This window comes from Centroberyx affinis, unplaced genomic scaffold, assembly GCF_046629955.1.
Source record: "Centroberyx affinis isolate AG114_WGS23_722 - 3 ecotype Tasmania unplaced genomic scaffold, CSIRO-AGI_Caff_v1 ptg002214l_1, whole genome shotgun sequence".
Lineage (NCBI taxonomy): Eukaryota > Metazoa > Chordata > Actinopteri > Beryciformes > Berycidae > Centroberyx > Centroberyx affinis.
In genome coordinates, this window is record NW_027280516.1 from 13,956 (window position 1) to 74,903 (window position 60,948).

Consider the following 60,948-nt stretch of genomic DNA (forward strand, 5'->3'; position numbering starts at 1 on the left):
TAATTTTACATTACCGTCTTATTTTAGAATTCATATTATAGAATACAAAACATGTTTCTTAAAGCACAATGTTCTTTTACGGGTATTACAAGCAGGGTCAGTATCCTTTTTTTTTACCAGAACAATTTTTTGGCTTCATGTGGATTACCACTTTTCTTTTCCCAATCCAAATGCCGGTTTTGCTTCAGCTTCTTAAGCTGAAAGTGATCCAACTTTACAGGGAACTGGTAATATCCCCTTAACATTTGCCTGACCCTCAGAGGTCTATGGGCCCACTTAGTCAGGTCGATACAGGCCTCAGCTGATCCAGTGCCACTTGCCAGGTGGATCAATACAGTAATAGCTCCTCATCATGTCAATTAGACCTGAGTGATGGCACTGCCTTGATCTCCAGAGCACTGCAATAAAACACGGATCCATCAAGGAATTAATGGCAGTACGTTTATGGTTGACCCTTGTGCCAGCTTCAAGGTAATAGTTCCACCACAAAAGTTTCTACTTAACCACTATTTTTCATTGTTTTTCCTTTGTAAAGGAAAGTTGATTAGAATCCAATAGAGGGCCTGGGCATGATACTTGTGTTTTTTTTTAATCCATTTTCCAAAAAGCTGCTACTACAGGCTTCATAACGCCTAATCACTGTTCATTCATAGCTCTTTCCAAATGGAAAATGATCCATATGAGTCAATCACATACATTGATCTGTATTGAAATATCTCTCATAGATCATCCTGTACAGGTTTCTTACCATAGGCGATACTAGACATTGTGTTAATGATGACCTTACTGCCCCATAAATACATCAGTGTAACAGTCCAATGAAACTAACTACCGAGAGAGCGTTCCTCCAGATCTCTGTATTCCAGTTTCAGTGGTGGGTAAAGGGAGTTTAAGTCTACCTACCTAGAGCCAAAATGCCCTATCTAAGATTCATGTATGGTTGAGTTTTATTCAACCTTTAGAAACATACAGTTGTCAACATTTTTACAGAAGTCATTCCACGATGATGTATTGTAACCCTGTTGATGTAGAAGCACTATTTTGCTGTATGTGTTATTTTACAAAGCTGGAAATGAAGCAGGTTTGACTGAGGAGTCAATTAGAAGGAGCAGTCATGTTATTTCTTTGAAGTAAGAAATAAATATGTTTTACCAAAATCGTAAAATGCTGTCTTTGTCATCGTGTGGTTTACCATAATAAAATACTCTGCATTTGGAGCTGCAGTGCAGACGTCGTTAGATTTAATTGGACGCACTATCATATTTTCTGCTGCTTTAATTGTGCTTCTTCTTTTTTTCTCCTTCTCCTCCTACCTTACCTGTATGGATTCCTGGACCCCTGTAGGCACGGTCTGCTGCTGTGTCTAATTCACCATCTTGCACATTATTGAGCTAACGGGCTAATTAGCACAGCGCTGTTCACTGTGTTAGCAGTCTTACGTCTTACGCTGCTGCTCCCACCAATGGGAAGGTTTTGTTGCCATGACCCCAGCAAACACACAACAGTGTCAGGTTTCTCATCCCTGGAGAAGTGACAGATTATGAACAACACTGGCATTCCTTTAAGCCCCTGGGTGACACTTGACACTCCACACCCTGCCGTGTGAAGTGAGGTCGGGTTTCCAGCCAGCGTTTACCACTGGATGTGTTCATGTGGATGTAAACATGGGAGATTTTTTTTCCTGTTTGTGTGTTTGATCCGCGACCTGAAGCACAACAGGTCAGGCTCTCTTTGTGAAGCTGATTGTCACACAAACAGGTGCTCAGTGCTGCTAATGATCCGCTGTCCAGGAGCAGTCCTATGTAGTGCATGATATTTAGTTTTATTCCATAAGAATTTAGTGAATATTTACAGTACAACGTCATATTTTAAGGAGGCAGCGTAACCTGTCGACACTCAAAATGCACTTGACTCTTGACAGCCTGTCCCATCCATCATGCAGCGCTGCTCCAACACCGGAGCAAAGGTTATGGTTCAAGTGAGAAATGAATCACCCCACTCTATTAACGAACAACCTTTATTTAACTCTCCAGCAAAACACCCTCATTTACCTGGGCTGCCTAGGGTGATAAAGCCAGTCTCCCTGGTGGCAGGCTAGCAGTCTGATCACTGAGGAAGCAGCTCCCTCTGCAATTACAGGGATAGAGGAGGGGTGCTGTAATTGCCAGGCTCCCAACTGGGGAATTGTTGTTAGCACACATCCCTCCAGGCTGTTGTAAGGCAGGTTGCTTTTGTTTGAAGGTTGGGAAAACATGGAGAATAGACACCTGGCAGCCCTGAGCACTGAACGACTTCACACATCTACTTGGCAGCTTCTTCCGGGGAATAGAATCAGAGCTGCTGAATAAAAGTGAAAGAAAATAAAACATCATACAACAGCAGATTGTTTGGTTTAGAGAACAAATGTACGGGAATTTGGAGTTTGGGTGCAGTCAGCAGGATAAACTGTAGCCTGATTAAGAATGCACGACTGTCTCTATATTCTACATTGTAAGCCCATTTTTACCAAGATGTCAATCATAGAAGAACTGAGCTAAACGGGTTTGTGCTGCTCCCTGCCTCCAGAAAACAATTGCAAGTTGCTCCATGTCTGACTTAATGTGCACTGCCATTCTATGTCACTGAAATCTGTCACTCCTGTTAGTTAGTGGCTTAGGGATTAGCCAGTTTCTTCAAAGACACTTTTTGTTTTTTCTGCCTTTATTTGACATTAGAGAAAGAAAGATTGGGAGAGAGAGACAGGGGGGATGCGATGCAACAAACTGGATTCGAACCCTGGACATTTTGTAAGCACCTTAGTCAACTGAGCCACCTGGATGCTTCCTGCAAAACCACTTCCGTTAGCAAAATCCATGAGTACAATGGTGCAAAGCTTATGGACCTAAAGTAAGCAGACAAACTGGTTCAGTAGTGGGACACTGTGCAGGAATGGGTAGAATATCCAGGTAAAAAATCTGAGGAGGTAAACACTCCAAACCAGGAAATGAGATGGAGATCTAGGGGCTTAATTCTAACATACCTTCTATTAGTAATTGCAAATAGGCCTCACTGCTTGTTGCAGACTAACATGGAGACTAGCTCGTCCTAATGCACAGATCAACTCTGATAACGTTAAGCTTAAATCCAAAGTGCCTTTATCTGTTTGTTATGTTTTTTCTTCATTTATTGTACACCTTTTCACTCTGGACTTGCATTGTCAAAACGTCGGCCTAATAAACTTGTTGTGGACCTGCTGTAGTCTAGTCAGCATCTCTCCAATACTGCTGTGCGTCCCTGCCCTTTCTCTTCTGTAGACCTTTTCACTCTCACATGAACTGAGCGAGCTCTTGATACGAGGTCTGGCAGCATTTGACAACCAAACATGAGGCTGAGTGGATTTTGAAGCAGTGGTTTAATTATATATTTATTTTTCTACATTTGTATTGTTTGTGGTCACTGGAGCAAAGTGGACCAGCATTTTGACTTCTGAGTGAGTTCTGAAAATTGTGGGGAAATAATTTTCCATTAGCAAATCCTGTTCTTCAGGAATTTAAAAAGGAATGAAGACGAATGATGCAAAAGAGGCTTAAGAGCAGCATTTGCCCTATTGCTGTTGATTCAGTGGAATCGTCCACAAAAAGAACAGTTCAGATGCAGCTGGAGCTTCTTTTAAATACTGGAGGTACATTATTCATTTTCAGCAACTGTCAAAGACCGGTCTAGGCAGAACTAATATCCTTGAAATTTACAATGTGCCGAAAAATGAAAAAAGAACAGAGAGATGCTCACTCTTAGGTAAACCTTGTTTCAGAGGTTAGCAAGACATTGTCTTCCTCTCTGGCCCTTAATCTTTTATTCTGCATTGTCCAAAGCCTAATCCTAATCCGATAGGAAGGGCAAGCATTAATCTGAGTTGGTAGACTTTGGGTTGACGTATATGTGCTGACATGGCTAATCCAAATCTAATCCCCCTTCCAAAAGGCCCACTTGGCATTGTCTAGGACCAACTTGCTTTGATGATGAGAACTTCAAATAAGACATGGAGAAGAGTTAACGTTTGAATATGAGGCAGATGTTACTGTAAATTACTCATGTGTGCATAACTCCATCCACACCCTAGGCTTGTCAGGTCAGATTTAATGCTGTCAGATTCTGATGTGCTACTACTGTGTGTGAGCGCCCCATTGGCAGGATGTAGCCATGTGAATACTGTACTGGATTTGAAAACAGCTTGTCATAACCCATAGTATAACTAAACATTTCCCAACATGTTGTCCTTCTTAAAATAACATCATGAATTTTAGAGGCATCTGTTTAAATTCGGCAGAGCTATCAAAGCTAGAAACAGGAGAAACAAGGCTCTCCTGATAATGCCATCAAAGTACAGTAGTGTAGCTGCTCCACTGACAGTGAATGGTAGACCCATTTTGTAGACACAGCTCCCATTCAACAATTTTACATTTAAAAGACATCTAAATGGTCTGGACATCTAGGCTAAAATTATGGTTTAAAAGTGAAAGTTTAGTAGACGTCTATGTATTAAACTGTCTTCTATGTGACAAAGATAAAGCATTATCTTGTACATAATGGAATACTCTGGTACATATTTTTTATATTTACAGATGTTTATGCATTGTTTAAATATGTAATAATGTATTTACCGCTTGGTGTAAAACTGGGCTATACATAGCCAAAAAGATCCTGGGCTATATTACAGCTACATAGATATAGATCGGTGCATAGATGCAACATTGAAATCAGCATTGAGTACTCAGGGTGATTTTGTTAGGATTTAGACACATTTTCTGGTTCATACCTGATAGAACTACGATAAGCAGAATTAATTTCAACATAAAAGCAAAAATAAAGTGAAACGAATTCAGATCATATTAAATTTGGTTATAGGGTGGATTTTCACTCTCACGCTTCATTCTGTATTTAGCAGTTGTGAAAACACATAATACAGCTGTTAATGCAATCAAGTCTCACGAACGTGTTTTCATGCTGCTCATGTTCACAATGTTCATGTTCTCTGACTTATTTTTAGCTCATCAAGGGCTGAAACAGATGGGTAAAGAGTTCTCAGACCTTTTTTTAATCACAATTTTGATTTAGCAAATTACTTTGACTTTAATTAGCCTTTCTTGCATTAGCATAGCGTGAGCTCATGTGCTTGTCAGTGTTTCAACCTGTTGTTACAATGCCACTTGATACTGTACTCATCTTGACAGAGGAATTTTATTTACCCTGGATTCTTCTGTTGTAGTTGCAGTCAAGTGTCCAGAAGGTAAAATCTTTTGTTCTTTGTCTTTAAACCATTAAGTCCACATGCTCATTGTGCAAACAGCTGATTTCCCCAATGCTCTCGCAGGGCTTCAGGCTTTGTCCAATGAGATTATTGGACTTCACATATGGCACTCAACATGCCCCTAAATCCCAGTTTTGGAGTTGTTCAGATATTCTTTCATTTCTTTCATCGTGTTGCCAACTCTGATCAAGTTAAATTCTTCACATAATACTTCATGTTTAACAGATTTTCTTATTTCAGTATAAACACAGGGTCGAGAACGGCTTATCAGTGCACATTGTCCAGAAGGCAAACAGCCGCGGTGATGTTGTGCAGACAGACAGTTGCATCACCACCAGTGAAATCTACATGTTGTAACCAGAGACTCTCCAGGGGACAGAGACTGAGGGAGAAGTGCCCTCTCACCAACACAGGCGGTTCTGTTGTTAATGTTCATTCTGTGGTCTCCCAACACTATTTGTTGCAGTCGCCCGCCTGCCTGGTACCACTGTGGGCTCGCCATTAGGCCAGACCGCTCCTCTCCAAATCCCTGTGGCATGCCTTTTTAATGACTTTATCACCATGCCTGCTGGCTGAGTCTCCAATCGCAAAACCATTATGGCTTTGTAATTGTGCCACAGTGCTCACGTCTGATCAACTGATTTCTATGTTTCTATGTGCAACATTGTCAAAACACCAAAAAAAAAATGCTGGACAAATGATAGAAAATTAGCATTAGCGGCTTGGCCACTGCCACCTGTAACCCCACACAGCTCAGACATCTAACAGCTTTTCCAGTCTTATCCTGCTTTCTCTGTGATGAGGTGTGCATAGTCCCCTACTCTCTATGAACCAATGTCACCTTCATAATCCAAGATTTGGACCTTGAGCAGTGAGGGGGATGGGAGACCCTCTGTGGGATTACTGACTGGACTACCTGCTGTCTGTCTGCAACCTCCAGCAAGGCCAACCAGGGGGATCCTCGCCCTTTAGCTGCTGCTAATCTGGAGTGTAGGACATCGCATGGGCTGAGCTGTGTAAAACTGGCCTCAGGACCAGACAGTTACATTTATCTGTACATATGTGTGCCAGAGATAAGAATATTTTTAAAACACTGTGTCTGAAAATAGGACAGCTCCTTCTGGCTGTGGCACAGACAAGCCCCATATGACATTATATTTAATAAAGTTGTGTGGCGGGATATATTTCATTGTGGGACTGTGGCCGAGGATAAGGAGGGCAGTTAGTGGGAGTTCATGATTCAAGGACTTGTTGGCTTCTAACAGAGATCTTACAGTAAAAATTAAGTAGGGCCGATAATATTCATGCGTGCCTTGAGCATCTGAAACACTTAACACTGAGATAATTTCAAGACTTTCAGGGATTTAATCTGATTTTGCAATTAATTGGTTCGTTAAACTCCTGCTCCTGGGATTAAACGGAAATTAAAGCAATGTCAGAATGGAGCGGGGAATTTCCCAAGACGACCCCTCCACCAGACTGTTTATCTCGTATCCATACAGCCGGATCGCTTATCTCCCCTTGAATATTTCGCATTTCTTCCGCTTGTTTTCAAAAGTCCTCAACGTCTGCCAACTAGAATGCAGTATTTCATTGTCATTTTTTTTTAAGGTTTCTGTTTACTGTTGGTGGCAAGTTGATGCCGGGGTGCCACAGTATGAGGCTCCACCTGAATCAACCCCGTCAGCATCCCAGAATGCTCTGCTCCTCCACCAACTACAATCCTGCCTGTAGCAACCGGTGTGAAATTGGGCGCTTAATCATCACCATCTGCCTGTTAGATAATACATAGCACCTATAGTTTCAAACCATGCCGAGTGTGACGCTGGTCCTATATCACACTCATCGTTATTATGCATACAATGGTACAAAAGGTTAAAGGAATTTTGCAACATTCGAAGTGATATAAATGTTGACAGCCTTCTGTAAAACTGCTACTACTCGTACATCCTGCGCACCCTTAATTGAGGATTCATAATAGGGAGAATCAAATGAATCCCCAATATAAATGGACGCCATTCCTGCTATCAAATTTAATTTCATATATAAAGCTTGAGAGCCATTCCTGGTCTGAATGAGCTCTGTCCTCGATCTCCCTCCCCCAGCCGTCTTCAATTGGAAGGCAGTGAACATCAAGGTCCTGATTCGTCACGGGGTCTATTGAGTAGAATTCCTCGTGTTGCCATGGTTTCAGGGGTGTGCTGTCACTCATTGTCACCGAGATGACAAACTCTCATGTCTTTTTCCACGACTCTTATTTGCTCTTTTGTGGTTTTAGTTGTAGCTCCAATGAGAAACAGGCAGGAATGCAAAACATGTAAGATGGGTTGAGAGAAAGCCTAATCCTGATGCCAACCACGGACTTACCTACATTATGTAAAACAAACCATGGTCATTAATTTTGCCAAACAGTGCAACTGCCAAAGAATGATTCTCCGCCTGTCTAGCCCAATTCAACTCTCCCCACACAGAGATCCACCAAAATACTGAGAATCTGCTCCAGTATCCTCCCTCTCCCCCTCTTCCTTCCCTCCATAACCAAGCTTGCTCTGCATCATACCACATCTAAAAGCCTCAGCAATTATCCTGTAATTATTTCAAAAACCTTACTCTCCACCAGTTTCCCTTTAATGACTTCCATTTAGTCACATTGTGAGACAACAGGCTGAAACCCCCGAAGCCCAGTTTTTCCACTCTGTGGGTGTACGCCAGCTGGTCGAAGTTATGTAGAGGAACTATTATAAAACCTCCTCTCTGATCTCCTCTCTTGCCTTTTTTTTGTGTGTGATGAAGTTGCTCTGGCATAACTTTACAACACATTGGCACACAACATATAGAACCTCTATATAATGTCGAGAATGAGTGAAGTCTTCATTATCATCTCTAGCATCTACAGAAGTGTATAGATGTGTTGCGTCATCCCCAGTGTATTCCCTCCCTGTGTTACCCTTGATGTTGACTCTCAGCCCGATAAGTAATGAGGTGCACAGTCAAGAGGTTCATATTCTTTTTTTCTGTGTTTCAACAAATGCCAGCGTTTGGGACAGGAGGGTTGTTGTTGCAGAGTGGAATTAGTTGTAGTCCTTACCACGGGAGACATCTTTATCTAGGTCACCCATCCTATCTATAGGGGAGAAACTGTCTTTGTTCTACTGTTGTTATTTCCCTTCATTTGCCACGTTCTGTTTAACCTGTCAGTGGGTGCGTGTTACATTAACATCAACGCCGGTGTTGAGGAGGCTGAGTGCCCCTGCGTTGGTTTGAGAGGTATGAGGCTCCAGACCCATCAAGGTTTGTTTCGATCAAATAGGCTACCACCGATATAAAACCGTGATCTCGTATAAATGGGTTTCGAAATCTTTTTTCTAACTTGTCACAGCTAGTGTCACAAAGTCAGGAGGGGCGGCTCCCAGTCTCACTTTAGAGTTGTCTGTCATTGTTTTGAGAAAAGACAAAGTTTCCTGAAGTACTGCTCTGGTTGACTTTAGCACTGTTCATTATGCACCGCTTCCTACATCTTAATGAGACTTTATTGCTGTTCTTCTTTTATGAAATGTTTTTGTGCCCTTTCCAGAGCTGGAGATATTGAAACGGCCTTATCTGTCATTAAATCTGGTGAGGAGTTTGAGAATTTAATCCACCAAAAAAACTAAAATAAATAAGAAAAATTTAAATAAATAAGATCATCAGGAATTGCTGCTGGTTGGTGAAAGGCAAAGAACATGCTGTTGAGTCATTTAGGTAGGTACCTTGAATTGCATTGTGTTTGCCTTGCTAAGTCTATTCCCTCCCAGTGACGGCTGAATGATTAAAAGGATTACAGCGCAGCAGCCCTTCCAACACTGAGCCGGAGAGTAATTAAGATCTGAGAAGCCAAAAATATCAGATCCAGCAGGGACCTCTTAAACACAGGGCCAGGGATATTTCCTAACCTCGTGTATAGAGAGATGTTTTATGGAGCGGGCTCGCAGACGACCACCCGCTCGATCCCGTGCGCCCCGCCTGGCTCCGGCTCTCAGGACTTGGCCTCTGCTGCCGCCATCCACGCTGCACATTGATCACACTGAGAGGAAGGGATGGGAGGGATGAGAATGTGGGTGGGTGGTTCGTTCGGCTCTGTAACTCATGTCCTCATTGCTTAAACGCACACGCAGGCACACACACACACACACACACACACACATTGAACTAGTTAATGTCATCCTACATCTACTGGGACATTATCACCACTACATCCACCTATTAACTTAAAGCAGTTTAACAGTTAGCGTCCCTCTCTGGTCAGTGGGCCTGGTCACTTGATACAGCAGCTCCACTGACCAGTGACCCGTGGCTCAGGGAACTGGGACTTGCTCTATATTAAGAGAGACGAGGCAGACTAATTCAATCATGTCTGCTATGATGCAGTTATTATTATCGTTGTAACGACTATATCGGCTTCACAAAATGGGCTGCACGTGTGGCCACTTTTCCGACTCATTACTCATCAGAAGCATTGCTAGTTTTTGGTGTGAGGCGGTCAGCTAACTCTTGAGATTTATTTTTCCTCTCCTTTACCAGTTCAAAACATTTTGTTTTTCTAAAATGCCCTCCCAGGACAACAATGCTTTTATGATTCAGACATTTCGGCTCCTGCTGCCCACAGCTTTCAGGTCTATCAGAGGTATGCTCTGTGAAAATTGGTTTCCACTTTCCTAACAGAGACAGAGGGGTTGCAGTTCAACTGTCATGCCATGGTGTATCTCTAATGTTGAATACATTTATAGGAGATTTTGACTGTCTTCCCTTTCTGTCTTGTAAGGAGATGTAAAAGCATTTTCATAGATCTCTAAAGGCAAATAAAATCATACATATCCCTGGTACTAAGACTACTAAAGTGTATATCGAGTGGGTAAATCCACTGACTGACATAGTGTATGTACAATACACTGTACAGTATATTCTCAATGAAACCCCTCTCCAGTAGCAGGTTAGTCAACAATCCCTTATTTTGCAAATTCCCTCCTTATGTTTTATTTCTTACATGTTTGCCTGGAGGGGGACATTCATCTTTCCTTTTTCTCTCAGCTAGTTGAACCAGAGGAAAGCGGACTGTTCCCCTACAGCGCTGGGATGCTGTTGTTTGGAATCTGCTCTTTGTTGCTGTCTGGCTTTCTCCTTCTGACTTGGTCTGTCAGTGCTGCATGGCTTTATTCAGGCACTGAATTAGAGCTAAGCATGAGTATGTGTGTGTGTGTGTGTGTGCGTGTGTGTGTGTGTGTGTGTGTGTGCACGTGTGTGTGAAGGGTAGGAGGTGTATCCACATGAAAGAAAGGACTAAACTGCACATTAATCAGAAACAAATCATGGAAACCGCAGGATCAAAGACCTGTCAGCTTTAGAGATGGCTTCATGCCCTACGAACTTTGAAAAATCGCCTTTAGCTCATCAAGAAGTCAACTTCCACCAAGAGACAGCATGACTAGCTCAGAAGGTTGAGAGCTTTACTCCTTTCAAAGGGCTCTCTCTCTCTCTCTCTCTCTCTCTCTCTCTCTCTCTCTCTCTCTCTCTCTCCTCCCTCTCTCCTCTCCTCCTACAACTAATGAACAGACTAAAATAAAGCTCACTATCTGACCTACATTATAAGAGCCTGGTTTGGAGCAATTAATCTTTCAAAAAGCTTCTTAAAAGACAGGAAGCAAGTGCACACCACCAATTTCTTAATTTAAACTGAAGGCAGTATAATAGCTGACATGGCCACCTCTCACTGATTACTCCAATGCACGACCTGAATCCAGCTCAAAGTTCAGCAACCGCCTGGTTTTCGCGTAATACATCATGTTCAGAAATTTAATGAGGTGTTAATTGTCAATTTGTGATACATGGATAAGAAGTTCAGGCTGGCAGGTTTGCTAAATGCATTTTGGCGCATTTAGCGACAAACTCGTAACTTCAACTTTGGTGATTTCAATGTTTTAAATAAAGGATTACATGCTCCTCAATAGGACAATTTTTTTTTACAACCCTTAGGCTGATGAAACCTTTTAAAAACCAATTGTTCAAACTCAAAAATGCAAAAAATGACATTTTGGAGACGTTTTCACCCAACAGCAGCAAAAATCCATGTTCCTGACTAAATTAATACACAATTCAACAATGAAAAACACGCACCACTAAAAGCTCAAAACAAGTTGGAAACCGCACGATTTCGATTTAACTGGAATGTGTGCTAATGGAGGCCCTATCCACAGGAATGCACCTAGCATGGGGACACATTTCACTCTGGTGCACCATGTCATTGAAGTGTCAACCCCGACCTCATGCAGCCCACGACAGGCATCCTGTGACATCCTGCCTTACAGTTGGAGCTAGGCTCTTGCACCGAGATCAAAGCGGGTGTGGGGAGCCGCAGCCGTCAGGGTTGGTTGGCTCCACTCACCACTCATCATTAGCAGCGGTTGCACGGGACCTGGGGAACCCTTATAGGCCCAACGTGAGCCCGCTGTGGTCCGGCTGCTCTGACTGGGTCGGTGTGGGCAAACCGAGCAGCCGCACACACACCGGACAGGGTGCGAGGCCGCAGCTCTCAGGCACGTACCGGCTTGGTGTGTTTTGTGTTTATGTGTGAGGTTGCAGTATGCGGGTCACATGGACAGTACGCTTGTTTTTATTTGGAAATGTTTACGACCAACATTTATGAGAGAGTTTTACGACGAGTTCAACTCATATTCATAGTCATGATAGGGATAGAGTTGTAAAGGCTAATCAGAGTTTTAAAACCTTTAAAAAGTGCTTTGTGTGTGTGTGTGTGTGTGTGTGTGTGTGTGAGTATGTGTGTTTGTGTGCGTGTACATGTGCACGTGCATGTATCTGTAAGCACGCACACCTGTGTATCTACAGTATGTGTGTGGCTGTGTTTACGTCTTAATGTTTGTGTCTCTGTTGAGGCAGAGTTTTATGGCCAGATCAGATTTACGGTGCTTGGTGTGCCCATGGGAAATAGAGGGCAGAGGTAGGAATGTGTGACATACAGTCTTGCCCTTGCATAGTCCTCCTATCACACTCTTGATGGCTTCTCTGATTAACGTGGCACATAACTGCCTTCATCAATATGTTGTGCTGTGCTGAGTTGTTCTGTATGTGTTTATGTGTGTGTCTGTGTGTGTGTTTGTGCATGTGTATTTGTTTGTATGCATATTTGTGCATGTGTATTTGGCAAATGAAAAGCGATATCAAAAGATGATTCTCATATTATTTCATATTTTCAAGTCAATCCTGTCTGATAATTCCTTCTTTTGCCATATCTTTTTAAAGGATAAGCTGGATGCCAACATTATCCATGTGTGATTTTGTGTGTGTGACATATGTAACGTGGCCCATGATGACTTATTGACTGCTTACCTGTTGTTACGCTTCATTGTGATGATGTACAGCTTTGAGACCAACCAGAGAGGTCAGCACTTGACCACTGTGCTTCACCCTGGACTTTACAACCAACAAATCCTCATCTCACCTCTCCCTAACCCAGAGCCTCTTCCCATGAATCCTGTTTTTTATGACTCAGAAGTTTAGTGTTGATAAGACTGTTTACTCCACCACCCGTCGTTATGTCAAAGGGGGCTGTGAACTCAGCACACCAAACACGGTGTGAACTTTGGACTTGTCGAAGGCTTCCTTGACAGCCACAGATAGAAACGTTATATTAGCACACTCTGGGTGCCAATAGAGCTGTAAAGGCAATCAATGCTATTGTCAAAGACAGAGGGATATCTTGTAGAGCCTGCAATTTGTGACTCAGTTTGTTTAACATCTTTGGTGTTCTCAAATTATTAGCCAGCAAATGGATATAGATGTTTGTGGGATTGTAAGTAAGTACAGATGGTGAATGAAAGACATAAAAGATAAGTAACTCATATATCTGTACTGTTATATACACAGAAAGGCAGACTTCTTTTTCTTGGACAGATCAATGGAACGTATTCAGGTTATACTTCCCTTACATCCAGCCAGCAAAAAAGGGTCAAGGCTCTGACATCCATCAATTTCAGCTGCAACCTGAGGAGAAAACAATCATAAATTTTTTTCTCTGGCCAAGTTTACAGACATTGGAGGAAACTGCTTAAAAAGAGCAGGAAATGTGAAGAAGTGGAGAGTAGCTAGGGAATGGGAAACATTTTCATCTAATTCTGAGGGATTTAAAAAAAGAAAAGAAAAGCAGAGGGGGGTGGAATTCTGTGGTTTACTGAGCCATGACTTCTTCAGGCGATACAAAACTACCCCATTTTGTTTCCTCTCTCACATCTTCATATTTCTCACTCCCCTTCCTTTCTTACACGAAGAAGTAAGTCATACATTGCACATTGAATGCGCATTATGTTTTCAGTGGGTATTAGACGTGTGTCTGTCAAAGCACGTCTATGCTTGTGCTAAATGCAGACCGTGTAACAAAAAAGGGAAACAAAACAGATGATTGTCCGCAGAGTTCTGGCATCCTGTTGTGATGGAGGTGACACTCGGCTTCACGCTCGGCTTCACGGGCCAATCAGTAGCCTCTGTGTCTGCGGGGTGAAAGGTTAACTGGCTCATTAGCCGATGCTCTTTATGATAGCGCCAATGATCACCATTGTTTGCCATTGCCACTTGAGGCTTCTTAGATATCCAAAGAATGTGTCTGCCCGCCTTTTTGAAGATGAATAAGCAATCAAGCTTTTCATGACTCTGTTTGTTTGTAGGGAAGTTTCATTTGATTTGATCCAAAGCTGCCGCTGTATTTTGATGCTTTCATAATAAATTAGGTTCTCAATGTATGAATGGAGAGAATACCACTTGCATCAAAGAGTATATTAAGGGTTTGTGCACTGAAGTTGCACATAATATGGCATTTGCCTACACAGGCCTAATAGATTAAGTCATTTTCCAGTAGCCATTGACATGGCAGGCAGTTCTGAGGTGCATGCCAGCTGTACAGGGTGCGTCTGTTTTTGGGAGAGGCATGTTTTGTTGAAGACACTGAAATGACTAACTATTTAAGTGTTTTTTTGCTTAACCACAATTCGCCCACCAGACCAAGAGTTTTCCAAAACACATTTATAGGGTTCACAGCCTTGTGTGGGCCCGGGGCAGTTTCTTTGCCTGCCACTATCAATGAGAAATTGAATCGGAGGCAGTTGGAGGCTTATGATATAACTGGGCTTGTCTCACTTAGCTGTTATTTCGACACAAGCCGCATGATAGAAAACTGATGTGTTGTTTTGGGTTGTTTTGTGAGGAGGCAACAAATCATTTTTCTGAAGAGCTGAGAGTGACTGGTGGAAATCTTACACTTCTTGTTTGATAACTTTAATAACCTGTTCTCATTGTTTTGTGAAAAAGTGAGATTAATTGGCTTTCACAATACCCTCTTGTGGATAATTATCTTGATTCTTATATTTCATGTTGAGCCGCTAACATGTCTAAAATTAACCTGTTATCCAATAATCCAGTGGTTGAACTGTGATTATGTTATTCATACAATTAAATAAACATTTCTCCCCAGCCCAAATTATAATCTTATATTAGCTGAAAGGATTGCAGAAGATATTGTTACACGCTTCTCATCAAACGTGTTTCTCAGATCGTTCTCAGGTAACGAATGCCAAACTCATTATGCATCCATCCTTCCACTCCTTTTCTCCATGCAATACTGATATGTATGCATGCAGGATATACACTCACTAAGAGAATTGATAAGAATGTTGTTGTTGATCGCAAGAATTTGATTTTATTCACCTGCATGGTTAAATAAAGGTAAAAGTTGGGGGTATGAATCTGGTCCATACCCCTGCCTACAACTCCCATGCCGTGCAGTCTGGGTAATCATTAGTGCTGTGGGTGGTGGTACATCCAGACTGGTCTGGATTTGCTCAGGGCAGAAGTGGAGCGATACTAGTGCAGCTGTTTGGGCTGTTTGGGCTATAGGCAGCTTGACCGGAGGGGAGACCAGACATGGACCCGGTCATTAGATGAGACGATGTCAATATTTGCACTATACAGACGTTTGGGGAAACCCATTAACCCTGTCTGAACCTGGGATCTCTGCTCTCATCCTCTCTCTGTTCGTCTCTCTGTCTCTGTGGCTCTGTCTGTCTCCTTCTCTTTCTCTGTCTTAATGTTTAGGGGTCTGAACCTCCTCATTGACAGGGTTAACTCTGGGATAACAACGTTTAGACGGGCTGCTTACAACAGGGATTCTCGGATGTTTACAGGTTTATGCCAACAGCTTTGAAAGGTTTTCTGGCCTTCGTGCTGCTTACATTGTCCAGTCTCTCTCGCATCAACACTCTTTAAAGCCCCAATCTGTAATTCTTGAGAATATCAATAAGGGGTATATACACATAAATTCTTGTCAGGCTGGACTGGATGGAAAATGATCTCTTTGCTACTTTAGATCTCTCTTCACTTACATGTCAAAACATATTTAACATGCCTCTTTAGCTGTTACATTCTGTCAGTCATTGTATCATCATCTAAGTAAATCTGTTTTAGAGTGAATAAACATCTTGAAGCTGTTGAAATAAACCTTGACAAAGCTAGGAGCTTGGGGTGTTCTTGATGCCACAAGTGGTGCTATGCTCCGACTCTGGACTGGGCTTGTAAGTGAACATTTCCTGGCTGATAAAACCTGGTCATTTACAAATTTGTGCGGACTTCAGCATGGCAACAGCAGATGCCTCATATAAAACCTTGAGGCTCTCTTGCAGCAGACAAAGACTGACTGTCCTCAACCATTTTTTCCATTGAGGTCAAATGAGGATGAGAGTATTCAGACTTAACCTGGCTTGTGGAGGTCCAGTGACAAAGCAGAAGAAGAGGGAGGAAGTAGGCTATTACATCTAATCAAAGGTTGCAGGCAGTCCACAGTATTTTACTGCTGAGGAAGCGGCCCACCAGTGGGGCCACAGACCCAGATAGACAGAGATAAGAAAGTGATCCAGGCACAGACTCCGGCTATCTGTTTGAGCAGAGATGAGACGGAGCTGATAGCTTCTGGGACCCGGCTGCGAATGGTCACAACCTTTCGACCTACCTGTGTGTGTGTGTGTGTGTGTGTGTGTGTGTGTGTGTGTGTGTGTGTGTGTGTGTGTGTGTGTGTCTGTGTCTGAGTATGTGAAGCTTTCGGCTAGTTTAAGGAACAGTCTCAGCCACCCTTTCTCTGAAGTTCTGGGAGTGGAGTGTTTGCCGAGGGTGTAATGCTAGCCTTCATTAATCCAGACTTCAGCGGCCACCAGGACTCTGGTCATCAGTCACCAGAGAAGGGCGACCAGGCTGGGAAGACAAACAAAGACACCCACTCCCCATAGCTACACCTAGGCCAGTCTCAACTCCCCATGCACTCTCAAATCCACTGGGGAGGCTGGGGCCACCAGCCAGGGTCAGTGAGGTTGAAATAACATAGCTACTTCTGTTTGACCCCTGATTGGCCCACAACAGCCATCCTTCATTTGATCTGCTAGCAGATAGCAGATATCCCATCAGCCACTCAGGCCCATTTAGCCCACTGAGAGATGACTGGCTGTGATCGAATCATTTGACATTACCTGAGCACCCCCCCGAGAGCACTAACCTCCATGCCACTAGAGTCTCATGGGAAAGAGTCATCTATCTATCTATCTATCTATCTATCTATCTACAGTGAAAACTTTCCTGCATTTGAACAAGTAGACATCAGGATATGAGAGGGGCTATAAAATTAACTAATAGCAACAACATTATGATATTCACACTATGCCAGTGTTTGGGCAGTATTATATTTTAAATTAATGAATTGATTGATTGACTGATTTATTGGTCCGTTAGGAAATTCGTCTTGTGACATACAGACATCAGATAAATAACACCACGAAAGATAATCCACTGCAACAACACGCAATAAACAGGTACAGTATTCATTGCACGCTGAGTTGAAGTGAGTTGAGGCCGCTGAAGTTGACGTCTTCTAAATTCTTTTAAATGGTATTGGCTGAAGTTATGAGCCCTAATTAGCATGCAGCAGATACAGTCAAATCCTGGACATTAATTCTAGGAATATAGTTTTTGGGCATGGCAAGAGATTTCCCTCCTTACTGTCACCCTCCGAATCCGCCTTACTGTCAAACACTGAGCAGTTGCCTGGTGCTTAATGGGAGTGCAGACTAGTTACTTGTGTCAAAGCGGAGTCACATTATCATATTCAACGACAAAATGACCAGATACATTTATTAACTTAATTTTGGGGTGATTGTTGCTTAAATTATGTATGAAGAGAAGAGAATCTCTTGGCGCTCGCGCTGCATCTTGTTTTCAAATCATTTTAGTGCCACTTTGAGTGTGTAATAATCCTCATGTGCGTACATGTGCAAGCTCTCACAAGCGCTCTCAAATTATCTGCATATTTTCATCTCCAACCCCACTGTGGGGAGTGTATTTGAGGTCCATAAATGGATCAGTAGCCGTGTAACCACTGTTCCGTGTTCCCCCACAGTGATGCATCTCGGCACTGTCACACCGCTCTCTAATTTGGAGGAGTTCTGCTCAGGCCTGAAAACACCAGAGAGCGGCAAGACAGATACTCTCAGACTCACAGTTGTATAATTAAAGGAGAAATGTTTGCCTCAGTAGCCTCGTCACACTAGTATAGAAACCCTTGTTAGCCACCAGTGTTGGATTAGAAGGACTATTTAGCTGGCTAGTGTGGTCACACAGCTTTTCTGTGTTTGAGTCCGTGTGTGTGTGTGTGTGTGTGAGAGAGAGGGCGAGAAAGAGAGAGAGAGAGAGAGAGAGAGAGAGAGAGAGAGACAGAGAGAGAGAGAGAGAGGACACACACAAGCACACACAGAAACAGACACACATACTGACACACACACACACACACACACACACACACCACATTGAGGCACCAAATGTTACCATGGGTTCCAACTTTCCTCCATGGTATTTATGGAACCTGTTTTGATGTGTGTAAAAAACAGCAGTGAATAATTGATTTTTCTCCTTTTTTTTCCATGCAACCACCTCTCCACCATTATATGAATAATCTTACTCAACGATTGAGACTGGTTGAATCTTGCTGCTGGCGCTGAATTATTAATGGACACATTGTTTTGATTAAGTCTCAAGTTACAGGAGCGATGTTTTGAATCAAATATTATTCAGCATCACTTGGGACTGAGTGAATACAAATTGTGATGCTGTTTTTTAAACTTTTTCCCTATTAAGTGAAGAAATACAGGAAATAGATTTTTTTTTTTCAAATCCATATGCAGTGTTTGAGGTTTTGCTTTCAATAGTTGGTGCAATATTAAATCTATTGGCTGTGGGGGCGTGGTGAGTTATGAAATCATTTTAACAGGGGAATAAGTGCGTTAAGCCCCTCTGTCACTCCTGATGGCTGACGGTTGAAGAAGGCTTTGTCTCATCTGTGCCCTGCTCTTTTCTATGCAACTATGCAACACCCAAGAGCGTGCAAGATGGGTAATTTAGTGTATTTGAAGCATGCCTTTTATATTCATGCTCCTAATTAACCTAGAATGCATTCATACCCTGTGTGTGTCTGTGTGTGTCTGTGTGTGTGTGTAGGTGGTTTGTGTGTGTGTTTGTGTGTGTGCATGCGACTGCATGTGTGGCCATGTGCATGTACTAGGTGCTTATGTAGAACACATTTATATGAAGTGGAAAAACAAGATATATTCTTGTCTCTCCTACACTTGTCATCCTCCACCTATATATCTCCGTGCCTCCCTCTGAGCTTGGGGCAGGAAACGGAGCTGGGAGATTCCTGTGCATGGCGGGGGTCGAGGGCGGACGCTAGCGGCAGGATTTAACGGCAGGGGTCACGGGTCAAAGGTGCCTCCAGGTTCCACATCTGCAACTCTGCCCAGATCCTGTCCCCGGCTGCCGTCAAAGTGGGCAGCCAGCCGCACTCTAATGTGTATTAGCAAGACAAAGGGAGAGGAGAGGGGCGGGCATAAGATGGGCTTTGATTTCTCCGAGATTTATGGGCGTGATGAAATCAGCTTTGAATACACTCGGCTTGCCCATTTTCTCTATCGTTTAGCCACATCTGAAGGCTCCGGGGTTTGATCCGGGAGACAGACACCCGGGATAGAAAGGCAACAAATCTAAAGAGAAAAAGAGAGAGGAGGGCTGTGGCTGCCTCTAAAGTCCTCGCATGTCCTATTCAGGGCTCCATCAGCTGGCTGCGGCCCATTGTACATGCTGCTTCATGACCATTACTGCCTCGCCAGAGAAAATCCCAACCTCAGACTTATGGAAATGATCCTGATGTGTTCCTGGGATACCAAGAAGGCACTTGGCAGCCAACATCTTAATGTCCTTGGCTCTTGTTTTGCAACAGTTTAACGCAAAGGAGAGTTGACGTGTCTGTGAAATATCCTGGCCTTTACTAAGTGGTGATGTATGTATGCAACCACAAAAGCACGTACCAAGTGGATGGCGATGAGGGTGGCTTCCTCTCAACCCCCGCACTGACCCCACCCCTCTCCCCCATCCTCCTGCATGTCCTGCAGTAAATACTAAGTGCCCCCCAGTGACCCTCCCAGTGATAAATAACCCTTAAGGTTAACCACGTTTGAAATGGAGCTGTGAGGCCATTATAGGCCTCCGGAGTTTTCTTGACATCCCCAATATGTTATCAGTATGCCCACGGGCTTTTACCGGAGCTGCATTAACTGGCCACTCTCTTGTGTCGGGTGCTGATGAAGTTAGGAAGAGCTCCTTTAACCAATGAACCTGAGAATGGGATTTTAATCGTTGGGCTGTATGTTCAGCAGTCTAATTAGATGTGTTGTAATAAGCACCTAGGATGTGTAGGATGTGAGCTATTTGCGTATGTGTGTGTGTGTGTGTGTGTGTACTCACATAGCAGAAGATGTGAACTTTTGTAAACACCTGCCATATGTTAGGTTGACTGGGGTGAGACGTGTGTTTGTGTGTGTGTGTGTGTGTGTGTGTGTGTGGGCATGACTGTGAATACATGTGGATATGCATGTTTGCACGTGTGTTTTTCTGCACATGTATGCATGTTTGCGCGGCTATGACTGTGTGCACAGCCGGTGTTGATTAGTATGTGAGCTAATGGTGATTACAACTAGCCGCCTGGTTGGCAGCTAAAAAACGTTTCCAACAGGAAGGATCTTGTGGTGTTTATGTTTCATGGCTGCTGGTGTCATCTCTATACACCAGACTGGAGACTGGAGGTCTGATTCATGTCAAGCAGTCAAGCATCAATATGAAAGCTAGAATGGTTCTGCATTGTAAGTGCACCATCCAGTCATCATGTATTCAAGGTATCCACAGAGATACAGAGTATATCGAACTCTTAGTCTTATATCGACCAATCAGCTTGCTTTCCATTTACACTAATATGAAGGAAAGTGGCTTAACCATGCTAAAACATAGTCCTCTGGCACACAACTTTAGGGGAATTGCTTTTGTTGTTGTATAGAACAGTGGTTCTCAACCTGGGGTCTGGGGACCATCAGGGGTCCTTGAGGGGGTTCCAGGGGGTCTCCAGCAGACTGATGAATTGTTAAACTTCAGCATTATTTAATTTACAAGATGTTAACACAATTAGAGAATGTAGGAGAATGATTATTTTGATCATAGTGTCACTGTTATCTCTCTACCTACAATACAGATAGTCATGGAATTCTGGACAAAATCATATCTAACAATAAAAATATTCTCAGATTTGGGGGTCTGTAGCTTTAATGCGTGCTAAATTATGCGTCCTTGATTTGAAAAACCCAAGACGATTCCATACAGAGTGAAATGGTTGTTAATTATTTTTCATTGAAAATTATTCAACTGCTATTCAGAGTGTGTGGGGGAGACTCAGCAGTGTGAGATCAAGTGGCATTCAAGCCTCATCAGTAGCAGCCAACCTCAGGTTAATGATTTGACAGTTTCAGACGACAGACGCTTTGACCTCTTTACCATTACAACATTTAACTTATTCATCGTGATTTGCTGCAGTTTACATCCACTGAAACACCAAATGTGGTCTCAGTTCACCCACTTCCTCAGCAGTGCATCCACCTCTTCTTCTACTCACGCTAATGATAAACATATCGCAACACAACACATCAGACTGACTATTTCATCTGGGAAAGATGGCTGTCAGAGAGCTCTGCAATCATTTTGTAGTTCAAACATCATGTGCGTACTGTAGTTTTGTAAAGTTTGAACACTGGCATTCATAAACTTTGTGTCTGTAAAAGACATCCTGAACTCCTTTAGATCAAAGGCAGAATCCTATTTCAATAATCCACTGCAATGTCAAACTTCTGAGAGGGAAATAACACGAGAGAGGATTAGTGTCATGTTACGCCAGTATTGTATGCTTTAAACAGGAAATAGAATGGGGAAATTTGTAACCCTTATTTTGAGAGAAACAGCAATATGTTTTATACCATATGTCTCAAATAACAACTCATACATGGTTGTTTAATTTGTGCTGAGTGAAAAAACACTGGGACAAGGGACAATGAATGACAAGAAGACAAAAGTGTGTAACAGTCACCACCTAGTGGAATTTCAGGCAATGGGATCCTTTGATATTATTATCCTCATCGCATGGGCTTTCATTGGCTGATTGCTTTGTTGATTGATCTTGCTGCAATAAATCTAACCTGTTGCATGGAAATGTTTGCATACATAATGGGTAATTTACTGCAAATAAATATGAGTAAATAACACATCCTGATGTAGCACTGCTGTCTTCCCTTTGACCAGCTTTGTGATTACACAGCAAAAAGGCCTGGTGCAAAAAGTCGCTGTGGCTCGCTTCTTAGAACCGCAAGTAATTTGTGTGTGCTGTTATTCAGATAGAAGTAAAGGGTGCTTGCTTGCAGAGATGAGACTCCTTATGGGAGAGTTCAGTGAGCAGCCTAATGATCCCACATTAACAGCTTCAATGCTCATTTGCGCTTAGTTTTGGATGGTAGTTTGATTAATTTTCTAAGGTTAACGAGAGCTTTGGACTTTTTAATTTTCCACGTTTGTAACAAAATTTAGTGGATAAGTGGAATTAGAAGGTGGACAGAATCCATTTGTTGGGCTCTTCCCCGGGGCTGCAGACTAAAACTAATACTTGCACACTGGATTATAGGTTCTTCTGCCATCCAATGGTCATACCTGCACCTTCCTCAATTCTCAGTGTCCAATTATTTTACAGTAACTTACCCCAAACCAGAGCGTTGCTTGGATTACATAAGATATAAGTGCCACCACTGGGCTGAACAGCTGATTGGAGTATCTGATGTGCTTCCCAGAGCAGGTATTACTTGCCTGATCAAAATGCAGAATTCTTAATTAAATTGACATAAAAACATGTGCAAGCATATTTTCATGTGATGAGAGTTTTCTGATGTGTAGTAAGTCAGACATTTGATATGTAAGATGGTGGTGCTGTCTTCTCCAAGAAGCTCCACAATCCTCTGCGTAGTGGCTAATGAGGAAAACATGTCTGCTTTTTGTATTGATTTTTTTTTTTTTTTTTTTGCTATTATTCCTTGAAATGCTGTTGAGACATTTTTTCTCAACCACATTTAACGATACCCCTTGATGTCCGCTGAAACATTTAGTGCCTGTAGCCTACATGGTGCCAAGTTTCCAGCATTGTGATAGGCTGGTCCTCAAGTTGTAGGCAGGTGGAGCTATCTGTGTGTTCAGTTAAGCATGTTTGTTTATAGTTTGGGTGCCAGAAAATTAATGGACATAACTCTTATAATATAGCCATTGGAAAAGCTATTTTACCATGATATTTAATAAGCACAAATATTGTAGAATCATTCAATTCATTTCAAATCACAAAGAATTTATTCAGTAGAATATTGTACATGATACAGAAACAATGTATTTTTTCATTTTTAAAAGCTAAAATTGGTCACTTGGTCATTTTGATTTACAAACTTTCCCTCACATAGTCACTGCTTTAAATTGAATTCTTTATCTTGCCAAAGCATAACTGTGATGTGCTTGGAGATTTCAACAGTACAGTGTTGTGCTTCCCTCAGGTGAATGATGGAGGATAGAGAGTTATAGTGTATCCCAGCTCCACCCAGTGGTTCAGTTTAACTACTACAACAAGCCATGTGTAAGTACTGCATGTCAGACTTGTATCATTCAATACTCTCAGTCTATCCCATATGCACACCCAGCATTGGTCCAGAACAAGATGACTAAACCAGAAATGCTGGGTCTGTGCTGCACTGTGGGCCAACTAGGCTAAATGCCATCAGTCTGGTGTATTTGTGGTCCATTCTGCCAAGTAGACCACCGCTAGGAAGTATGCATTGAATTGGAGTTCAACTTTGAACAGTGAGCAGAATTTCTTTCAAAAAGGTTTATTTAGAAGAATACTGACAAAAAAATGCAAAGTTGGGTTTGTACAAAGCAAACTGATCACAGGACACGAGACACTTGCTAACAATGTTAAAATGGCACACAAAGTAGGCTATACATTTCAAGAATAGTAGATTAAAAAGCACCATTTTTCAAAACTAGAATAGAAAATGCAAAAACAATTTCTATTTGGCATATCAAGTACAATGATAATTCAGAATAACTTCATTCCTTCAACCTCATCATTTAACACTTCTTATTTTGATTTCTGAGGATTTTTCTCATTTCCTTCAAAAATAAAACAGATATTCCAAATAAAGGCACATAGGTCCAAAGCGTTTGACAACCAAAAAAACAAAACAAAAAACAATTAGAAAGCGTGATATTTTGGCTGCTGAAGCGATATCTCTTTGGCACAGCTGTATGAACCGTGATAGAGACACAAGCTCTATCGCGTAAATGAGCATGACAACGTAACTTGACAACACTATGTACAAAAAGGTATGTAAAAATGTTATAAATATGTCTAAAAACCACAGACACTATGTACATCTTTGGACTGAAGCAAGGCAGGATTACTCTTCTTTGTTATCACACATGATGGATACGTGGAAGTGAAGTGGGGTGCCAGTATGCAACAAAAGTCAATACGTCAACTGCATATTTCTAAGCACATTTTGGAGACACCCTGTCACCACTGGACACATATCTAATGCTGTCAAATTACTGTTTGAAAGTCAGGACGCATTATTTTTCAAGTGATGGTGACAAAATTGAAATAGAGCAAAAAGGAAGTCTCCAGCACTGACGGGTGTCTCCATTTTGTGTTTATCACTATCAAAGTGACGCATGCACTTTTGTTGAGTTGTTGGGATGCCAGTCTATGGTCTGTGGGCAGTAGGCACAGTGCGGTGTTGTGGTTAGGGGTCGCCTAGCTACCCCTCCTCGTTTCCTCCTCTCCTCCCTCTCTCATTCTCTCTTCCTCAGGACGATATAAATGAGACCGCTGATGAGACTGAGAGGGAACGCCACCCAGGCCAACACGTAGGCATAGCCGAAAGCCGCACCCGGATCTCCATCTGGACTCATCACGGTGTAGATGATGGCCCCGCACATCACAAACAGGCCTGGGGAGGGGAGGAGAGGAGAGGAGAGGAGAGGAGAGGAGAGGAGAGAAGAGGAGAGAAGAGGAGAGAAGAGAAGAGAAGAGAAGAGAAGAGAAGAGAAGAGAAGAGAAGAGAAGAGAAGAGAAGAGAAGAGAACACAATAAAAGGAGAGTTTGTGTTAATTACCATTTCATTGGTGGACTGTAAGTGACAGTTAATTATATCACAACTCTCTGACAGTAACAGTGCATTGGCTGCCGCCTCCCACATCTGCTCAGGGCGTGACCTGTCAGTGTGCGATGAAGTCATACTCACTGGACAAGATCTGGAAGACGGCGGTGAAGAAGAAGCGTCCGCCCTTGACCATCCTGAATAGCTGATACACAAAGGCGATGAGGGAGAAGAAGCAGAAGAGCACGGACAGGACCATGAGCGCCTGCACTGCCTGGATCCAGTCTAGAAGTCAGACAGAAACGCATTGGGTTTATACTGACGGAGAGCACGGATTTGCACAGTAAACACAATTTCATCAAGGCATAATGCGTAAAATAGTATGTGTCAGGAGAGGTTGACAGATGCTGACTAACCTTCATCGCTGGCTGGTTTGCAGTGGTAGCCTCCATTATTTGTGAGGCAGCTGTACCACAGATCTGTGCTCCTACCCCCACCTACAGTCCAGGCCTTGTAAACACAACAACACACAACCATATAATACTTCTGCAGCATCCAAAGTGAAGAGTAAGAGCCTAGTGCTATGATAGCCAACAGGGAGAGGTAACAATCAGACAAAAAAGCAGCTATACACTATATTTATTCATATCATGTCCTTACACAATTTTAAAGTGGATTGAAAAATGGTAGCAAGACTTCGACTTACATTGGCAGCTGTCGACACAAAGAGAAGAACCAGGATGATAAGGTGCAAGACAAGCACTCCGAGAAGGATGAGCAGCATTTTCAAGTAGATCTGCAGATGAGACACACAGGAGACACAAGAGCATCAGTCAAAACACATGAACCTACCGCCAAAGCCCCAGTCAGATGTGCAGCTGAACACCAGCTCATCGCGACGCCAGGTGGCGCTATTTCCTCGCTGCTGCACCAACCACAATGTTTACTTCATTTTGGGAAAAGTATCCCCTTACATTCAAACGTGAAAAGCATGAAGGGAGGACTATAATGTCTTCCTGATGGACCTGAAATGTTCCATGTTGAGCTTTAAACCAGGCTGCATAAATGAACTAAATCGATTATCATCTTGATTTTCAAAGATGGAACTTTTATAATCGGTTTACAAGTAAAAATGAACTAATTAAATCTCATTAAGTGCAGTTATGCATGGTTGCATAACAAGTGAAAAATGTAGCCTACTGGAGAAAGGCCAGGCTAGATCAGTTATAAGTCACGCAAATAAACAGATGATGAGCCGTAACTAGTGATTCATGAGGAATCAATGCACGCTGCTCGAAAACAACTCAACCCATCTGCATGGAAAACATTCCAGCGTAATGCCGCCATACATGAGCCTGAACCATTATCAGCATAATCTCAATAGACGCATCTAAACATACCGCGATGATAAACGACCGATTCAATCAGTTAAAACGGCAAACTATATATCCTAGAAGCATTTTCACGCCGGAGCGAGAAGGCTATAAATAAATCCAAAGTCGATATAAAGTCCAGGGGTGAAGGCTCTATTGTATGAGTGGAGAAAAAGTCAATAAAAGAAACAGCTCACTGAGTAAAACAAAAGGAAAAAGCGCTCCGCAAAATAGTCCAACTTACAAAAAGGTAGAGCTTTTGTTTCCGCGGAAAAGGGAGTGCTGAAGTGAAGAGTTGGGCAACTATCACTGAGTGCCTGCTCTGTAGACGCTTTCTCTTTAGCGACTCTTCCAGATGTGGCTCACACACCCCAGCCGGACTCTTTCTGTGCCTGAGAACACCGCCCTGCAGGCCCTGCACGTCACCAGAGGCCGCTCCAAAACTTCCCCCCCCCCTTTTTTTTTTTTTTTCTTTTTTTTTTTCTGTGGTAGCCTATCCCCATGAATTTACTAGAGTCCTAAGGATAGTATGGGGAATTTATAATATGGTAATACACTAACAGTCAATAGTTTTTTTTTGCATTTTTCTTTATTTTGACTATTTTCCAAATTTTAGAATAATAGTAAAGACATCAAAACTATGAAATAACACACATGGAATTATGCAGTGGCCAAAAAAAGTGTTAAACAAATCAAAACTATGTTATATTTTAGATTCTTTAAAGTAGCTGCCCTTTGTCTTGATGGAGAGGCAAAGGCTTTGGAAAGAAATGCATTCATAGGCATCAACTTTACTATTTGTCTTTAAAAAAAAAAAAATTTCAAGCATTTTAAGCATTTTAAGCATAAACCTTTAGATCAAAATGGCTTTAAGATAATGAAAAACATAGTACATTCAATCGGGTGTGTCCAAACATTTGACTGGTAGTGTGTAGTGAGCAAAGCAAAGCCTTAAAAATGCAAGTTTTGTTTTTTAATCGGTGACTGCCTCTGCACCTTGCCTCATAAGCATTCCTGTAATAAACTATAAGGACTTATAGTTTGGCTATGGTATTCAATAGTGAGTTTATGGTGTAAGGCTACTTTATGATTTTGTTTTATATCCTATGGTGTTACTATCATATTCCTGTAATATTCCTATAGGATATTAAATATACTGTAGTTGATAGTTGTGATATTTGTATGGTAGACTTCTAAAATTTATCATAGGTGTCCTATAGGACACATAGGCCTACTCTTTTCATGAAGTGCCCTGAGGTGAATCCAGGTAAAAGCCATTATGCCTTATTGATTTCCCTTATTATATCTAGATAAAGAGTTAGTAGATAACATGAGTTAGATGAGAATTTTTAAGCTTTGAGACAGTTGAGATGTGGATTGTGTGAAAGAGGCTGCAGCTCAATATCAGGAAGATGTCCCTAATATTTTGTATATTCAGTGTAGATTATAGTTTGCGGGCCACACCTTAAATCCTAACAAGTTGAGCTATAGCATGAGTGAAGTCAGGATGACTCTTTGCTTTGTTCCAGATGGTTGAACGTGGCTGGACAACCCTATTGACCTCCAGTGACTGCATGAACTGTGCACACTGAGCTCTGTAAAACACATGTGTCCGGCGGTGTTCCAGCCACACATCCATCCGCCTGTTTGCGTGTGTGTGTGTGTGTGTTTGTGTGTGTGAACAGACCAGCCCTCTAGAGGCCCCGCGGTATGCCCAGAATGCCGGTGTGTGTGAAGCAGGCCTTCTGTTTACTCCTGCGTCTGGGGAGAGTGGGAGATTTCATCCAACGCCAAAGGGAGTTTACATGGCGCTCCACTGCAGTCGTGCTAAATTGATGGAACGCCTCGGATCTCCGAGCGTACGAGACTCAAGGATGAGTGACCATGATCGAGGCGGCCGCCACCGCAGTCTGCCGTGGCTCTTCATCCCTCATTACACTGCGGTCTCAGGCCATTTCATCACAAGTGACAAAGCTGTAAAACTAAACCAAAATATAAACAACGGCAATGAGAACAGTGACAAAACAACAGCCACACAATTCTGAATCCATCGTGATGCAGTGGTGATGGTGATCCAGCTGCAGTAAGGGCACGCAGCTCTGTGGTCAGGGCACAGAGCTTCCTGCCCCTCTCTCTCTCTTGCTCTCTCTCTCTCTCTCTCTCTCTCTCTCTCTCTCTCTCCCGTGCATTGCTGCCTCCCAGCTTGGCTCATCAGGTGGATTCCTGTGGTCTGTGTTTGTAAACATGCAAGGGGAGGAACTGCGGGCCGGTGCCGGGGCTGGCTGTGGGATGCTGGGCACGGCACTGCCTTTACTGGCAGAGCTGGGGGTGAGGGGGGGCTCTTTGAAAAGTCAGCCGACCGCTCAGCTGTATGTGTTGCTGTTTATGAAGATGTAATTGGTGCAGTGGAGTGAGTGGTTGAGCAGGACAGTGCCAGCAGCAGCAGCAGGGTGAGAAGTCGAACCTGACTGGCCCAGCTGGAGCAGGTGTGAGGAGAGGCTATAAATGTCCCGGTGGTCTGACAGCATTCACACACAATCCTGTGCTGTTACTCACTAACTAGAAATATGCACAGCAGAATGAATGTTTTCCTGATGAAGTGTAAAGGCCCATTCACAACTAGAATGATAAAGATAATTGTAACAATACATTGTTGCTCAAGCATTCACACTACAACCATACCTGTGATAAGTTCCTGATGAAGCCATCGCTGCAGTGAGCTACCACGTTCTCCCGCCCCTTCTTTCTGAGAACTTTACTTTGATTGGACGGAAATGTTTTATTGTTGTTTCTGCATCCAGAAAGAAAAAAATTAGGCCTGAGATCAAACCAAAAATATAGTTATAGTTTTGGATGTTATTGTTCTAAATGTGAATGGGCCTTTATAGTTATTGGGAACACAGACATCCTATTTACTTAGAATGATTTAAATTATTTTATGAGTTATATTTACTGTTATCGTTCTAGATGTGAATGGACCTTTAAGTGTTTAAATGTATGTAAGAGGAAGAAGATGGGAAACAGTCAACAGCAGTGCAATCATTCAATCAATCTATTTATTGATATTACTAAAAAATGCACATGTGGCTTCTTTTGATGACTCATTGTTACCAGTTATTGTTTGAAGTTTTAGTATGATAACTTAAATATTCCAACATGCTGGAAGGGCATACATTGCCAAAAGCCCCAATGATTGTGAGGACACTCTAAAAAGATATGTGTGTTTGGTTTCTCTCATTTTGCCCTGTACCTATTAGTGCCAATCTCTTTGACTGATTACTTGGTGCTGTCGGTGGCAACTCAACCATTACCCTGAAGAGTTAAGACCTTTCTTACATGACTGATAGCACTGGAAATCATCCAAACAGACTCTGCCATTTCCCTCAAACCCATTGAATGAAAGCACGCAACTTCTCTTCTTTTCAAAGTGAAGGATTACAAAGCAAACAGGCCGGAGGAGCTCACCACTGACAACTGCAGTCACTGCCATTGTGGTGACGTTGTAGATTAAATTTCATTAAAACTGACACGCCCTGCTTCATAGAGGAATTCATCAGCACACAGATGAGGCACAGAGAAGGAAATCACAAGCATACTGTTTTACGCTTCATGGCCTATCTGAGCATGTGAAGTAGAAAGCAGTTCCCAGTGCATGGAATATCATGGCAGACGTGCACTAAATCTTCACAGACACATATGATTGATTTGTTGCTTGATTTTATTTCAGTATGGACAGCCCATATGGGCTTACAATACACATATGTCACATTGCTATATGTGTGTGTGTGTGTGTGTGTGTGTGTGTGTGTGTGTGAGACAAACTTATTCCTGAACAAAAATTCAGGTATCACACAAAGTACCTTTTCTGGAACATATTTCAACACTTTTATAATAAATTAAGCAAAAGAAATTAGCAGAAACAAAAAGTTTGTACCTCAGAGCTACAGTGCTGTTTAGGTCTCAGCCATCTCTTTCCAAACACTGACAATTGAGTTTGTGCATCTACTCAATAACTCTCCTTAATATTGAGAAGGTAAATTGTTTTTTTAGGCTTAAACGAAAGCAAAATCACTCTGGGTTCGCATCAGGGCTTGTATCAAAGTCAAGTGGAGGCTTGTAAAGCATTTTACTGGAACAGTCTGCTGTGTCGTGGTGTGACTCAGACTCAGTTCAAGCCCAGCCCTGGTAAATGACACTGAGCTCCACCAGTGGGAGTGGCCTAGTGACTGTTTTGGACTGCTCCAGCTCCGGTATGCAGGAAAGGGACTCAAGGAAGAGTAAGGCGATTAGGGAATAGGTTTTGATTGATTTTGGACATGAGCCTGGCCTGGCTGGCTGGAGGACGTCTTAGTAGGACAGCTGGACAGGCAATTTGACTTGTGGGGATACGAAGAGATGGTGGAACGCCCCGGTGCTCCCTCACCTCTGGAACCCACTGCCAAAACAAGAGGAAACACTCAAGCTCTGAAGTCAGCCTGGTCAAATGTCACCAGGAGTAGCTTACTGCACCCATTAGGCGTGTCCAGAAAAAAAATCCTTATGTCATCTATCTGGACATCTGTGGGTCCCCAAAGCTGGAAAACTTTGCAATCTAATCAGTAAAGTACTGTGAAGACACAAATGTTCAGGCACTGAATAGCTCACAGAACTTCATACTTCTGTTGTAGCTTGACTTAGTTTGGCCCATTTCTGTTGTGGTTTGGTTTGATCAGAATGCAGTATCAAATGTCTAGTTTGAGACCAAAGCCTTTTTTTCCATTGACAGCGACATTCTTCTTGCTGAGATGTTCTCTGCTTTCCAGGATGTCCATAGCTCCTTCCTCGTGGTGCCCGGTCCTCTGGGGCTGAACTGGCCTCACTATGCTGTCCTGAGTGTTTGTGTTTCGCCACTTAGTGACTATCAGATAACAGACCACAGAGCAGGCAGGAGGGGCCAGGGAGGAGCAGGGGAGGACCCAGACCTAACTACCGCTACAGGCTTGCACACTTGGCAAGGCCATGTTAAATGTCTGTTCACACACAATTACACTGATACTGGAATGCATGCTGACACGCACCAGGCACTCACACATAGACAAACACACCATATGTACATGCTTGCACACAACACACAATCACCCACACACACACATACACACACACATAGACAGACATACACACAAGTTCACTGACTGGCTTCAGATGCTTTAAATACGCCCAGCCTTCACATTCCAATGCTTTCTGTCCGCAGCTTATCTTTAAAATGTTGGTCAAAAACTCCTCTGCTGTGTGTGAGCAAGAGCAAAAATAACATGCAGGTCTATGTTCAAGCATAAAGCAGGATCACATTAAAGCATCTGCGCTGTGCATGCCCCGTCTCACCTCTCCCAGTTTAAACTCTGAAGCTCCAAAACGGACCGTGACCAAACTGAAGATCTCCATTGGCGGGGAAGCGAAATCAGATAAAGCAGGCCAAGATATTTGAGAGGGGAGCGAGCTTCGGTTCTCTCCCTTTAGACCTGGGCCTGCCCCTCTCTGAGAAGCAACAACAACCAAATAAATCACAGACGTACGCCATGACGAACTCCAGATTGTGGCACCCCAGTGATCCTAAACATGTGCTAATCATTAGCTCCTGGCTTCCTGTTGGAGTCGATGTCATCAGCATACACATCCCAATAGGCAAGACCAGCAGACAAACTGTTGCTTAGAATCAGGGTGATGAAGGCCTTAGGGGCTTGGAATGAAGCAATAAAAAGTTATGAAAGAATCCAATTTGCTCAGATTTCTACACAGGCTCTGTTATCTACAAGTAAATATCTAAGCTACTTCAGACACACTTCATGCTTGTAAGTTCTTCAGTAGGTAAATGTCAATTCCTGTGAATTTTGTCTGAAAAACAATGAGTCACATGAGTCACCGTGCTCTGAGATCTGCAGTGTTTCTGCCGCCCCAAAGAAAAAATTCTCATCTGCTTGTTATCAGTGTTTTTCTCATAACTCGCTCCTGCTACTATGCTATCTTTTCCAAGCAGTGTATCCATGCTCCTTTGACAGCTAACAGTGCAACACTTCCTTCACAAACAGCCAAAGGACTTTGTGCCAAGAAAGGTGTTGTGCCAGCAAATATTTTCTTTCTTCAGGCGTTGCCAACACCTTGTAGTTGCTGTGAACTGGGTCTACCTGGGGAATGAGGAACTATGACTGGCTATTACTGTGTTATTCTAGGCATTAATTTGTGATAGCTTCCCTTGAATGCTCTGCAGAACTGCTCCTAGGGTCAAAGGCCACGACAGGCCAATGTAAACATCAAGCACCAAGCTGGTTTACTTTCTGAGGAAAGATGTGTTTACATGGTTAGTGCTGGCCAAAGCAGCTCTGATAGCGATGGTACCCTGAGGTCGTCGGGAGGTCTTTACACATGGTTACACTTGGCCATGAATCTGATTAAGCGTTTGCATGAAACAGCTGGAAGGTGTGGTCAACGGATATTAGCCTCATGATAGGACAGCTAGCTAAGGGGCTGCTGCGTTGTGTGAGAGGAAAGAGGTAAAACAGAAACATGAATACAATCATGCTTAAGCATGCTGCTAAACAGGCTGTAGTTTTATCTCTCTCTAGATCAGGGTCATTGCTTGATATTATGAGTCACCCAGCCGCTGAAACTTGACACCGGGAGGCAGACGGAATCCAGTGTTTGGGTTTCCCCTTGGTGTTTGTAGAGGAAGATGGCTGGTCAAACTGGTTTGGGTTTTGGATCATGGGATACACACAGGATAGCTAGCCTGGTGACTGTTTAGTGGCCTGGCCAAGGGAAACTGTGGTCAAACAGCAGAGCCTGGCTTGGAGTAGTGAACTGTGTTGTGTGTGCTCATCCGTCGGCTCTGGTCTGGACTGCCGCCCAGAGCAGCCACTCACACAACAGCCGCACCGCACCCACTGACAGCTCCTCTCAGTGGCAGAGTGGAGGAGGGAAGGGTAGATTGATAAATTCTGACAGATACAGCGATGCTGTTATAAATCCATACATGCATGAAACACACACACATGGAAAACACACACATGCACAAACTCACAGCCAAACCCTAACCCAAGTTGTATTACTGGACTTGTAAGAACCTTCCATTACAGTCATTCATTCCCTAACCCAAGACCTAACCTGCCCAACCTAAACCCTTACCCTAACCTTAAAGTAATAAGCTGACATTTTCATATAAATATGACAGTTTTGCTACTCTCTTTTGCCAATTTATATAACACAATAGTGATTTAACTGATACCCAATTCATGAAAGCTTTTAAATTTGCTACATTTAATGTTCCACGCACCTGGTGTCGGATAGGTTTCACCCAGGAAAAATCCTCTGTGCACAGGGAGTGATGTGTTAAATGTTTCCCACAACAGCATTTTTTTTTTTGGAATAAGTAAGAGAACTGGGTAGTTAGCATGAGCAGTGTTAGCCACCATGGCAACCAGACAAAGAAAAAACCGTTACCCACAGAAACTCAAAAATGTATCACAGAAAATCCAAGGAAAAAGACGTCACAGTACTGGCAACACTGTTGATTGAGTGAGTGATCTCTGGGAAGTGTAGTGAAACACATGTAGTAAAACACATGTATTAAAACATAGCAACTATTGCTTATCACCAAAGATGTTGCCAGATTACAACTTTACCCTAGTTCTAGCCCTAACGGTGCATTCAGTTGATTATGTGACAATAGCACGAATTTGACATGACATGACATTTTAACTTCTAATGGTTAAGTTTAGGAAAGTAAAACAACTTTGGTTAAGGCTACAGTTAATGTTATGGTTAAGGTTAGGCAGCTAAAACAATTTGGTTAAGGTTAGTTAGGGAAAGGCTTTGGTCATGGTTAAATAAGGACTTATGACTTATTATTATATTAGTTTGTACTCTTATGAGTCATCCTGTCCTCACCTGACCCAACATCAAGATGCATGAGTTATTCTTTGATAGCAAAACAAAATACAATTCAAATTAGCATGAGAATGTATAGTTAATTATATTTATCTGTGGGATGTTATCCTAATCAAAACTTCAGCACCACCCACAGTGTATCAAACGTGGCCAAGTCATCAACTACATTGATGGCAGTGTGAATGCAGTGTAACTCAAACTCTAAAGTAGCCCCCTTTTTAAGTGAGGATCTAAGGATCTTCCAAGATGTCCGCCATGCCCCCAAAAGTCCTTCTTTTTCATGTATAGAACTCAAATTGGTCCTCACATGTATAGTGAGAATATTACTACAGTGAGAATATTACTACACAACTAGCAGAAGAACTATTTGGCCTATAGGGACAGAGACAGAATACAGCAAAGGCCCGTACTACTCCGGCAGGATTTAAGACATAGTAGATCCCACCCACTCCCATCCCAGTCTAACCTCGCTCTTGATCCAGAGTGATGAGGGATGTTGGGATGTATTGTTATGCTTTATGCATTCCAGATGAGACCTTGGTCTGCTCCTCCACCCATGTGAGTGTTTCAAAACATGTGTTCCACTCAGTTCCTTTATGTAATGAGTTTCACCCTTTCATGACAAAAAGAAAAAAGAAAAAAGTTGGGTGTGGTTGAAAACAATAAGTACAGCTGCAAAAGAAAGAAAACAATATCTTTACATTTTCAACACTCACTATGTCCCTTCTTCATCTATTCCTCCTATATTGGAGAAGTGTGACTCTCTAAATAGGGCCTTAGCCATCTTCCAAGACCAAAAACTGAGGTTTAGTATGCGCAAGCGGAAAAATTACATTAAATCCCGTGCTTGGCCATATGGTGTAGGCAAGTGGTGAACTCAGAGAAGAAAATATAGCATGGCAGTTTGGATTCAACTTTTTTTTTCTGAGTTGTGGGGGGATGGGATGGAAAGACTTAATTGGAAACAGCAGTTGTTTTTTTATTTTTCCATTATAAAGTTACCCTTTCAAAACAATTACCTGGGCTCTCATTACAGTGGGCCTATAGCTCAACTTCAGCCTTGTTAAAAGAGCTGGGCTCCTGCAAGACTTAATGTCAGTCTATTGGGCTTAATAACCACACGTATAGTATTATAACTCCCACAAGTACAAACATATGTAGGCTACATACTACGAAAAGAGTCACAAGCGGGCACAAGACATTAGTCACAGACATATGCTCTAGAAGAAAGACACATTTGTAACCACAACAATATCGCTCTCTCTTTCTCTCTCTCTCTCTCACTCTGTCTCTCTTTCACACATACGCACACGTATACATACACACACAAGCCAACCAAAAAAATACACACGCAGTCACACAATGCAGCTGGAGTTTGACAACCTACAATGCATCTTCAGGGACGTGGGGGTTTTCCAAGGAGAGCATTTAATTCTCTGAGGTCTTGGTTGGGTTTGTAGATCTCCAGTCTGTAAAAACTACACACATGGCTGTGGGAGGAGGGAGTGGGCTGAGCTGGCCTCGGCCTGAGAATCACCAGACTGACTACGGTGTAATTGTTGCACACTGCTTTGACTGGAAACTCTGCGAAAAACTGGAAACTCAGCGGTGGTGACGGTAAAACTGTTTCACCTCTTGGCTCCGTATTGAAGTTAACCGTATCCAAAGAATATCTGTGTGACAAATGAGAGGGAGCTGACTGCCAACCCTCTCAGTCCTTATTGAATTTTAACTTTCATTCATTTAGAATTTTAATGAGGTGAGGTGATCAGCACCACAGTGCCACAGCATAACGACACGAAAATGACCAGTGCTAAATTTCCTAGTGTTCACTGGTTTGTGACCAGGAAATTCCTAATCCTATCAGCATTACTTTCCACTGAGTAGCCCTTCCTCCATGGTGTGAGTGCGGTGTCTGCCTGAAAGTTGCTGTCTGGCTGGCTCTCCTCCCCCAGTGAGAACTGATGGGACAGGCAGCAGACGACAGGCAGCTGGAGGGACCATAACACAGGCACACACGCACACACACACACACACACACACACACACACACACACACACACACACAGAGACGCAGGCCACCCTGGTCACACCCAAGGCATCCCAAGCATGCAGGGCCAGGCACTCACACAGTGCTCTCTAAATATGCCCTAAGGCACTGTGTGTGACTCACTCCCACTATCCATGTCTCTCTCTGTGTGTATGTATATGTATAGAGACGGGGCAATGTTTGATGGTGTTAAATAAGGGTAGCAGTGTATGAGCAGAGCGTTCCAGACTGTAGCGTGTGTGTTGGCCGGCTTTGGACATGCTGTATGGCTGATGAAGGGCTCCGTTGAGAATAGGAGGAAGGATGGATAGAGCTGTAACAGTGGGCTGAGTGTCTCTCTCTGCTCTTAGCTATCCTCCCATCCCAGGGGCCAGCGGCACGGTGACCTCACCCTGCCTCCGCCCCAGACACTCCCCCACCAGCACTTCCTGGCTGGCCCTGAGCTGCAGCACAGCTGGAGCGTGCAGCGGGAGAATAGTGAAAAAGCCGATTTGGACGATGATTACTTAAACATTCCTTTTTCTATTCGTTTCCATCGCGCGCCGATCTGCTCACTGCAGTCGGTCAAACACGCACATAGAGTACGCGCACGCACACACACGTATCCACGCCCCACATGGGCTCACACAGCCCCACTCCCATAAACTTTGAGGTTTACACTGTCAACATGACGTCTTTCTGGAGTTTGTAGTGTGAATGAGGCACTGCTTGACTTGAGTTGAATCTGGTACAACTTTCTCTGCCTCTTTGAGCATCCCCGCGATCTGTCAATCAGAGTAAACAGCTACAGATGGAGAGGGTGGAGGAGGCTTTACCCGGGCTTTACCATGCTAGATCCACCGCCAAGAGGCAGTCGTCTGACTGCCAGGAGGTGGCCTCATACTCAGCTGCATCTTCCACGTTCGGAGCCAGACACGCCTCTATATCACATGCAAACCGTCCGACGCCGAGTGTTTATGTTTAAAATAAACACCGCAGATAGATTTAAATCTCAAGTTTAAATCCACCCGTGGCAGAAAGAAAAATGTCTCACAACACATGTGTGAATGTTTGGGTTGATGAAGAGATCAAATGATTGTGCGGCGCTGTTTTTGAGGCTCCGTGTGGCTGTGTGTGTGTTTTATTGTAACATTTACTGGCTCGGCGAGGAACATTTATCACACGCGCACACACACACACACACACATACACTTGCACTTGCATTTACACTTGCACATACACTTCAGAGAGAGAAAGAAAAAGAGGCAGAGAGAATTTGATTTTCCATACTGTGTCTAGCCTGTATTTTCATAGAATAATATTATTTGTAAGACATTGGTTTTTATCCAGTATTTGACTTTGATTGAACATTTACAATTTTAGTATGCATGTCTTGATATGCACACTGTCACGGCAGTGCTGATAACCCATATTTACCACAGGTGTTCAGTCTTTTTTTCTGACTTTTGTCATTAATTACTGCAAACAGGCAAAATGACTCCTTGAAAAGTTAAACATATTGATGTTGAAATCACTCTCACTTAAGTCACTATACAGGACACCCTGGTCAGCTAGTATTGCAGCTTGGCTGCTTGTTCCTGGACTCATATGGGGTATGCGTGCTAAAAAAGTGAAGTGTTTAACTGTTCTGCTGAAGTGAAATGCGGATGCTACATAATTCAGTTATTGAATAATCAGAAGGAAGGAAATAAACACAACCCACACACACACATAAACACACACAGCATCTGTCTGTGGTCTGCCAGCTCTGATTGCTTGTGTAAACTTAACAGGTCCCATGGCTATGGAGGAGGAGAGCTGCGGAGCCTGGCCTGCAGGACTGCGGACAGAGCCAGTGTCGGCTGGACTTTTCCCCCTCTCCTCTCCAGCTCAGCCCGCAGGGAGCCACAGCCAGAGGGAGGGGAGCACAAATGGGATGACGGAGTTGTTAAATGGAAGACCAACACCCAGTACAGTACATTTTAAAATCATCTCTCCACATGTATAGCCTGTACGCTGCAGTTGGGGCTCTTCTCGGCTCTTCCCTGGTGTCGTTCTCTATCTCTGGACACACCCTGATTTATGATGCTGCGGTGAGATTTGAGGAGGGAAAATGAACGAGCGTTTAAGCCGCTGCAGTGTTTCCACGAGTGATCCGGAGGTTCCGTATATAAAGAGGTCTGAAAACAGGAAGGTGATGGACTGTAATGGAAAAGTCTGTCTGATTGGCTCAGCCAGTGCTGATATTAGTGGGTGCACTATGAAATCACTGTGGTTTGCCCTATGCGAACAGTGGACACAGTGTGCCTTATAAAGCTGATGGAGGAATGCACAGGCCAGAACCCACCCCTTGTCTCGCAGGGCCAAGTCTGAAGTAAGAGGTGAAAGGGGGACTGGAGAGTTTAAATACCCTTTAATTTAGCCACAAAGTCGGAAGTCTTTTGAGGTGATGTCACAGCCGTGGAGTCCTCGGTTGCGTAAGAATTTGTCCTTTTTGACACTTGCTTGGAAGAGCAAAAAAATTTAAACTTCAGAAGGAATATCTGCTCAGGGAGACCTTTAATCTAAAGCAGAAATGAGAATTCGAAAAGCTGAAATTAGTTTGGCAGAACTTGCCGATGTTCAGCAGTCTACTTTTGTACATTCAAGGCCAAAATGAAAAAAAAAATATCCTTTGAGTGTGAAAAATAAAAGAGGTGCTGAATAAAAGAAAATGGTTGAATAAAAGGAACCACTTATTGCCTTATAATCATCACTCCAAATCAACACATTTTCTGAAAGGCACATCCATCTCTGAGAATGTACGTCCTTCAATTCCTCCTCTCCCTGCAGAGAATGAGTGGGTAGTATTACTCATTATGGCAGCAGAGAAGGAAGATTAAGTTGAAGAAGGACTAGAGGGTCAAAGTTTAACGTTGGCCTATGGGAAGTGACCCTCTGTGATCCCTCACTTCCTGGTCAGCTTTAGACCATCTCTCTCCACAGTAGGCATGCAGTGTCTGCCAAACAAGGAGGGTATTGTGTGGACATACGGCCTCTGCTGGGATGGCGCCAAGTCTATATTGGCAAGGATGTAGCCTCACTGTGTGATCAACATCTAAGGTCTCTTTTTATCAACCCTGGCTAACTCTGCTCATTGATGAAAGGGGAGTAAGTCAATTTTTTCTCTCAATTAAACCTTTTAAGATGTATCGTAGGTGTTTTGTGAAAACCCCATTACTCCAATTTCTTTTGCTGTTGAAAATGAATTGAATTGAATTGAAAATGTCTTGTATATATATGTATTTTAAACATAAAAAAATAAAAATACATGTAGCACTCTCCTTAAGTGACATATTATTCAAGTTGAATGTTTTGTATACTATCAAAAATGTTTTTTGGAGATACAATGTTTACATTTGACAGCAACCACAAGAATGTGGGTATGTGTAGGAGTATATGTGCGGGGGCACACAGGCTGCTATCCTCCCTTCATTGCCAGCCAGCCGTGGACGGGCCTTGGAGGGTAAGCGGCCCAAGGCAGACATGAGGGGGGTAGGAGCACCGGAGCCCCCAGCCCCATCCGATGTGGTCATGGCTCAGTGCGGGCCAGGCCGGGCCTCCTGGGGCCGCACATGGCTGCAGGAGCTGCTCTTCTCTTCAGCGGAGTGAGACAGGGTTAGAACAGTATTACACAGACAGAAGCAGAGAGAATGGAAAATGAGGGGATGAATCATTGTTTCTGTGATTGTGGTAAAAATGAGTCGTCTACTTTCGGATGTTAGTGCTACATGCGGGGCGAAATGGGTATGATGAATCCAAGGAGATCGCTCTGGAAGTTGATATGAAGATGATTGACTTTGAACTGAAAATAATTACATCACAACGTGGCCGAATGGCAGCTTAATATGTTGGAATATATTAGCTCTGCTGTTTGTTCATTCATAGTGAAAAAGAACAATAAAACTCTGTTGACTACATGGTTTTATCCCTGCTGTGTTGAAGGCTGATTTAGCAATTCTGGCTGCGCTAGACGGAAAAACACATTTTAAGACAGAAGATTTGAGCCCAGCCCAAAGAAGTTATGACACAATCTCCAGATTTATAAAGGAAACTGCTCATTGCACAACGACTGGAGAAGAATGAGTGAGACAGGACCAATGTTTCCCTTGGAATAACTTTTCCATCTGAGAAAGCCATACCCAGAATCTGAGTTACCTGCGCAAGCAACAAATCCCTGAGAGGGACGACTGCACTGATGTTTAGAGGATGGGGTGATTTTTTTTTCCACAATCCTCCGCACAGGCATCTGAAGCTCTTTAAAGGGAGGACACTGGAGAAGCTTGTACCTCCCCCCACCATGTGTGTGTGGTCTGCTGCTGCCATCGCTGCAGATCCAGGGTTGAGGGGTCGGGGGGTCAACGCTGGGTACTGGAATGTTTATGTTCCCTGCTCCTGTTAACACCAATATCCGTTGCGCTCTACCCTGCGATCCTAGCTGAATACCTTGGCCTTTCTTCGAGGACACAAAGGAAAAATGTTTTGCAAATGATTTAGTTAGTTAGTTTGATTGTTTTCCAATTTAGTTTTGTCATTTCAAACGTTGGAGACTGAACTAAAGCACAATGTGAAATACTTGAAAGGGCAAAGAGAAATGACTCCACTGATAAGATTTAATCGATAACAAACCAGCCATCGCCCTTGCTGTAGGAGTAGAGACAGTCGAGCAGAGGTGTCTTTATCGAATGCATAATGAGAACACATGGATAATAACTCCGATTTTATATTACTGTAATACAGTGAGACATATTATCCTAGCAGATAACAAGAGAAGACTAAACAACCTTTAAATATAAACAACATTATATTCTGCTGAAATTGACAGTTAAGACACAAATCTTATTCCCTGGCAGATTAACTGTTCCACAGATTTCTTTTGTCTGTAACCCTGTTCTTTCTTTCTTCTTTTCTTTCTTCCTTTCTTTCTTCCTTTCTTTCTTTCTTTCTTTCTTTCTTTCTTTCTGTATTTCTTTCTGACTCTGTACATCACTCTGAAAACGTATCTTGGCAGAGTTCAGATGACACACATAATCTCAAAGGCGGGCTTTCTCACTCGGGTACAGTATGCCCTCCCAGATACTGTGCATACATTTGGTCACAGATATGTGTATGAAAGCATGGGAAAGGATGTCTGGATGGCATCCAGTTCTTCTTTCTCACTCCCAACCACAAACACACACTTGGGGCTTTCGACCGTAGCGCTCGCCTTCCAACTCTGTGCCAGCAAACAACTCCATATACTCTCGCTCTCTCTCTCTCTCGCTCTCTCTCTCTCTCACACACACACACACACACACACACACACACACACCACACCCACACGCTCCACCACCTCTCTCCCTCTCTCCCTCAGTGCAAAACTGCATGGCAGAAACGCCTGTTTGTTTATGACCCATAAAAAAGTACTTGCAAAAAAACTGCTGCAAACATAAAAGAAAAATGTTGGGGCGGCTCGGGTTGGGGTGACTCCGGGGAGTGGTCCGGATTGGGGGGCGGGGTGGGGGTCTCGCACGCTAGTGTGTATGTGTATATGGGAGGGGAGAGGGAGCAGAGCCAAGCAAAAGGCGGTAGATGAACAATTATGCATTCTGTTCCTCTTCTCCCCCATCCCCCACTTTTTTACTTCCCCTCTCCCTCCCTCGTCCGCCCCCACCTTTCCTTCCCCAGTCCCCTCCACCAGCAGGTTGTTTAATGCTTTCCAGATTTCAGCATGCCGTCGGCCTCCTGGAAGAATTGCAAGTCTGCTCATGGAATTTGGCGGAAAAGGCTGAGGGTCCAGGCAGGGGCTGCTGGCATACTAAACCTGAAGGCAGTGAGCGCCTCCCATTGGCCGCGGGAAAAAGCAAATACGTTTCTCAAAGAGAGTTGGAATCCAAGGGGAAATGACATTTGACAGCCACTGAAGCAGATGAGAAACTACATCCAGGGTGTTTGAGAGTGAGAAACAGCTGCAAGCCAGACTCCAATTACAACGAGTCTCTACAGGGGGAGGGAGGTGTGCTGTGCCCCCCTAACAAATCAGTGGTCTCCTGTGTTAAGTTCAAATGTGTGGGACAACTACTGCTTCTTAATGCAAATCATCCAAATAATCTCATTGGACAGTCTTGTTAAGGAGCTGGAGAATTTTTGCTTTTAATTTGTTGCAGACACTGTAAACCTAAAGGCTATTTAAAAATATATACTGTATTTTAAAAAGCAAACCATCAGCCAACATGGTTTAGGCCTTTGACAAATGATTTGAGCGTGAGATGGTACATTCATTAGATGAATATACACACTAATTCGGCACTACCCATACCCTAAAGTCAGATCGTATTTCAGTAATTACAGAGACACACCCATCACCAGATGTGGGCTGCACACAACCACTAGATGGCAGTAGATAACAAGAGTTGGACAGAGTGAGTGAGCCGGTCCATGTTGCTGGATCAGCAGCATAAAGCAATGAAAGAATTCAGTGATAAAATGAAGACTTGTTGAAAGATGTGGTGACGATTTAGTCTCTCTCTCTCTCAAACAAACAAGCAAGCAAACAATCTGTAAAAGACTAATGGCGTCATACAGACAGAGAAAAGTAGGATCAATAGCACCACTGGTTTATATTGATCACAACAATCAATATAAATGGCCTGTTCTTAGTGCAAGCATAAGAATAACGGCTTTTATTTTTTTCTAGCCCTCTGGTAGACTGAGCTCTGTGGCATAATGTGACTGAGAAAAACTGAAAGGGGAAGGAGATAAAACATCCCAGCCAGATAAAGAGGAGGTGAAGGACAGAATGAGAATAAGACTGATACCGAAGAGGAATGGAGCTGTTTTAATGTGAGGGTATCCAGGCTGAAGTCTTAAATAGTCAGCCAGAAGTGTGAACGAAATTTAACTCTGCTCCATACTCTGGGCTGTGAAGGGTTTAATAGTTTACTATGGATGATAGACATAGCAGGGCTTACTGCTATGTTGTCTATAGTGTGAGTCCATGATAGCGGCTATGCTCTCGTCCATCCTCTAACCAGCATGGCGAGAAGACACACATCCCATCTCCATTCATCAATCCAGCCATCCATGATCAGGTAGCCCGCCAGGACAAAGAGATGAAACATTTCCCCCTCTCTGTCGTCCATCCTGCCCCCATCCCCCCCATCTGTCCCCATGGGTGATATTGAGGGAGACCAAGTCCAGCTGCTCCACGGGGGCACAAGGGGGTCAGAGGCACCTCCAGCAACACAAATCATAAAACAGGCCTTTTTTCATGGCTGAAGTAGATAAATGCTTCAACAAAGGCCAATTTTAATATAAAACATTCTTTTCTTTAACCTTTAAATTTTGGCCTGTACTCCCCGCTCCCACATATACCCATGAGTCATCACATCATTCTCCGCTTGCACAGCTAATGCTTCGGAGAGACACGTCCAACTATGCCTCAATTGCTTCCTTCCTTCCTCTACTGGGAGACCCCAAGAATAGCAAGAGGAAACAGGAGGCACTCGACGAATTCCTTTGTAAACGCTGCTTGATTGAGTTGCACTTCACATGGAGCGCACCATGTACTGCATTATCTTCTGATTTATCGAGACAAAATGAAAAGATCACGAGGCAGTAACAACACACAGGAGTAAAGGTGTTCAGCTTTTCTTTTATTGAAAAATATAGGTTATTTCGGATAATACGGAAAAAAGGACTGTAAATATACATTATTCTTACACAAAGAAGAAATAGTAAGGCATAATAATATACAACATCGTACAGGAAAGGGCAACAAACTCCACATAAAACTTCCCATTCACACAGACTCTTCTCAAAATTACTGAACCATGGACAGGACTGAATATTTGACTGCTGAGCAAGTGAAATATGCTTAGCCTTACTTAAAAATAATATTTAGTGTTTCAGTGACTGGGAACATAAATATCCAGTTATTAAATTCATTGTTTTCCTTTCTTTTCTGCAGGAGATTGAGTCTTTGAACAATATTTAATTACACTCTTCTTCCATTTTTCCAACCTGCAAGCTTAAACTCAGTCAGTCCTAACTTAATTTCAACAGTGATTAATGGTACAGAGGAGAGGGTGACAGGAAGATTTGACAGGCTCCCGCAACAGTCAGCTCCATAACTAAAATTATTTATGGCTAGAAATTGTGATTTGGCACATCTGTCAGTTTCAGTTATGGCAGTGAAACCAATCAACACCACTCAAACTCAGTAATCTAGCCATGGTTTGTAATGATGCAAGAGATGCAGTCGAGTTGCTGTAGCACTCACTGCAGCTTGCATAAAAATAACAAGCTATTTTCTTAATGCTCATGCATCTGCGGCTGTGTCTTCTCTTTCAGAACATAACAAAACAAACATAGCAAAGTTTTTTTCAATTATATAAAAAAACAACAGGTAACAATAAACACCAAATACTAGTGTCTGGTTTAACTGTGCCTGCTGGTTCACTGGTGTTGTTAAACAACGCATAACCTAAAACCCTTCTCACAAGTAGTGGTGGAAACTGGATTCTACATGAAGGCCGCCTATGGACTACAGAGGAGTCCACAATCTTTCGCAAACTCAGTTCAGCTGCACCATTGCAGCTGCTCAGATGTAGACAAACAAGGAAGGAAGTGGTTATCAAAACACGTTTCAGTTCCAACTAGATTGCAAAAATAATGACAGATAAGTAGAAGGAGGATACCCTATTCATGTCAGTTCAAAGAAATCTGTATAACCGTCTTAATTATGTCTTCAGCTGTATCCAGGGTGAAAAAGTGATTTGTTGGTGGGAAAATGGAAAAACAAATACCCTCTTACCCACAGTCTACAGTCTACCCCTCTCCAGTTTGGTACACGCTTCTCCTCACCACTCTGGCTTCCTGTAGTAACACCATGGTTTATAGTTACTGCAGGCCAATGCTTCTCCATTAGCTTTACAGCCCTGCTAACTCTAATTTACACTGAGCATTAGGCTGAGTGGTGCTCACAGTGAAGTAAACAGAGGGAAAGATCTTGGCTTGGGCTCTGTGGTCCAACTTTATAGCAGGAAGCTGCAGTGTTTGTGCAGTGTCACAAACACCCAAAACGTTACGTAAGGAAGGAAACTGCAGAAAAAGAATGTCACAAGCATTTACACGACAGTAATCTATGGCACTTTACTGATATATTTTCAGATGAAGGAGGCTCAAGCCAGGCCTTCACACTCAAAAGCCCAGAGTCTAGTGACAGATACACAGCCCCCTTTATTGTGACAAGATACCCATCACTGCTCCTGCATTGACAGAGGTCCTCTGTTCGGCTCAGGCCTCATGATGTCCCACAGCCAGAGAGAAAGCAACACAACAAGAGGAGAGGCAAATCGAATGAAAAAAGTTAAGCTAAGCACTTGTGACACATCAAGCGAAGGGAGAGAGAGAGAGAAAGCATGAACTGAGCTTTAGTTATGGAAAGTGTCTTTCCGACAAAAGTTCCTTTTTTCCCCCTCTCCGCTTACTTCTGGAATGTTCCATATTCGTCGAGTGGCTGCTCTTCCATGTCGGTTCCCTCAGTGCTCAAAGAGAGCGACAGATTGACAGACAAACAGAAAGTGGAGGGAGAGGGAGCGGCTCTGTGACAGTCTGTGCTCCTCCAGAAGGAGCAGTCACAGTCTCTCTCCTTGCAGGAGGAGCAGACCACAAAGCAAGAGTCCTCCTCCTCCTCCTCCACTCTCCCATTCCCGCAGCACCCAGCAACAATGTTTTATTTCCGTTCAAGTGTAAATCCACATTGTCAGAGGAGCTGCTAGTTTCACGTAAACCCGTTCTAGAGCTCTGCCCTATTTTTTTTTAGGAGGCTTTGGATTCTCATACGCGAATCTCATCATCTTCGTCCTCCATGAAAGAGGAGAAGTTGCTCTCCTCCTCTGGGGGGGCACTGAACGTGGCGCTGTCTGTATCTCCTGTGTAGGTCTGGCTGTTTGGTTTCTCCTCCAGGGCAGCAGAGCCGGAGCTGGACATGGAGCAGCTGTCCAGGTGCTGCAGGTGTTTGGGCCGGGTCTCGGGGGTGTATTCTGGGGTGTAGGGCCCTCCATGCTCCGGTTCCAGATGCACAGAGCTGCCTAGATGCGTGGAGGCTAGCTGCAGTTCTGCTTCTTCGTCTTCTTCTTCTTCTTCCTCCTCTGCCACCTCCCGCTCCTCTTCATCCTCATCTTTCCCCCCCTCCACACTATCCTCTCCCTCTCCCTCTCCATGGGTGCTGAGGGGCGGCGAGATGTGGCCCTCACTACTCTTACCCTCCTCGTAGCCGAGGTCATCCTCCTCCTTCTCCATCACGCCCAGGATGTCGCCCAGCATGGAGGGTCCCAGGTCGACGTGGAAGGACATAACCGACTCGGCGTGCTTCATTCCACCTCCGTAGTGACGGGAGGTCTCCGGAAGCTCAGTCAGCTCACCGAAGCTCCTTTCATCCAGCTCCAGGAAGTGAGCGGCTGCAGAAGCGGCGCCGTTGGAAGTCCTCCCATCCAGCTCCCCGTGCTGCTTCAAAGGACTGGAGGACAGGCTCTTGGCCACCATGCCGTCCCCTCTGTCCTCATCGTTGAGGAAGGGCAGGGACATGGCGTTCTTGACGTAGGTGGGTGACTCACCAGGGGTCGCCAGCATGTTGTCTCTGTGCTGGTCCACCCTGGTGACTGACTGGGAGCGCTTGCTGCTCCTGAAGGTGCGAGACAGGAGGCCCGGCCGCGGGGAGCGGGGGAAGGATGTGGTTTCAGAGGGAGGAGGCTCCCCAGAGCGGCTGCTGAGGAAGGAGGTGTCTCCGAAGGCATCGCCGCTGCGGCCGACGTGCATGGTGTGGCGGAAGTCGCCCAGTGGAGCGCTGATCATCTCCCGGGTCAGGTCCATGCGTGAGCGACGCTTGGTCTGGGATGAGCCAGACACTAGCTGTTTCAGGATTGGCATGATGGCTGATGATGCGTTTTCTAGAAAGAATATTGCTGCTCCTCAATTTCAGTCAGCCTGGGAACCTGAAAAAAAGAAAGAAAAGTAGTATTATGCCTTTGTATAGGCCTATATCAAATCCTTACTATTTCACCCGTAACTTTAAAAAGAGAATGGAGCTGGTACTTCAGTCAAAAGCTAATGTATGAGCAATAACAACTTCAAAGTGAACCCTCTCACTTTAGCACATCGTATAAAACAAGCCTCTGAGGGGTGGTACAGTCTCCCAGCCCGAGGAATTCACAACAAAGAGGCTTGAATCACTACCGAGATACAGCAGCACAGAAGAACACAGAATTCTTAAGCTTAAGCTAGCTCCTCCATCTACTGCCCAGCTTCCATGTTATGTTTGGAGAATATTCACATTTGGCTGTTTATTTCCATCAAGTCAATAAAAATATTTCTAGGAATTTTAAATGTTCCACTAATTATAAGAGCGATCATTGAAACCCTCAATTATGCAACACTATAATGGTAAACAGCACGACTCTGACATCTATGTGACATGAGCTCTAAGCTGCATTGGAAAAAGATGGGGAGCACCACAGGGTTCTGCTTTAAATTGCATTATAATTGAGGCCAAAACACCAAGCCGCAGACCAACATGAAACGGAGAGGAAATCGGAGTGCTGCCAGTGGCTTTCTGGTGCAAAACTTTGACTGCACAGCATAGTATATGGCCAGAGTTTGACAATCTTCTTCCAGTCACAAAAAAGTAAATTACGTAACTATCAGAGAAAAATAACCCTGTCCAGCGGGTACACTATGCAACAGACACGGTTGCACAGTCTTATCTAAAATGGAATTGGAATTGGAGAGACGACAAATGACTCAAAACAATACCCTAACCAGTATCATCTTCTCCTCAGACGACAGTCTTTAAAACTTAGAGATGAGTTGTGGCTAACAGCTGATAGAAAGCACATTACCGCATTGTTAAACCCTGTGGCCCAGACAGTACAGACCTCATGCCAGGCTGCTAGCTAGATGCTGCTGCTACCTCAGGTGCTGCACTAGGATAGGAGCAGGGTGTGTGCCAGTGATAAAGCCCAACATATAAAACACACATGAAAAGAGCACTGGCAGGGTGGTCTGAAAAATGAAATGCAAGCAATTTCCACAGACAAATATCAAAAACACATGCAAATCTAATTCCAAAGTGGAAAATCTCCTTGGCTACACATTCACAAGTGCTGAAGAAAATGCTTACCTTGCACACTCTACACCTCTCTCTTGCTTGAACATATTGCCTCTATTTGTTTGTTTACTCACACTAACACAGAAGGCCATCAAAACGCTGAACCACCAAACTGTTACCTCGCATCACCCCCAGGAAAGCCGTCATAAGATATTTATTAAGTCTGAGTTTTTGGTAGGAGCGCTGTTAATGTGGCAGGCTTTTCAGCGCCTTGACCTCATTCTTCTGTCTCCAACCCCCCGTCTTTGCCAGCTGAGTCTCTTCCTCTTAATGCCCTTACCTGCCTTGGTTTCCGTGGAAACACCCTCCCACTAGCAAGCAGTCAATAGCGTTTCCTGCCTTGGGGCTGCAGAAGGCATCAGGCTTCATGCAAGCATGCAACACATGGCCTCCTTCTGTATCAACCCAGAGTTCAGATAATACATCCTTTCTTTTTTTATCTGCTATCTGCCCCATTTTCAATCATTCACGGCATCCATGTTTTGTGTACTTAAGTAGGGTAACTGAAATCTTTCAATTATCAAAAGGAAATGAATAATAATATACAAATCTACCAAACCTGGAGGCCAGGAAATTGCACTATCCATATTAATAGAAGCACATTTGACTGAGGCTTGGACATGATGTGAATAGTTTCCATGAGCCCCTAATGGGTTCAGGCTAAAGCACACAAACAAGGTCACATTTTCACACAGAAACATGTTTATTGTTGAAGCTGCATGATCTGCTGATATGGTTGCATTGGAAATAATGAGGCAGAAATAATTCACACCCGGACAAAAAAAAAAAAGATTCTGTGACTAGCTGCTTCTGGGTGGCGTAAACAGACGGAAAAACAACCAGTAGATGAGAAGGGGAGAGATGGTGAGACCCCACCTTCCCCTACTCCATCATACCCCCCAGGCCCCAGAAACAAGCTGACAACAAAGCTTAATGGTGCCCAACTTAGGGACGTGAATGCAGAAATTTGTTACAGGCCAGACCGGCTCTGTTCTTCATCTTCTCAGCTGAATCTAAACCAGACCCAGGAAGCTCTGCAGTAACACAGGCCTTTAACAGTTATATCAAACCTGACTGTGTGTGTGTGTGTGTGTGTGTGTGTGTGTGTACATGCGTGTGTGGGTGTACATGTGAATGAAAAAGTGGAAAAGGGCCTGAGAGAGGCAGCAGTTAGCGTGGGAACCGCGAGGTCACAGCGGGGGGATTGACTTTATAAACAGACTCTCACAACACCCATGGTCAGGCTGCAACACAGCACACTGCTGAGACTATGGGACAGAAACGGACAGGGCAGGCAGATGAGGTACAGCTGCAATGTTCAGTTTTGACAGAGAAATTGGAGACTGTTTACAAGCCTCACAAACTAACACACATTCTGCACAGCCTCCACTGACCTACAGACCTTGAGCCCTTTGAATGATATATAGGGTTTTGGAAGATGACTGACCATCCTTGGAGTGGATGTGGTATTTCTCAACTGCTAGGCAAAGCATCAGTATGTGCATGCGTACACACACACGCACACAATATACTTGAACACACTAGGAACCGTTCCAAACCTTCGCCAGTGCTGCTGCACTACTCTCGTCGTTTGACATCTGGTTGGGGAAATAACATTCCAGCCCGTTTCCCCAAATGTATTTATGCTCTGGGAATGTAATGTTAGCTCTGTTTATAGATCACATAACTCCATTATCAATATAACCTAGCCTGGGACTGAGGAGGGTTCTAAATCTGCTTAAATACTATATGGTTATGACCAAACTTTAAGGGAGCAGAATACACACCCAAACCCTCCAAGGCAAATCCACAGAAATACTGTAGGAAGGAATGGGTTCTTTTACTTCTATTAAGTGGGTGAAAAAAAAACAGAGCACTAAATCAGAGCCGGTAACCTCCATCGATTCACTAGGAAGAATTCTTCAACTCAAAGGAAGATCTGTAGTCGTTATGCAACTCCTGTAGACAAACATTATATCAGAGGAGAATGAATGAACAGTGGCTATGAGAGCTGGAAGCCGGAATAATGAGTTAAAACGCATATGCATTCATAATTAACAGCACACATTTATGTTTTACAGCTCATCTAACACACTGCAATACCGCACCCGCCTTCAGAAGCCTGGGGATTTATTTGCATGACAAACAGCCCTGGTCAACATCAAAGAGAAATAATGACCCCCCTCAGAAAATGTGTGTTTAAGACCCACATAACTTTTCACGTCCTTTCAATACTCTCACACTTGGCCAGTCAACGCTAATACACAAGACATCACTCACCCTCGCAGACATGCACCATTCTTAAACATGACAAATGGCCCATTTGCCTAATTGAGTATTGATGCAACTTCCTGGTAATCAATTCCTGCAGTGTGTATTCTACTGGCCCAGAGAGGGTGGCTGCTGCTGTGAGAGGCCCTTCGTCTGCCCCATTTGGAGTCAGTGACCTGGATGGGCCACAGAATGACCTGAGGGTGGAGTGGCAGGAGGGGGGTGGGAGGCCACATGCACCCAAGTCTACCATCCAAGAGACTGGAAAACAGGGACCAAAATGGCTGGTTTCCTCTGTCTTGTTCACATCTTGCTCTCAGTCTCTGATCCTTTGCACGAGACGAGTGAACTTGAACTCATTTGTGTGTGTGGTGGCAACATTAAATTACAAAAGAAAGCTAGTCTGACTAGCGTCCTGTCAGACTAGCGTCTGGACGTTTGTAAATGCAAACGTCCTGTTCCTTACTGGACACTGCGTCTCCCCACTAGTTTGTGAGTGTAAGACAAGAGAGATGTACTGTTGTTCAGTGGTTGCACACACAGTCACACACATGTTCCAGTAATTACGCAGACAAATGGCCTCTAGTAGATAGCTATCTGCCACCCAACTCACTTAGCAGGGCTGAATATCTCATTTAGGAAGGAGCAGCCCAAGGACAAACAGTGGAAATCACATTATCTCTCAATCACACAGACAGGGAACAACAGACAGTGAGCCACCGCTGCCCTCTGAGATAAATACAGCGATGAGAGCATACATCTATTGATCTAATAAGCACCTACAAATATAGCCTTCATTCATACACAATAACTGGATTTAATGTTGCCAAAATGGCTCACTTAGGACGATTCCATAGTTCTGCGGGCTAAGAAACATGCCATGTGCTTGTGTTGCTGTAGATTCAGATCCAGTTCATGACCTTGTGTGCCCCCCTCCACCACCCATCTCCCCTGCCATTCTCCACCCTGCTGTCCCAATACAGCAGGAATGCCAAAAGGCTCATTTCGATCAAAGTGTAAATCCCCTGTGGTCTTAGGAGCATAGCAAATCCAAAATCTGTAACTGTGAAATGAAATAAATATGATGGGGAAAGGCTGGGCATGGCAACTGACTGTGTCTAAACTGCACTTGTTGACCTGCCCCTGCTCACACCTCACCAGCCATGGTCACAGTGTGTGTGTGCAGGCGTGCGTGCATATATACCATCTACTGTGAAAGCCACATAACAGTGCTTTTGCTGTCTCTGCTTGTACTCAGGAAGTCAGTGTGAGGTAATCAGCTGTGCTCATGTCACACCTCACCCACCAGGACAAGAGTTGAGAGAATTGTATCGGGATCAAAGCCCAGCAGGTGTTTAGTGCTCTCCTGCTAATCAAAGTGCCTAAAGTTTTTGAACTGGCATTCATACTGGTGATGAATGCTAAACCTCTACCTACCCCAAGATCAGTCAGTGGAATATTAGGAGGTAAGTAGCTTGGACTTGGAGAACAAACTCACAAGACCTCATTCAGTGAGCTTTAAAAATAACTTCCAGGACTGGTAAATGATTATGTAACTCAATACACTGTTAATTCCACATAATCAGTATAGGATGGTAGCAGCACTCATGGAGCAACGCTTCAAACTACTCTACCAAATGCTTAGCCAGCGTTATCATAACCATCAATAAGCCAACTACTGTATAACTCCACAGTAGCAAGCTCATCTGCCACATCTACGCTGTTAAAACACAGATAAGCAAGTAGATCGTGACCAAGATACAGAAAAGCCAGGAAGAAGAAGGCAGAACAATTCAAGGGAGCATAAATCAAGGGAGTCCATGGATCAGATGCAGGACAGAGTGAAGACACCAGCTTCCAAAAAGACAGCCGACAGCCAATGAGAATGGGCCTGGCAGAGAACAAGGCCTGAAGCAAGTCAGCTAGACGTGCAGCAGCTGACCTCTCATACCAGAGAGGAGATGACTGTGTCTTTTACATTTACAGCCAACACAGCCTCCAGACACGACACCACATCTCTTTCTCTCTCTCTGCTTTGATGAAACTGTCAGCTTTCATTAGAAACACAAACAGCGGATGGCAGACAAGAGCGCTGTTCTCCCCACATTCAAGAATGACGAGTATTTTGTCGGTCAAGTAAGACTGATAAAAATCATTTCTGTGGATCGACAATGCCTTTTATACACAAACAATATCCTCCACTCCTGCTATTCCTTCTCAGTACTATCGGGTTACAAACACGCTATTGAAATGCCAGCCAGTATTGCTCTGCATCAGAATGGTGTCCCTTTTCCCTGCCACTATAGTCTGGGTACTGGGCATGGCATCTAAATCCAAAAAGGTGGGGGGGTGGGGGGACGACGGTGGCACCACCCTGGCATTTAGAGTGTTTTTATATAGTCAGAGAGAATTGGCAGAGAGAGGGTTGGGACTGGGGACAGCATCAGGAGAACATGCCAGAAATAACAACTTAAAGAGCATATCAACACTTATGAGCTGAAACTTTCAAGCATGTTGCACTTCTGGCCACACCTCAGTCTGTGTTGTCAAAGCTAATGTTTTGCAACGGCTGTCAAAGGCAACATACCTGCTTTGACATCACGGACTGGGGTGTGGCTAAATTACTTTGAATGTTTTCAGCGGCACAATACGGTTAAATCCTTCCCAGCTTGTGCACTCATCTCTGCCTGGACCTGCAAGGTCCAGTGCAAGCTCCAGTTCACCGGCTGAACTAATTGGTCGCTATCTGTACAAAGACATCCGGGCAAGCGCTCTGGAGCCGTGTATACACACAGAACTGCCAGAATGTGACTAATCGCCCCTGAGATAAGTGACTGACACAAGCAACCTCAACACGGCAATTAGCCTACTGCTCACAAAAAACACAATAAATTACATGTGCATGTAGCTCCTGTATACACACATGACGGGAGAGTGTAACAGAGGAGCGTGTCGGTGTGTTGGGCAGTGCATCCACAGGGAGGACAAAGAGAGTATGAGCCAGCAAACCCTCCCATCTCTCCGGAAATCTACTCAGCCTGCCCTTCCTGACCACTCAATACAAACACAGCCCTCCTCCATCATGCTGCATTACTGATGGGCTAACCAAACAAACACAGCTCATATCTCCATCAACGGTACAGTTTTAATAATGTACAGAGCTGTGGGCCAGTGCTGGGGTCGTGTGTTCAAAAGCAGCTCTACATGGCATGGATCAGTATATGGAACATCCCATTTTTAGAGACTAAAATCATTTTAGCACGCACTTAAACACAACCGGCATCTGTCTATATTCCACATCAGGGAGCTGAGTCACTGTAAAGCCGATGAAAGCTCCAGCCTCCAGCCCAGGTGTCCATACCGCCGCCCAGGAGAGACAGCCACAGTCTGGCCAGGTGTCTCCTAGTGCTGAGCTGCAGCAGTGGAGTGAGTTTACATGTTAAAACGCTCTGGTGGAAACCTGTCCTCGTGCTCCTCAGTGGAAAGAATGTGGGGAAATTATGGGATCCAGAGAATCTTGCTTTAGAGTGCTATAATTATAGGACCAGAACAGATGAAAAGCAGTGAAATGCACAAGCTGAAGGGAAGCCAAAGAAGCAATGATCATTCGAGCTGAGGAGCAAAACAGTTGAGGACTCTTTCTTCAAAACAAATGTTTTGGGTTTTTTTCTAGGAAACTTCAAGGAAACCTTTGACTGTGTGGTAAAACTGTCAGCAGAGGGGCAATCTACAGTCTCACTCTTAAGTGGATAATGTACTGTACATGGGTTTTCTTTAACATCCAATTATCTGGTTAACACAATGCAAATACAACAGAGAACAGAAGGGCTCAGATAGTTCACAAATGAGCTTTACTGTCAAGGAATCTACCCAAAGCTTTTAGTCAGATTTTAGAGCAACATTTGTGCAGTTTGAGGTTACGTGACCTTGTCTGGTACCGAGCTGATATCAGCTCCATGAATATTTACAACTAGTGACAGGGAAACAGGATGGCAGTGCTGAATAAACATTTCCTCCAGCTTATTATGGTACCAACCCCAGCATGCTGGGTCACAATGCTCCATGTTGGGTAAGACTAGAAAACAATGCCAGCAAACAAAAGGCACAGGAACAAACACAGCATTCACACACTGACATACGAGACGCCCTTGGAATTCGATGTTGGGACAACAAGGTTATATAAAAGGTTGTGGCAGTGAACTAATGAACTGTGTTTCAAAGGTCGGCCATAGCGCAAACTAGTCAGCTAGTTCCGCAAAATGTGCACCAAGAGAAAGTACTGTTTTGTATAACTAGAAAATTGTCCACCGAGCAGGGATTTATGTGTATCATTTACAGGCTTGTGGGTAGTAACTAAGCAAAGACGTTGAAACAATCACAACAACCCAACATGTTAGTTATGCTACACATTCTTCAAGTGACCTGTCATGTTCTCTGTAATAATCCAACAGTTCAGTGTCACCATCCTCAGAGGCATTCCACGAAAAAAAATAACAGTTTATATTGGAATTTCCTGGAATGTGAGGGGGCCAGACAGGACACACACATTGCCTCAAATGAGCACACAAACTGCAGGCATGTTCAAACATGGACGCAGGACTATACACTCACCAGCCACAAATAATACACTAAAGTGGCAGTTCAGCAGTACCACGGAGAGATAGTGAGACAACGACTATCCCCAAAATAAAAGTCAAGTGCATTAACTCGCTCACTTTCTAACCCCAAACCAACCTCTGAGCAGGTTGTGCTGCCTGGGCCATGAGCCAGCAGCTGCTGTCTACACTACGCAGTGCCCAATAACAGAGTACTTGGCACAGCGTCCAACACCGCACGGGGGAAGGATAACTTTCACCTTCCGGCTCACAACAAATGTCTCCCGCAGGCAATTAGATGCTTTGTAATCTCAGAGACAGGAGAAAGTAGAGAGAACAGAACCTGTGTGGACTGGTTAAAAATCCACCCCACCCCTCCCCAAATCCTCATCTGCTTTTCAGAGAGACTTCTGGCAAAAATAAATAAATAAACAGGCCAGGCTTAGGACACCTAAACCTTGCAGATGAGGCTTTGGCTTGTTTGCTGTGTTGTCAAGCTAAATCCATCAAGGCACCCAGGCAGAACAGTCTGACATCTCACAAAGCTCTCTGTGTGTTTCGGATAAGACAGGTCAAATGTCACATTGGAACCTGTGAATACAAAGCCTAATTTACCTCTGATAGCATTATCATCTCTTCCAACAGTTGGAGTTCTTATCAGTGCAGCAGTGATGGCCTACAGACCTGAGGCCCATTATGTTATTATCCCAGTCAATGAGCTCATCAGATGCCATCGTGACTCCCATGCCAAGCAAATTGAATGGGGCGGCCAAGTCAACAAGCTCTGGGATCTGGGGGTAATGAACTGGACAAACGGGACGGGCGTGCACACAGAGCAGCTCACCCCCACTGGCATGCAAGGAGCTGAGGTACAAAGTGTGTGTGTGCTTTCAGTCCTCTCTCGTCTTGGAAAATCCATAGCCAACATCAAGTCTGAAGCGGAAGTTCTTATGACTCCATATGATCCCATACTGTCAAAAAACATTTCACCCATGCTTGAGAACCCATGCTCAAAATAGAGCAAAAATGGCCAGACATGTAGGGTATTTGTACACGTAGGCCTAAATTACATCTGTTCAAAATATAGTTTGGACACTGAACATTTTAAAATTTTACTTTTTTTGGCCAATTTTGAAACACATTTCTCCAACATATCCTGAAATATAGCCTATGTGGAATTTTGTGTTTTACTTTTGGAATAGGTGGAAAGTGCATTCATCAATTTCAGCTTCAAGACATTTCCAGCTACTCACTGTGATGCTATAACATGCTACTACTCTGCCAACATTGTTTCTCTGATGGGCTGCAGAGACACATTCTCGCAACTATTAAGACCCATTAAGAAATTATTTATAGAAGGAAAGCATAAAAATCGTTCTAATTGTTCAGTTAAAGCATTTGATTTACGATTGCCTGTATCAGTGATGCGATTGCATTACAATAATGCGCTGATTCAGGGTGGGTCACTGGCTGGGAACAATAAGTAGCTGACCACAAAAGCGTCAGCTCCCTTGCTCACCATAATCCTTTAATCACCGATTAAAGCCGGATTGCTAAATACATATTTGAGTTGTATAAACTAATGGAAGGCAGCATTTTTATATTGTGAAGGTGAAGTGCGAGTACTAACAATAAAGCGTACACTTACCGTGCATCCCATTCATAAAAGCCGGATGCTGCTCCACTTAGGTCCCCCAGCAGGTTCACAATGGGGGTGCGTTCATCGAACAGCAGCGGAGGAGGAACGGTCCGATCAACTCTCGCAAAGTACAGGAAACTGTGTTAGACAGACAGACAAGTCTCTTTTTTCAGAGAACTGCTACTATTACTGTCACCGCATCCTCTGTAGCGGTGCTGCAGCTCAGAAGCGCAATAAGTCAGTTCAATGCCTCTCTGCTTCAATAGTGCTTTTGAACACGCCCTCCTCCACGGCCCCTTAAAGGCGCAGGCTGCCAGCATGGCGCAGGCTGCCAGCATGCAGTAGAGTAGAGTAGAGTTCCAACCCGGAAGTCGGGGCAGAGACAGGTTCTCTCACTAGTGCCAGTAATGTTGAAAAGCCCATTTTCCATCAGCTCTGACTCAGCCTGTCATCACTTAGTTTGAGTTTCAATGAAACATAATACAAATGCTGTCACTGACATATCTTTCTGTTTCTGTTGCCACACAACTGCTAGACAGCAAAATGTGACTTGATTCAGGAGCACAAAATGCTAACAGGCCAGGAATTACAGTCTGTCACATAGGCCTAGCTGTTATGTCAAAAAGACAAAATACTAGCTAACAAGCTAATGTTAGCATGCAGTATCATGCTGTGAGGCTTTCTCATGCAGCCAGGTATGAACATGACAAAGAGTTGCTGTGGACCTTTAAGCACTACAAATATATAAAACTCTCCAAAGCAGCTTAACAGTACAGTATGGGACCAGCCTTGGTTAGCCTTGGTCATGCATTTGCTTTTCAAAAATAACAACTGAAAACGTTAATTTTAAAATTGGCTTATAGTCTCCTTATATGAAGTCTGCCTTCTCCTTCTTTACAAAACCTGTCATGAATTTCCCACATTCTCCCAGCAGAAGACTCATTGATAGCTTATTGAACCAGTTGCTTGAACTTGTGTATTCCAGATTGGCCAGCTGTCCTCAGCCGATGACCACTTATTAGTAGCTTTACAATGGAAACGAGTGTGAAACAGCCTCAAAGGTACACCTCAAGGCCACGTATGCTCTCCCTGAGCTCAAGAGAAAGGAATGTGTGAATGGTTGATCATTATCAGAGGGCAAAAGTCACACTCCTCCAATACCTGGCTAGAATACCTACTTAAGCTTTTGTCTTTTTACAGCCCTTTGCTTCTGCCTCTGTAGAATGTTGAGCTGTTGTATAAGTAGCCTATGTATCTAATTAAATCATATTTAACTCATGTCAGTCTTGCAAGTACCTCTCACAGTGATCTGAATTGGAATAATAAGGATGACTTTGATCTTGCATTAAAAATATCATATTCCAATGGTATGACAAATAAGTTAAAAAAAAAAGTGAGTTCAAATAGCTGACTCAAAATGAACTGCTTTGATGACAAAATGTCTGTAAACTATTAGACTATCTCTCTTCCTCCTAGCTTAAGCAGAGAAAACTTTCTGTCCTCTCTACAATGTAATGAAAAGCTTGAAGGATGTTACATCTAGGACTGAGTGTCCATCACGCATATTCCACAGTTATTTCCTGCCTTTGGCTTTGTTCCCAGTACGGCCTGTCCAACCAGCTGATGGGAGAGCTGGGTTGTTTTTAATGAGAATCTCTGCTGCAGTGCCCTTTTGTTCAGGATCAAGCTGCATTAAACATAAAGTTACTTTTTGACACAGCTGCCCCTAAACTATTACTTTGACTAAGAAGGCTGACACACTGTTAGCAGCCGCTGAGCAACTCTCTACAGGGCCTGGCTGTCCCTGAAAGACCACACACTATTCTCTCTCTCTCTCTCTCTCTCTCTCTCTCTCTCTCTCTCTCTCTCTCTCTCTCTCTCTCTCTCTCTCTCTCTCTCTTTGATACAGAATTTATCTCTAGGGAGGATCCACAGTGAACGTTGGCATTCATTTTGCTTAAAATGAACAAAAGAAGCAACAATACAACTGAATGAGGGGAGTGTTTCACAGCAAAAGTGGAGCAGTCAAAGTGTATTTTGAATTTTTTCTCTCAAGAGAACAAGTTGAAGGCCATGATGAACAATGTGATACACTGTGAAAATATAAACTATCAACACTTCTCATTCTGCTATTATTCCACCACAAATGCAATCCCATGTCACAACTTTTACTAAATAAGCCTGCTTTTTTAAAACAGAAAAACATTTTAAACACAAACAAAAAGAAATTTGATATATATAATTTCAGCTAAATTAGCATGAATTATAATTATTAAATTATCTGACAAAGGAAATTAAATTAATTAAATAATAGTGGTAATAAAGTTTATTATTTTTTTACTGTTTGCATTTGTGTCCTTGAGGAAGACCCCAATATGTCTAGATTGCACCATAAAGAGGTGAATTCTGAAGCTATTCTCTCTCATGAATCATCATCGGATTCTGTTTCCCATGGCAATGGAATGTAAATGTGCCATCTACTTATTATGCAACATTTGTTTCCGACCCATGTGTTCTGACTGGGTGAGAGGCATTCCATTAGAACTTGCACCTTAGATCGCAAAGGGTATCACTCCACCTCGTTTAAATTTAATTTCTTGACTCCGTTCAATGAAATGAAGCACGCAAGGAGGATGTTTATTGCTTAGCAACTGGGAGCTAAGATTTGCTGAAGGACCAAAATCTAATTATTACAAAATTGTCAACCAAAGCTTGTGTCTGTGTTTAATGCTTGATACTACTGTATAAATGCTGTTGAATAAAAAAAAATAATATACCCGAGGCTGTGCTACAGTATATAGTGATTATTGGCACCAGTGTCTTGTGGTCGTAGGCTTGAGGCCACAGGCCGAGTTCCATAGCACTCCCTCTCCTATGATACTGTTTAATTAAACAAGATAATGCCCTTCAGTTCAGCAGTATCTCATTAAAACTGTTTAGAGCCAACACTGCTGTCTTGCAAAATTACAAAATAAAGTTTTTGACGATGGAATGGCTCAAGGTGGTTGATGGCTGAGTCATTTATGGGCCTATAAACATATGCCAATTAAAAGTATTGCATTTCTAACTCATTACCTAACATTGTGTAATTGACCCATTCTCGCAAGCTGTTAGTTGTAAGTAGTTTGCTAAATCTGATTTTGCTTAATCTAATTGAAAGGAGTTCTGTGATTGCCTACTGTGCTCGCAAATTCAGACGTGCTGAGAGAGCCTAAATATTTTAACAACACTCGGATCCATCTTATGGAAAAGTACCATAAAGTGTGATGTGTGTGATGGGTAAAGTCACTAGACACATTATAGTTCCCCTATGGTCTTGTCTTGTCTTCTTGGTGCGACAGATGCAAGGCAAGGTCCCTGCTCACATTAGCAAGAAGGATACGAGCAGCTGGCTGGTGGCTCGCTCACAGCAACAAACACCTTCAGGGAGAGGTGAGTATGTATGAAAACCATCCAGATCAGATCATCCAGATCATCCAGATCCATATTTGAAGGATGTTCAGGAATGTCATTAAGTGAGAGACAGCTCAGCGAATCAAAACACATATATCAGAAATAGATCAAACTTCTAAACTAACACTGTCTTCTTTCTCTTGTATCAGACCTGGGAGCTTAAAGACCCTATAGACAACTTTTTTGCTTTAACTCATCATTATAAAGTAAATGTTGATTGCACAGTGTAATGGCTATAGAATAACGACACCATCGGCATTTAGATTGGTTCCCTATAAGCCTCGCTTTCACTATACAATTCTGTCTGCCACCAGGTACGATCTCCCGGGAGAATGAAAGCTCGATTTACGGCACAAAGGAAGTGCGTCATCCATTGCGCAACCAAAAGAGGAATAGGATAGGTTTTCCCCGGTAGCTATCCCCAGTAGCGGAAATGGCGGATGGTGGAACAACTGAAGTGACAGTGGAAACTCTACCCGGCAAGAGAGAAAGAACCCTGTTGACAGAGGAGCCAAAAGCGGCGAAGAGGGAGAGTGATAGAAATAGAGGGAAAACAA

The 60,948-nt window shown here is 43.4% G+C and overlaps 2 protein-coding genes across 3 annotated transcripts; both read right to left on the reverse strand.

Annotated features, from left to right (window-relative positions):
• Positions 1–23,156: 23,156 nt before the first annotated feature.
• On the reverse strand, positions 23,157–26,660 carry LOC139655226 (peripheral myelin protein 22-like). Its single transcript, XM_071532571.1, has 5 exons — positions 26,542–26,660; positions 25,631–25,720; positions 25,341–25,434; positions 25,069–25,209; positions 23,157–24,774 (listed from the first exon to the last, which is right to left on the reverse strand). Exons 2-5 carry the CDS (start codon positions 25,706–25,708, stop codon positions 24,617–24,619), a joined length of 471 nt encoding a protein of 156 aa, XP_071388672.1. The 5' UTR covers positions 25,709–25,720; positions 26,542–26,660; the 3' UTR covers positions 23,157–24,616.
• A 17,277-nt stretch (positions 26,661–43,937) lies between these two features.
• cdc42ep4a (CDC42 effector protein (Rho GTPase binding) 4a) lies at positions 43,938–57,142 on the reverse strand. 2 transcript variants are annotated; one of them, XM_071532574.1, is made up of 2 exons: positions 56,948–57,142; positions 43,938–47,261 (listed from the first exon to the last, which is right to left on the reverse strand). In XM_071532574.1, the coding sequence occupies exon 2, from the start codon at positions 47,194–47,196 to the stop codon at positions 46,105–46,107; it is 1,092 nt and encodes a 363-aa protein (XP_071388675.1). In that variant the 5' UTR covers positions 47,197–47,261; positions 56,948–57,142; the 3' UTR covers positions 43,938–46,104. The 2 variants fall into 2 exon arrangements, with proteins under 2 accessions (XP_071388675.1, XP_071388676.1); XM_071532575.1 differs by lacking the exon at positions 56,948–57,142 and adding an exon at positions 48,446–48,552.
• Between the last annotated feature and the right edge of the window lie 3,806 nt (positions 57,143–60,948).

Excerpts from the sequence above, each read along its gene's own strand:
- LOC139655226 (XM_071532571.1), bottom strand. The coding sequence starts at position 25,708 with ATGCTGCTCATCCTTCTCGGAGTGCTTGTCTTGCACCTTATCATCCTG. Across the intron at positions 25,435-25,630 it reads TTGTGTCGACAGCTGCCAAT|GCCTGGACTGTAGGTGGGGG; the intron begins GTAAGTCGAAGT and ends TGTGTTTACAAG. Across the intron at positions 25,210-25,340 it reads CAAACCAGCCAGCGATGAAG|ACTGGATCCAGGCAGTGCAG; the intron begins GTTAGTCAGCAT and ends TCTGACTTCTAG.
- cdc42ep4a (XM_071532574.1), bottom strand. The coding sequence starts at position 47,196 with ATGCCAATCCTGAAACAGCTAGTGTCTGGCTCATCCCAGACCAAGCGT.